This window comes from Lepus europaeus, chromosome 8 (assembly GCF_033115175.1).
Source record: "Lepus europaeus isolate LE1 chromosome 8, mLepTim1.pri, whole genome shotgun sequence".
In the NCBI taxonomy this organism is placed as follows: domain Eukaryota; kingdom Metazoa; phylum Chordata; class Mammalia; order Lagomorpha; family Leporidae; genus Lepus; species Lepus europaeus.
In genome coordinates, this window is record NC_084834.1 from 74,237,854 (window position 1) to 74,298,801 (window position 60,948).

Below are 60,948 nucleotides of genomic sequence, written 5' to 3' on the forward strand. Positions count from 1 at the left end.
AAAGCAAATGGATAGGAAAAAAGATATTATATGCGAACTTAATCAAAAGAAAGCAAAGGTGATCATATTTATCTAACAAAAATGAGACTTTAAGTCACAATTATCATCTAACAATGCTATGCAATGATAAAAACATCAGTTAACCTGGAAGATATGACAATTATAAACATACATGTTCTCTACATTCTATTCTAAACACAAGTAATCAAGGTTCTCCTTTGAAAACACAAGTGAGAACATGTCTCTTGCTCCAGTGCTCCAAAGGCCCAAAGTATAAAATCTATAGCCCTATAGCCCATTGTCTCTCATCCCTGCACTCACTCCTTTACTTTAGTTTTCATTCTCCCCCTTTCATTCCACTACAGCCATATCAATCTCCTGATGCATTTCCCACCAGCATCTGCCGGTGTCAAATTCATTTTTCACTATTGTGCCTCTCCCAGCTAGAGAAAGAAAAGAAATAATTCTGGGTAACATACACTATAAAGTTAACCTAAATACTGGTGTTTTTGTAATAACAGCTGTCTCTTTTCTTCTCCCTGACAGACCAATGACACATCCTCTCATCTCCTTTATTTTTTTTTTTTAAGATTTATTTATCTATTTAAAATTCAGAGTTACGGTGGGGCAGGGGGGGAGAAACTGAAAGAGAGAGAGAGATCTTCCATCGGCTAGTTCACTACCCAAATGGCTGCAATGGCCATGGCTGGGCCAATCTGAAACCAGAAGCCAGGAGCTTCCTCTGGGTCTCCCATGGGGGTACAGGGGACCAAGGACTTGGGCCATCCTTCACTGCTTTCCCAGACCATTAGCAGGGAGCCGAGATTTGAACACTTCAAATTTATTTATGGGTTATTTATCTTAATATGTAATATTTTTACAGTGATATGTTTTAGGCTGGCGCCGTGACTCAGCAGGCTAATCCTCCGCCTAGCGGCGCCGGCACACTGGGTTCTAGTCCCGGTCGGGGCGCCGGATTCTGTCCCGGTTGCCCCTCTTCCAGGCCAGCTCTCTGCTATGGCCCAGGAGTGCAGTGGAGGATGGCCCAAGTGCTTGGGCCCTGCGCCCGCATGGGAGACCAGGAGAAGCACCTGGCTCCTGCCTTCGGATCAGCGCGGTACGCCGGCTGCAGCATGCTGGCCGCGGCGGCCATTAGAGGGTGAACCATCGGCAAAGGGAAGACCTTTCTCTCTGTCTCTCTCTCTCACTGTCCACTCTGCCTGTCAAAAATAAAAAAAAAAAAATTTAAATTAAATACAGTGATATGTTTTAAACAATACATCTCCATACCTAATAGTTGGATGCAACTAGCAGAAGATGAGTAATATTCCAGGTATAATATATAATTGTATTTGTGATCCCTAACAAGGCACTTTAACCTCTATCAGCCTCAATTCCTTGAAAAGTTAAAACTACGATTTTTTTCCCAGATAGAGCATGAGCAAAGAAATGATTCTGTGAAATAAGCATTACAAAGTTAGTTCAAATACTGGCATATCCTGACCTACGAAGAGGGCTTAACATACAATGCATTTAGGGCCACACATCTATTAAGTTTTATGAGAATCCTAAGGCAGTCTTTGGTCACTTTGTTACCTTCAGCTTTTCTGAACTCCTAACAAAAAATAACAACAAAACAGATTCTTTCTCAGATACCTCAACAGCATTTTTTTCTGAAAACAAAATCTTTCTAATCAACCAGAATACAATTAGACATTTAGAGCATATCAATTTGACAGTCAAAACTTCAAACTGATGGCCGGCGCCGCGGCTCACTAGGCTAATCCTCCGCCTTGCGGCGCCGGCACACTGGGTTCTAGTCCCGGTCAGGGCACCGATCCTGTCCCGGTTGCCCCTCTTCCAGGCCAGCTCTCTGCTGTGGCCAGGGAGTGCAGTGGAGGATGGCCCAAGTCCTTGGGCCCTGCACCCCATGGGAGACCAGGAGAAGCACCTGGCTCCTGCCATCGGATCAGCGCGGTGCACCGGCCGCAACGCGCTACCGCGGCGGCCATTGGAGGGTGAACCAACGGCAAAAGGAAGACCTTTCTCTCTGTCTCTCTCTCACTATCCACTCTGCCTGTCAAAAATTAAAAAAAAAAAAAAAAAACACTTCAAACTGATTTCTTTATTTCATTCAGTTGTAACACATAAATATATAGTAACATGTCTTTTTTTTTTTGACAGGCACAGTTAAATAAAGAGAGAGAGACAGAGAGAAAGGTCTCCCGTCCGTTGGTTCACCCCCCCAAATGGATGCTATGGGTGGCGCACTGCGCCGATCGCAAGTCAGGAGCCAGGTGCTTCCTCCTGGTCTCCCATGCGGGTGCAAGGCCCAAGCACTTGGGCCATCCTCCTCTGCCTTCCCAGGCCACAGCAGAGAGTTGGACTGGAAGAAGAGCAACCGGGACAGAACCGGTGCCCCAACCAGGATTAGAACCCAGAATGCCAGCACCGTAGGCAGAGGATTAGCCTAGTGAGCTGTGGTGTGTAACATGTCTTGTTTTGAAACATCTTCCCCATCTCGAGAGTCAGGGTTCCTGAGGCTGAAATTTCCATTCTTATTGATAAATGGTATTACTTTATCCTGACCTTTGTATCTCAATAAAACTGTTATTGTCAAAATACCAAAAATATCTCTGAAGTTGCAATGATGAGAAACAATTCCTTTTTTTTAAATATTTTATTTATTTATTTGAGAGGTAGAGTTACAGACAGTGAGAAGGAGACAGAGAGAAAGGTCTTCCTTCTGTTGGTTCACTCCTCAAATGGGCACAACAATGGCCAGAGCTGCACCAATCCGAAGCCAGGAATTAGGTGCTTCTTCCCAATTTCCCATGCGTGTGCAGGGGCCCAAACAGTTGGGCCATCCTCCACTGCTTTCTCAGGCCATAACAGAGAGCTGGATTGGAAGAGGAGCAGCCAGGACTAGAACCAACACCTACATGGGATGCTGCACCAGAGGCAGAGGATTAACCTACTGCTCCATGGTGCCAGCCCCAAGAAACAATTTCTTGAGTTGATTATCAAAGTAGATTCAACACCACAAGCAGGAATCAACCCTTTAAAACAAAGAAAAAGATAGACAAATAGATACATAGATATATAATCATAGATCAGTGTATTGTGTTTGCAATCATGTAGTTAACACTAAAATTACATGAAAGTATCTTACTAAATGAGAGTATTGTCAGCTATTTATATCAAAGTGCTGCTTGAGGAAATGTAAACAAAATATGATTTAGTCAATGATTGTTTACACAGAGAAGGGAAAAACACAGAAAAAGAAAAAGAAAACAATATGACAAAAAAATCAGATTTAATATGCTCATTTAAATGCCACAATAGGAACATTAAGTTCTAAGAGGTGATTATTATAAACACATATTTCTTTCACAAAAGAAAACTATTTTCCAAAATGAAAAAAAGCCTTAGTACACAATATCTTTATACACTTAAGGCAATAAATAAATTCATTTAATGTGTTTGTATTTAATTCAGAATTAGTCAACAATGTGATAAAATTTCTCAATATATTTTAAAAGATAATGCACCTATGGAAAATTAAAGATGTCTATTTCTTATTATATAAACATATTAACTAATATAAATGTTGTAATCAAATGACAGAATATTTGGGAGAAATTAAAACTGTTCATTTTGAATATACTTGGAAAAATACTTTGAAAATAAATGGTAAAATTATTTATCTCAGTAAAGCTTTGATAACAATTGAATTTTAAAGCAATAAAGGGATCAGGGGTTATTTTTTAGGGAAACTTTCAAAAATAAGTTTAAGAACCATTCAGAGTGCAATCTTGTAGTACATGTGTGCTTCAAAAATTTCATGTAATTAAAAGACATTTATTTTGATACAATTCAAAATCCATGCATATGAGGAGTCTACAAAAAGTTCATAGAAAATACAGACATGAAAAGACTATGCATGGATTTCAAAAATATTTTGCACCAAAATAACTTTTTAATTGCATTTTTTCATGAACTTTTTGAAGTACCGTCATAGAAATAAAACATCACAACACAGGTAGATGGCAGATTCTTTCACCTAATACTAATGAACTAAAGTGAATTATAGAAATGTGCCTGCTGCCCGCCCCCCCCCCCCCGAAGTAAATCCTTTTTCTTTTCCAGAAGCAATGAAATCATCTGAAAACCTAAGTTCCATCGTGTTGTTTCCCTGTTCAGAGCCACCCAAAGGCTCTCCATCCCATCCCCCAGCTCCCTACTGTGGCCAACCTACAAAGCTCAACGTGAACTGCAACCATGAACTTGCTTCTCTGAGCTCATTAGGTTATAGCCATGAAGTTTTTGTTTTTGTTTTTGTTTTGTTTTGGTCTTGATCCCCCAAACATGCCAAGTGTGATCCCTCCCAAGGTGTTCACATTTGCTCTTCTGGCTGTCAGGTCATTCCATCTTAGGATGACTGGATGACTTTCTCCTTTTCCCATTTAAATTTTGAGTCCTCTGAATATTCATTCGGTCAACATAATGCTTTTAAGTACCTACCATGTCCTGTTTTCCAAGTCCTGGAACCAAGCAGTAAGTAAGACAGACTAGGTACCTTCCCTGATAAAAGTGTGGCAAAGATTTGCAACATATAATAATAATGATGATGAAAATAATAATAATAATATCCAGTATCTAGGTAGAGGGTAAATATCCTCAGTCCCTTCTAACAAAACTCATGGAAGTGGTTCTCTGGATGTAACAAAAGCCATTGCATGGGGATGCTCTTAAAACTTACATTTTCATATAAAAGATAAAACATTTCTTAAGATAGCTCCATTTTCTACACCCAGTAATTGAAAGAGAAGAAAACTATCTTTTTTTTTTTTTTGCTTTCAATTCCTGCTCCACCACTTACCTGGTGTTATCTTGGGCAAGTTATATATCTTCTCTGTTTCTTTATATTTAAGAAGAACTTCTGATAGAACAATAATAACGGGGTTATTACAAGAAATAAATGAGTGAAATATTTCTAAAGAACCTAGAGTGGAATCTAGCACATAAGAAATGCTGCATAAGATTGTATTCAATACATAAATTTGTCCAAGTTAAAAGCTTTCCTTGACACTTATCCACTAAATGCCAGTGAAATTGAAAGAAACCCCCTAAAATTTACACTAAAATGTGGCCCCTTAAAGTTCCCTAGAAATGCTATCCGGGGTGCCACATGTACTACCGGAATTTGGGGTGCCTTACGATTTCACCACGGGCTTATTGCTAAATCCCTAATATTAAATATTAATAAGCCCAACAGAGTTCTTGCCTAATATTTAGAGAAGAATTTAAATACCGGCACAGATAAACGAGGCAGCATGGTATATTTTAAGCTTTTATTTAGTGAGAAAGATGCATAGGAGAGTGAGAGCTTTATTTAAGAAAGGTAAATCTGGGTTCATACCAAGCACCAGGAACCAGCCACATGGAACAGCATCTAGACCTGTATCTGGGCCAGGAAGCCTAGAGCACATGGCCCGAAGGCCATGTGCCCTGGAGGCGCAGGATACAGCAAGCCCCCTCCTGGCAAGAGGCCACAGAAGAGAGAGCAGGCCGGGCCACACCATGTCCAGGCTTTTAACCCAATTCCAAAGAGGACTGGTTAATTAACCTGATTGGCTGGTGGGAACCCAGGTGTGGCCAGGTAGGGGCATGAGGCCACTCAAGGGCATGGCAAAGGCATCAGGTAGGGGCATGAGGTCACACAGGGGCGTGGCAAAGGCATGGTCTTACAGTTCACAAATCTAACAATTTTAACCTGTATGCCTGCCTACTTCACCAGGACAGAAAAATAAATAAATAAAAACCCACAACAGAGTTGAGAATCCTGGGTTCTGACACCTACACTGTTACCACCAACTAATTGTGTGATCTTGAAGTCATCTCATTCCTCCTGGCCCTAATTTACTCATTTGTCCTCAGTCTAAAACCCAGCTGTTTTGGACTGGATGACTGTGAAAGTGATGAGCCTCTCACACTGCAAATTAGCTAGCAACGTAAGGACATGAAGAGGTTCAGAAAGCCCAGAAAGAGATTCCAACTTAATTTGCAAATGGATTTTTTAAATTTTCTTTGGCTAAAAAAAAAATATGATTATATGGTACCTCACAGATGAGCTAGATTAGAAGCAACAGGTTTTCTCATATGATGGAAGGAGAAGAATAAATAGTTGCATCTTTCCCAAAGGCATTAACCGAGCATAAAGCAAAGGCCCTTGAAATATTAATATTTCCTTTCACCAAGAAATCCTATTTTTGAAAACTATTCTAAGGAAATTGCTTGCAGATCAGAATACTTATCACATTATTTTTAATAGAAAAAAATATAAAACTATTCAAAAATAAGATAATGAATTGGTTAATAAATGATGGTATAGTCATAAATTATTAAGTTATGATGGAAAAGATTATTTATTAACAAATGGAAACAGGTACAACATATAGTGTTCAATTTTAACTCCCAAATTTTATATAGTCTTTATATAGATATGAATGTAATTCCCCCCCCACTATATGAATGTCATTTTTAAAGCATTTCTACACAAGATGCGTAGAAATGTTTATGGTTATCCAGAGAAGATGGAATTATGAGTCATTCTTACTTTTTCTGAAATGTCTTGGCTTTTTTTTTTCCTTAGTTTACTTTTTAGAAAGTTTGATGAAAAGCATGAACTATGCTTGCAACCAGAAAAGCATAATAAATGTGGCAAGCATGTAGCACACCCCTCAGTTCTCCCTCAAAGCAAGAACCTGTCATGGCAAGAGCACTCTGCTGACAAGCTCCAGCTGGGACACCTCAGTATCTCTCGCAGCATTGAGTGAGGCCAGGCTTCCACAGGAAGTTCCCAACCAATGCCAAGTATGGCAAGGGTATTGGCTCTTTCTGCCCAGCGCGAGACTCTTTCATGAGTAATCTGTGCAATGGAGCGCCGCACTGGCTGGCTGAGATCGTCTCCGAGCTACTCTGCACTGACCTTCTTTCTAAATTCTCCCTCCTTTGTCCCCTTAGTCTCAGCAGGCTTTCTCTACCAACTTCTGCCTTCCCGAGTTTCTCTCCCAGAACACACTTCCAATAAATCTTATACTTCTAACTTCATTTTACCATCTGCTTCCTGAAAGACCTGAATTGATAACGTCCAATCCAAAATGTCTGGTGTTATAATTCAGCAGTGTTATCTGACCCCAGGATCTGAATACAAGAACAATACCTTCATTCCCATGTGCAAGCTCTCTAGATTTCTTCCAGCACCGGTCCCTGCCCTTAGTGTCCAAAGTCTCAACATGTCTCCTTCAGTTTGGAATAACTAAGATGAAATAAAGCATTTTGTTACTATTGATGTCATACACAAATCCAGATTCCTTATACTGCTGCTAATGTGGAAAGAACTTACTATTAAGGAATTTGTGATTATCAGAGCCATCCGTGATATATATGAAGCCTAGGATAAGAGTACAAATGGGAACACCCATACAACATAATTAAATACTTAAGTCATAAATTGAGCTTAAAAACCTCTAAATTAAATTTGTCCCATCCTAACACCTTGAAAAATACACTTTTGCTGAAACCTGAAAGTATACGTTCAAAAGTAAAGTTCTTAGATTCCTCAGCGTTCAATATCAGAACAGAGGCACCAAAAGAACGGTCCCCACTTCCGTGCATCCATCCACATTAGGCAGTCCCCTTTTTTTCACACCTAGTCGACTTCTGCATCATAAAGGGCAGTGCACACTTGGGTGTGGGAACCCCTGCCTACATGACCAAGCTCCACTCACAATCCTCCCACACAGCTATAGCTACATACGAAGGTGCACCAATCAGTGGTCAGTTCTACCCTCACTAGGACTGATTAGACAAAGAGGAAGTGGGCTTGTTGCCAATTACTTAGGGAATTTCATTCTTCAGAGCATGACTTAGAGGCAGGTATAGGCACCAGATGCGTCCGCCTGTTAAGTGAGTTTGTATCCTTGGTCCAACAGACTTCTGTTTTTTTCCTAGAAACAAACAGCAAGAGGAGGCCAGAATGAGGCATGAGACATATATAAATTTGCTAGAGTTATTACAACAAAATAACATAGACTAGGTGACTAACCAACAGAAATGTATTCCCTTAAAATTCTGGAAGCTGAAATCCAAGATCAAGGTGTCAGCAGAGTTGGTTTCTTTTGAGGCCTCTCTCTTTGATTTGCAGATGGTTGCCTTCTCACTGTGTTCACACATGGTTATCTATGTTTTCTGTGCCCTAATCTCTCTTTTTTTTTTCACCTAGTCCTAGCAGGGCAGCTTTCCCACTGAGTGTTGTCTTCAGACCGGAAATCACCTCAAACCCCTAATCTCTTCTTATAAGGACATCAGTCATATTGGATCAGGGCCTGCATTAAGGATTTAATTTTACATTTATCATCTCTTTAAAGTCTCTGTCTCCAAATACAATGACATTCCTAGGAACTAGGGGTCAGATTTTTAACATATAAAATGAGACACAATTCATTCATAACAATATCCAAAGATGGGAGGCCTTTTGCCTGCATATAAGGGTGCTACCTGGTATTACTGTATGACCTGGAGAACTTGATATTAAATGATCTGAATTAAATATCAACCTTTTGTGAAGCAGCCATAAAACTACAAATGGAGACAGGCTCCCATTCTATATTCTAAACTTCCACAAAGTAATGCTGCAGGAGGATGTTATGGGCCTTGAGTGAGGTGGAAGAAGTTCCTCAATTTATATAAACCCACCCTGAGTATTCAGAGTGGGCAACTCTATCCTTAAACACCAATGCCTGCATTTAACAATATGCAAGTTGTTATCAAACCCTGAAGAGCCTTCTGTGTGGCCAAGCTCAATACATATGTCTCACATTGGCTTAATTATGAAAAACATGATTTTTATAAAAAAAAAAACTTGAAACTGAGCTGCTAAAAGGATTTATTCATGAAATTGCATTCAGAAAGCAGAACAGGCTGGTGGAATGGAGCTGTCCAGAGATGTTCTCCAGAAACATCAATTCAAGCAACTCTCTGCACATACAAATATATCTTTTTAAGAGCTAAAGAAACCAGGTGAGAAAGCACACTTTCTGGTAACAGCACAATAATAAGAAGCAATATATTAAAGAAAGTAAGAAGGACAGTTTTACACTAGCTGCATCACCCCTCTTTAACCCCAAGTAGCACAGAATGGAGACACCATTTGACTGACAGAAAAGACAGAAGTGAGCATAGAACTTTGTCTTGGACCCAACATTGACTGCCACAATACAACCCAGTACCAGGCAGACTCTTGAAACCTCTGTCTCCAAGCGGTACATCCAGACCTGCCCCCAGTGCCAGGCAGGAAAATGGGGCCCCTGTGAGGAGGACTTGATTCCAGGACAACATCACCACTGGTCAACTCCAGCAGCCAGGAATTGCTCCAACTCCAGGTTGTCTGGTCCTCAGACAACCCTACAAACAGGCAAGCCTAGGTGGGCACAGGCTCAGGCACTGCCCAGCGCTACCACAGCCTCAGTGACCATGGGCTTCAAGCATGGTCAGCCTCGGTGGCCATGCATTTCCAGCCCTATGCCATTCCAGTTGTGGCAGCCCAGGGCTTAGCAACCACACCATATGGCCTGCCCAGAATCCATGGACAGGGTTACTGTTGAAGGACCCTCCCAGGCAAACCCAATCTGGGGGTTTGAAAGACTGGAATAACTACCCACTGCTTCAGATGAGTAGGCATCGATGAACAGCCACAAGGACCAAGATTAATAAGAATATTTATCCAAGAAGGTGAAAAACATGTACAATAAACACTATAAAGCAGTTGTATTGGGAAAACTGAGTATCCATACTCAGAAGAATGAAATTTTCCTCCAAATATTAAAAATGGAATTACCATTTGATCCAGCAATGCCATTTCTTGGTACATAACCAAAAGAAAATGAACTCAGTGCATTGAAGAGATAGCTGCACTTCCATGTTCACAATAGCCAAGACATGGAACACATCTACATGTCCATAAGTGGACAAATAGATAAAGAAACATGGTATATACTATGCACAATGGAATACTATCCATTAATTTTAAAAAGGCAATCCTATCCTTTGATATTTGAACCTAGACTAAGAGAAGTGAGAGAGAGACCCATGAAGGCATCTTTAGGTGGAAGGGGCTGGATACAGAATTTCATGTACACAAAAAATGCTGCAAATTCTCTCAGGTAGGAGGAGTTAGATATGCTGGAGAAAGAGCAAGAAGACCAACGGGGTTGGAGTAGAAACAAAAGAGAGCGATGAAAGAAAATATCAAAGGAGTGGTGGTGAAGCAGAAAGTGGGTAAATTATGTGGAATGCTGTCAGGTCGGGTAAGTCTTTTGGCTTTTTCCATAAATGAGATGGGGAGTCCTTGAAAGTTAGGAGCAAATATGACATCATCTTTCTTATGTTTTGAAAGCATCATTCTGATTGCTCTGTTGAGGACACACTATACAGTGTAGGAATGGAAGCAGAGAGACTAAAATGGAGGCTACTGAAATAATCTACGTGAAAGATGGAAGTGCTGAGACAGAGTTCAGCATGGGTAGTAGTACAAGCCAAGAAGCGGATTCCACCTGTGATTTGAAAGCAGAAATCCAGAATTTACTGTTGAATGTGTAGCATGAGAAAAAAAAAGGATAAAAATTTAAGTTCAAAGCTTTTTTTTAACTTTTATTTAATGAATATAAATTTCCAGTGTACAGCTTATGGATTACAATGGCTTCCCCCTCCCATAACTTCCCTCCCACCTGCAACCCTCCCCTCTCCCACTCCTTCTCCCCGTCGATTCACATCAAGATACATTTTCAATTCTCTTTATATACAGAAGATCAATTTAGTATAAAGATTTCAACAGTTTGCACCCACATAGAAACACAAAGTGAAACATACTGTTTGAGTACTAGTTATAGCATTAAATCACAATGTACAGTACATTAAGGACAGAGATCCCACATGAGGAGCAAGAGCACAGTGGCTCCTGTTGTTGACCTAACAAATTGACACTCTAGTTTATGGCGCCAGTAACCACCCTAGGCTGTCGTCATGAGTTGCCAAGGCTATGGAAGCCTTCCAAGTTTGCCGACTCTGATCATATTTAGGCAAGGTCATAAAAGACAGGGTGAGGATAGTAACCAGTGATCCTAAGAGTGGCATTAATCAGGTCTGAACAATTATACAGCATTAAGTGGGGAAGAGGACCATCAGTACACACAGGTTGGGAGTAGAGCCATTGGTGGTAGAATAGAGGTTATGATTACGAAGGAATGAAGCCCAAGTGCGCTAGACAGGGTCTAGAACAAAGGACAGAGTCATTATTAGAGGAGCTAAGAAACGTGCTGTCTAAGCTACTATTAAGTTTTCTGATTGAGAGGCAAATAGAACCTGACAGAAGGGGCTTGATAATAATCTGATGGGCTTTAGGCCTTGTAAGTGAAGAGGCCCAGACCTATCTATCTCTTCACATGGGGTACATCCTAAGGGAGGTGTGAATCTCCTAGGGGAAGGCACTCTGTTGACTTTCATTACTTGGCTGGCCTGGGAGGAGAGCTGGCCAGGTAAAGGCAGGGGGTATCTCTAACAAGAAATTTACAGTTCTGCCTGCAATGTTGCTGACCCTACTTGGCCATCCCCTCAGCTGCAGTGGTCACTTTGGAAGTTGGGCTGAGTGAAGGGCTTTTCAGCTTAGAGCCAATAAGATCTGTGGCTCTGACCTGGGCATCCTTCGACTCCAGGGCAGGTCCATTTCCAGTGATCCAACTCTTGGCAGAGCAGCCAGGGCTCTTCACAAGCTGACTTCTGCTGAAGCCCAAGCTTACCACATTGATAGCCACTGCAGTGGACTGGCCTGTTGGGTCTCCTTGAGGGCAGATCACTGTGCAGATCAGCCATTAATAGGCCTGCCACCCATTGCTTCTGATGCCTAGCTTTCTTTTCCTCCTGGTTTGTGTTAAAGCAGACCAGAGGATGCAAGTCAAGGGAGTGCCCAAGTCCCATCTCTAATCTTTGGTGGCCTGAACTACAAGTCTATAGTCACAGGCATGTTCTGTAGTAGTTTTTCTAAGGTAGACAATGCCCATGAGGAAAATTATATTCTCACTTTAAAACTTTCTTTCCCTTTGGTCTGAAAGGGAGGTTTTTTCTACTTACTGTATACTTCGCTGATGGCGAAGTGAATCTAGCTATGAGATTATTATTTAAGTTCTTATTTTGGCTATGCTATTACAGAAAAATGTTAGCCATCTCTTTTATAAGGTCTAAAGATTAAATTGTGCGTCCTACAGATTCCTTCATAATAGAATTAGTTTCCTACCTTGAAGAGAATAGAGAAATGAAAGAACAAGTTGGGCTTAGAATAGAGAAATGAGGGAGCAAGTCCTAGATCGCTTGCTGACAATAGCAATATCACATGAATACTTAGCAAACCGTTTCAACCATTAGATAACAACTTAAGAAAACATTTACCAGAAGGTCCAATGCCTTCCATAAATTTTAAGAATCATGTATTTGAAAACACCTCTTAAATATCTAACATGGTGTGGTTTGTTTAACCAGTAAACTTAAGCACAACCATATAAAATGTTTTTAGTTTCTTTCTACCAACAAGTTTAAAACATATGATACACAGATTCAGGTCTCACAAATTAAAATGTATCTTTGATTGATTTTAGCAGCTTAAACTTATGGACAATCTTATCTATAAGCCATTTAAATTAAAACTCTTAATAAAATTTCCCCATGTGGACATACAATATGTACACACATATAACATAGCATAGTAGACCAATATAGCAATTTTAATAATAGCTTTTAAAATCTTTAACTCTTTTTGTAGATTGCCAATTGATTTGAATTCCTTTTTGTTTTTAGTAACCTCAGTTAACCATACTTTCTCTCAGTTGGTACTATTAATACATTATTGACTTCATCTGTTTACAGAGCCATCCCAAAGTACTGAATACAATAGAAGTGGCTGGAAAAAGTCCATAGGAACCTATAGGAGGACAGCTAAACACAGAACCAACAACACTTTAGTTTTGTGAGCAGCAAATCATATATAACTATGGATGACAAAAGACTTTAAGTCGCCATGTTTAAAATTATAAACTCATCAACCAACAAGAGACACTTGCTTACTTCACAGTATTTTTGAAAGCACCTGTAGGATTTTACAAGTATTTAACCCTTTAGGCCTCTGGGGCTTTCTCATTAAGATAACTATCATGTCTAGTAACACAAAATCATTAGACTTTTTAATTCTCAAACATTTGTATTAATAGCATTTTCCATTATAGAAACTTAAAGTTTGGTACCACATCACATCTTGACAGTACTTCTAATATAATCCAAATAGCCTGATTAGTTGGTGTCTCTATAAGATGAGAGACGTAGGTCCTTCGATTTTTTCAGTTGGGCCCAAACTGGAAAAACCAAAGTCCAGGATATACCGGAAATTTTAGAATCCAGATTGTTAGAAACTTTGATTTTTTGAATGCCTGTCAAGAATGCCAAGAAGGCTCAAAATCCAAAATATCTGGTTGAAATAAGATTCCTTAAAATCATGACATAACATAGACCAAATTTGATCATTGTTACAAGGTGATTATTCAAATCTTTGAAAATAAGCACATATTTACATAACCCATAGCTCTTAATAAAAATTCAGCTGTTTTTGAACAATTAGAATTTAACAGACATCAAGAGAACATAATAGATTACTTTAACACATTGCTTTAACAGAGCATCAGAGTTTAATTCTATGTCAAAGAGAAATTGAGCTTCCTGTGATCTTTTGCTGTGAGGTTTCCTTCCTTTACCTTCTTTCATATTGGTGACCATGTTTCTGTGTTTCTGTGTGTAACACATCTTTAAGCATCTTTTGCAGGGCAGGATGAGTGGCAACAAATTCTTTCAGTTTCTGTTTGCTATGAAAAGTCTTAATTTCACCTTCATTCACAAATGAGAGCTTTGCAGGATATAATATTGTGGGCTGGCAGTTTTTCTCTCTTAGTACCTGGGCTATGTCTCGCCATTCCCTTCTAGCTTGTAGGGTTTCTGATGAGAAGTCTGCTGTGAGTCTAATTGGAGATCCTCTAAGAGTAATCTGGCGTTCCTCTCTTGCACCTTTTAGAATCTTTTCTTTATGTTTCACTGTGGGGAGTTTGATTACAACATGTCGTGGTGAGGATCTCTTTAGGTCATGTTTATTAGGGGTTCTATAAGCTTCCTGTACTAAGATGCCTCTGTCCTTCTCCAAACCTGGGAAATTTTCTGCTAGTATCTCACTGAAAATGCCTTCTAATCCTTTCTCCCTCTCCATGCCTTCAGGAACTCCTAGATCCCAAATGTTAGGTTTTTTAATAGTATCCTGTAGGTTCCCGACTATTTTTTAGATTTCTAATTTCTTCTTCTTTTCTTTGGTTTGCCTGTTTCCTTTCCTGTTCTCTGTCTTCTAAGTCTGATATTCTCTCTTCTGCTTTGCCCATTCTGTTTTTAAGGCTCTCTAATGGGTTTGTCATTTGATCTATTGAATTCTTCATTTCACATATCACATATCACAGTTTCTTGTTCTACTAGTTGTTTTATTTCATTTTGATTCCTCCTGAATATTTCATTTTCATGAGAGAGATTTTCTATCTTGTCCATTAAGGATTTCTGTAGTTCAAGAATTTGTTTTTGAGAACTTCTTAATGTTCTTATCAATTTTTTGAGATCTACTTCTTGCATTTCTTCTATCTCATCATCTTCATAATCTTGAATTGGGGTGACTTTTTCATTTGGGGGCATCATAGTGTCTTCCTTGTTCTTGTTACCTCAGTTTTTGCGTTTGTCGTATGGCATGTTGGAGATATTTGGTTTCTTCACTGTGGTGTTTTTTCTTGTTATACTATGGCTCTATATTAAGTGGACTGTCTGCTTTCGGTGGAGCCTTAGAGGCTTGAGATGAGTGTGGACTGAGAGCTGTGTTTGGTTCTTCAGGGTTGAGGGTGTGTCAAAGATGACACTCCCAGGTTAGGTGTGGTAAATCTCTCTCTCTTTCTTTCTTTTTTTTTTTTTTTTGATTCAAAAGGGAAGTAATTCCCCACAGCTGAACGTAATTGTAGGTAGTTAGCAGGCAAATGATATACCCACAGGAGCCAGAGATCGGAAGCTCTTTCCCAAGGACCACACAGGGAATCTGTGCTGCCCTCAGTGTGGGCTCCAATTCTCCTGCAGTCTCCCACTGTGTTGCCAAGTTAAATCCTAATCTCCTGTTATTTCACCCCTCCCCCCAGAGTCAGGTTTTTCTGCTAGGCTCAGGGCCGGTGCAGACCTGAGGTTGCCCTGCTTATGACATATGTCCAAAATGGCGCCTGCTCTTTGTCTTGCTAGCCTTTGAGAGGTGAGCGGAGAGAGAGAAACTCATGTCCGTATCGGTCACTTTTTTTTTCCTCTCTCTCTTCTAGTTAGCCTGGTGAGCTTTTCCCCACGGAGTTTCAAGCCTCATTCCCTCTAGTTTCCTCTTTCCACTTGCCCGCTGGTGTCTCGGGCTATTGAGGTTCGGCTCACCTCGTGTTCCAGCGCTGGTGTGTTAAGTCTGCCGCTGGTGTCCCGAACTTGGGCTCCCACGCTCTCCACGCAGGTCCACTGTGAATCACTAGTTCTGGAAGAGCTTCCTCTGCTGTTTCTTCCCCTACCCTTCCTTGACCCTGCAGTATCTCCACTTTTATTAACCTGTGTCTTGCCAAACTATCAATGTGCTCCCTTCCTATTCCACCATCTTGTCGCTCTTTCTCAAGTTCAAAGCTTTTGCAGTGAGCATTTGGAAGAATACAAAATTAAATTAGATTTTAAAAAGAAAAATCATGACTGAAAGTTTTCTAGAGGTTGAAAATTTTCTTATACTCAATCAGCCTTAGCATATTGCTATTGCTGGTCCTTGGCTCTGACTTGCAGGTTTGGTGGCTATACTTACTTTTTTGTTCTTGCCATTGGCCACTATATGTGTGCATGGGGCACCCCATAATTTATGAAAGGTGAATATTTGCTACTGCTTGAAGAGAGCAGACCAGTGACAAAGCATGAATTTAAATATTGTGAGTGCAACCCAAGGCACTCGAGACTGAACGACTTAGAAGGGCCTTCACTTTGTAATTGGGTTTTATATCATTGTGTGAAAAAAAATTTATATGACTACTTAACTTAGATGATTATTCTTTGTTTTTCTTTTTGTTTCCATTGCCATCTTCCTGCCTAAGTCTATTCCAAGGCTAATATAAGTTATCAAAGTTTGTCTTTTCTTAAAATATACTTTCAAACCAACAAAAAAGGCTGACAGCTTACTTTTTAAAAGACTTACCCATGTGATCTTTCAACATATCCAATTAAAGGTGTTTTGTACACTACTCTCTAGGGTAAATGATAGTATCAATTTTTTTACTTGAAAGTATGTCTTTGTGCTTCTCTAGGGCAGACTGCAGGAAGTGTTTTGGAAAAAAATCTTATTTTAATTTGCTCAACAGTTTACTATTTTTTGTACATTTATTTATATGAAAAAAACTACCAGAAAACCTGCATAGGAAAAATACATATTTATAAAACCCTTGAGTACTGTAATATATTAAGTGATTTTGCTTTAGGATACAACTGGAGAAGGAATATGAGTATGGGTCCAGGGTAATAACAGGGGAAAAAAACCAATGACAATTCAAATGAACAAACTTAAAGTTATTGAACAAGACCATAAAAATACACAAGTATAGAATCAGAGGCTTTTAATTCTAGGTCTATTGCTTAGTTTGGTGTACAATTTTAGGCAAATTGCTTGATTATTGGTATTCCACTTCTGTCAATAATAAAATAGTTTCTAAATATGAATACTTTGATATGGCTCTTGTGAAGAATAACTGCAAAAATGTATGTGAAGTGCCTAGCACATTCTTAGCTTAATCAATTGCCTGCTAACAATTATCCTTTCACTTCCAAAACACAGAAGAAAAAAATCTTAATGGAGTTTAGTGGGCACTGATAACTAATATTTATCTCCAAATTTGTTATTTTAAAAATAACAATTTTAATGTGGAAATTTAACTGGTGGTAAGACTTAATATTGGTCTGAAAATATTATAAATTTTAAATTACAGAGTAACAGATTTTATGGGGAAATTTTCATTTCTTTTAAGGAAGATGTCTTCTATTTTTTAATGATTTAAAGTATGAATGTAAAAATGTTCTAGAATAGGCCGGCACCGTGGCTCACTTGGCTAAACCTCCACCTGCAGCGCCGGCACTCCAGGTTCTAGTCCCAGTTGCTTCTCTTCCAGTCCAGCTCTCTGCTGTAGCCCGGGAAGGCAGTGGAGGATGGCCCAAGTGCTTGGGCCCTGCACTCGCATGGGAAACCAGGAGGAAGCACCTGGCTCCTGGCTTCAGATCAGTGCAGCGCCGGCCATGGTGGCCACTTGGGGGGTGAACCAACAGAGGGAAGACTTTTCTCTCTGTCTCTCTCTCTTTCTCACTGTCTAACTCTGCCTGTCCAAAAAAAAAAAAAAAAAAAAAAAAAATTCTAGAATAGCTATCTATCTTTTGAGGTGAGGCTATAAACTAAAAATCAACAGTGTCCATTTCACACAAGATGGAAAACGTCAGGAACAACCTGTCTGTTGCTGTGAGAACTCTCCAGACACAAATAGTGATGGGTGTGGAAATGGCCTGTTACATGACTGGCCAAAGCCCTGGTAGCATCGTTTCCCTTTTCTCCCTCAACAGTTGATGCAGATCTTTAGTTGGTTTCCTGGCTGGCTTGTGCTGCAAGGCAGCAGTTTGGTTTCCTAACAGCATCCACCTCTTCATGTTCCCTGAGATTTAACCTTACACTGATTATGCTGCCCTTTGTCTGATGCAGTTGACTAGATGACAAAGGAAAGGAAATCAGAGTGAGAAATTCACATACAAAAAGCAGTTTTGTCTGAATTCCATGACCAGTTTGTCTTCTTATGACATGGAACATTCTGCCACAGCATTTTACTTTACATATATCATTTCCCAAACCACTGAAGTATAGTCCTTTTTTAGAGATTTATTTGTTTATTTGAATGGCAGAGTTTACAGAGAGAGGGAGACACGGAGAGAAATCTTCCATGAGCTGGTTGACTACCCAAATGGCCACAATGGCCAGAGTTAGGTTGGTCCAGAACCAGGAGCCAGGAGCTTCTTCCAGGTCTCCCACGTGGGTGCAGGGCCCAAGGATCTGAGCCATCTTCCACTGCTTTCCCAGGTGCATTAGCAGGGAGCTGGATGAAAAGGGGAACAGCAGGCACTTGAACCAGCGTCCATATGGGATGCCAGCATTGTAGGCGGCAGCTTTACCTGCTACACCACAAAGAAGTGTAGATGTTAACCGTGCGAAAAGTTCAACGTCCCACCTACCACCAGAGTTTCCTTTCTCTCATCCCAAACAAATCACTATCTAGCCCCTACTCTAAGCTTTTCCACCTTGAGAGCCCTTCCCTCACAATGTTTTAGATATATATGTCCTCCCACCCCCTCAACTTTATTCATCTAACAACATTTTATCGTTTCAAATCATATATTTTAGCTCAAAAAGAAGATATTTTACTTGATCTCATTTTATTTCTGCGAAAATATTGTCTTAACTTTCTTTCTGAATCTTGACTATTATCATCAATGTTTTCCAGAATACTGTGTTGGACAAATATTTAAACATATTAAACTTAAGGATTACAATATTCTTTCACTTATTTTTCACAATTATTTGGCTCTAGTTTTGAATTAAGATTATATTCAATTGTCTCTTTTAGTTTGATTGAGAAATTTTGTTATGCTTTATGATTAGTCATTCAATGAGTACAGCCAAGCCCTCTGTATCCATGGGTTCCACACCTAGGAATTGAATCAACATGAGATTAAAGAAGTATATTTTGGCTGGCGCCGCGGCTCCCTAGGCTAATCCTCCACCTGTAGCACCGGCACACCGGGTTCTAGTCCTGGTCAGGGCGCTGGATTCTGTCTGAGTTGCTCCTCTTCCAGTCCAGCTCTCTGCTGTGGCCCGGGAGGGCAGTGGAGGATGGCCCAAGTCCTTGGGCCCTGCACTCGCATGGGAGACCAGGAGAAGCGAGCCGGCCGCAGTGGCCATTGGGGAGTGAACCAACAGAAAAGGAAGACCTTTCTCTTTGTCTCTCTCTCTCTCTCACCGTCCACTCTGCCTGTCAAAAAAAAAAAAAGTATATTTTATTTTAATGCAATGATAAACTGGATTAAGCCACTACTTAGGATACCCACATCCCATTTTAGAGCATCTGGGATCAAATGCTGCCTCCAGATCCAATCCAGCTTCCTAATAAGATGCCTGGGAGGCAGCAGATAGTGGCCTAGGTATTTGAGTTCCTGCCATGCATGTGGGAGACTGATCAACTGGCTCCTGGCTTCAGCCTGGCCCACCTGCCTATTGTGAGCATTTGGTGAATGACAAAAGGATAGAAGATCTCCCTATTTCTCTTTATTTCTATTTCTTTCTTTTCCCCCCCAAAAAAACTTTTATTTAATGAGCACAAATTTCATAAGTACAACTTTAAGAATATAGTGATTCTTCCCACCATATACCCACTCTCCCAGCCCCACTCCCACCCTACCTCCTCCTCCCTCTCCTATTCCCAGTCTCATTCTCCATCAATTAACTTTTTTTAAAAGATTTATTTATTTTACTTGAAAGTCACAGTTACACAGAGATAAGAGAGGCAGAAAGAGAGAGAGAGAGAGAGAGAGAGAGAGAGAGAGGTCTTCCATCTGCTGGTTCACTCCCCAATTGGCCGCAACAGCCAGAGCTGTGCCAATCCAAATCAGGAGCAAGGAGCTTCTTCCAGGTCTCCCACGTGGGTGCAGGGGCCCCAGGACATGGGCCATCTTCTACTGCTTTCCCAGGCCATAGCAGAGAGCTGGATTAGAAGTGGAAGAGCCGGGACTTGAACCAGCTACCATATGGGATGCTGGCACCGCAGAAGGCAGCTTTACCCACTACGCCACAGTGCTGGCTCCTTCAATTAACTTTATACACAGAAGACCAACTCTATACCAAGAAAATATTTCAACAACTTGCACACACACAAAAAAAAAATGTTTGAGAACAAGTTTTGCAGTTAATTCTCATAATACAACTCATTGAGGACAGAAGTCCTGCATGGGAAGTAAGTGCACAGTGATTCCTGTTGTTAATTTAACAATTAACACTCTTATGTATGATGTCAATGGACAACCAAGGCTCTTGACATCAGTTTCCCAGGCTATGGAAGCCTTTTGCATCCACAATCTCTGTCAGTACTTAGACAAGGCCATAAGCAAAGTGGAAGTTCTCTCCTCCCTTCAGAGAAAAGTACATCCTTCTTTGATGGCACCTCTTTCCACTGGGGTCACTCTCACAGAGATCCTTCATATAGGACATTTTTTTGCCACAGTGTCTTGGCTTTCCATGCCTGAAATGCTCTCACGGGCTTTTCAGGCAGACCAGAATGCCTTAAGAGCTGATTCTGAGATCAGAGTTCTGTTTAAAGAGATTGTCGTTCTATGAGTCTTCTGTGTGGACTGCTTCACATGTTGGAGCATTCATCCCTTTTAACTCTATTATTACTAGACCCTTGTTCTTATTTATATGATCCCTTTAATCCTTAATCCTATCTATATGATTATTTTAATTCTTAATATGGTCACTTTAACACTTATTATGGCATTTTTACCACCCAGCTCAATGGGATTTGGGGTCCCATGACAAGTTTTTTTGTTGGTTTTTTTATCTGATTCTAATTTTTTTTAGCTTTTATTTAATGAATATAAATTTCCAGTGTACAGCTTATGGATCACAATGGCTTCCCCCCCATAACTTCCCTCCCACCCGCAACCCTCCCCTCTCCCGCTCCCTCTCCCATTCCATTCACATCAAGATTCATTTTCAAGTCTCTTCATATACAGAAGATCAATTTACTATATATTAAGTAAATATTTCAACAGTTTTCACCCACACAGAAACACAAAGTGAAACATACTGTTTGAGTACTAGTTATGGCATTAAATCACAATGTATAGCACATTAAGGACAGAGATCCCACATGAGGAGCAAGTGCACAGTGACTCCTGTTGTTGACCCAACAAATTGACACTCTAGTTTATGGTGCCAGTAACCACCCTAGGCTCCCGTCATGAGTTGCCAAGGCTATGGAAGCCTTCCAAGTTCACTGACTCTGATCATATTTAGACAAGGTCATAGTCAAAGTGGAAGTTCTCTCCTCCCTTCAGAGAAAGGCACCTCCCTCTTTTTTTTTTTTTTTTAAGGGAAAGGGTTTATTGGGGAACACCCAACAGATTGGAGTGAAGAGGTAGTGAAGGGAAAGAGAGAGAAAGAGAGTATAAGAGAGAAACAGAGAGGAGAGGAGCTAAGGGAGCAGAGAGGAAAGAGAAGAGAGATGAGAGGAGCCAAAAGAGGCCAAGAGAGTGCAGGAGAGAAGGGCCAAGAGAGAAGAACCAAGAGAGCAGGAGAGAAGAGCTGAGAGAGCACGTGTTCAGGAGCAGGCCCTTTTGAAACTTTGCCTGAGGGTGGGCAGGGAAGCAGGAGCAGCAAATCCCATTAGGATGGGGGGTGGAGCCTGGCTCAGGTAGCTGGGCCATGTGGCCACCTGGCTAAAATTGCCCCAGTTTCCTAACATTCCCCCCTTTTGTTTTTTATAAAGCAGGAGTTGTATGGGATTACATTAGTCCCAAAAGTCCAGGAGGGGTAGAGGGATGATGATCTGTCTTTAGAGCTACTGCCTGCTGACATGGTGTGACTATGTACTCTTCACTGGCATGGGGCGATTTCTCAGGCCGCTGTCTCCTGGGTGAGGAGCCGAGTATATCCTCTGAAGGCCTTGTTTGTTCCATTATAACCTGCTGTAAACACTTATACACTGTAGTATAAAAGACAGGGTGAGAATAGTAACCAATGATCCTAAGAGTGGCATTAACCAGGTAATGAGAGGATTTCATAGAGGACAGGAAATGGTGGGGGGTGGAGGGTCCTCTGGACCCTTGTGGGGACAGTTTGATGGATGTGGCTTAAAGCTGATTCTAGCCAAGACTGAGAGAAAAGTCACTCATCTTTTGCAGGTAGAGGGGTTTGTCTGTAGAGAAATTCTGAACAATTATACAGCATTAAGTGGGGAAGAGGACCATCAGTACACACAGGTTGGGAGTAGAGCCATTGGTAGTAGAGTAGAGGTTATGATTATGAAGGAATGAGGCCCAAGTGTGCTAGACAGAGTCTAGAACAAAGGACAGAGTCATTATTAGAGGAGCTAAGAAAGGTGCTGTCTAAGCTACTATTAAGTTTTCTGATTGAGAGGCAAATAGAACCTGATAGAAGGGGCTTGATAATAATCTGGTGGGCTTTAGGCCTTGTAAGTTAAGAGGCCCAGACCTATCTATCTCTTCACATGGGGTACATCCTAAGGGAGGTGTGAACCTCCTGGGGGAAGGCACCCTGTTGACTTTCATTACTTGGCTGGCCTGAGAGGAGAGCTGGCCAGGTAAAGGCAGGTGGCATCTCTAACAAGAAATTTACAGTTCTGCCTGCAATGTTGCTGACCCTACTTGACCATCCCCTCAGCTGTGGTGGTCACTTTGGAAGCTGGGCTGAGTGAAGGGCTTTTCAGCTTAGAGCCAATAAGATCTGTGGCTCTGACCTGGGAATCCTTCGACTCCAGGGCAGGTCCATTTCCAGTGATCCAACTCTTGGCAGAGCTGCCAGGGCTCTTCACAAGCTGACTTCTGCTGAAGCCCAGGCTTACCACATTGATAGCCACTACAGTGGACTGGCCTCCATGACAAGTTTCTAAACTGTACCCTTAGAAGTAAGCCCATAGGAATGTATGCAGAACTATACAGTTTTATAATTATAAACATCCTCCTCCCTCTCTTATTCCCACTCTTATTTTTTACTGAGATCTATTTTCAGTTGACTTTATACACATATGATTAACTGTATGTTAAGTAGAGTTCAACAAGTAGTATGAAGAAGAGGAAAAAAACCAAACTGTTCCTCAACAGTCAGGACAAGGGCTGTTCAAGTCATTGCTTCTCAAAGTGTCAATTTCATTTCTACAGATTTTCTTTTAGGTGCTCCATTAGTTATCACAGATATCTATTTCTATCTGTATCTCTTCTTCTCTCTCTCTCTTTCAAAAAATAATGTTTTAATTTCATAAGTATTGAACATGTACAGAATTTTTTCTTGTTATTACTCCCTAAAAATACTGTATATCAATGTCTACTTAACATTTACCATGTAGTGAGTATTATAAATAATCTGGAGATGGTTTAAGTATACAAGAGGACTGCATATACAACATGCAAATACTAAACCATTTCCCATAAAAGAGAGTTAGATATCCGTGAAATATCCACGGATCTGGGGATTCCTGGAACCAATCCTCCCACCAAGATACTAAGAAACAACTCAGTGTTGTTTGCTTTTAGGTTACACAAGTAATGGCAGTCTCTCTTGCACCAGTCACTTGAGGCCAAGTAAATCACTTATGAATCTTTTGTTCCTGGTCCAGCAGCTTTTCATGCATATTCCTCAGAACCATTTGACACTAAACACGGAGAATCTTAACCATGAGTCTGGGATCAAAAGATTCCATGAATCCCTGGAAATTATATGCCAATACTTGATTTTGAATCTATTAGCAGATTTGAGGGAAGATAATCCAACAGACAGTCATGCTTATTGGTGTGGGTGGGGTATTTATGTTTTAATTTTGTAACTTTATTTTAAGGTGAACAAATTTCATGTGTTTCATATATACATACATAGGAGCATAGTGATACTTCCCACCCTACTCTCCTCCCTGAGATCATCAATCTTGTAAAGAGTTCTGTCAATCTCCACCCCCCCATAAAGAGCCCTATTTCTAGAAAGTATGAAAGGGCTACTGTAACAAATATCACAGACTGGGAGGCTGAAACAACAGAAATTTATTTCCTCACAATCTGTATGCCAAAAGTCTGAGATTAAGGTGCCAGCAGGTTTAGTTTCTTTTCCTTGAATTATAAGCATTTCCTCCTGTGTCTTTGAGTGGTCTTTCCTCAATATCTCTGTGCACTGATCACCTTTTCTTTTTTTTTTTTTTGTTCTTTTTTTCTATCTTTTTCTTTCTTTCATTCTTTCTTTCTTTCCTTTTTTCATTTGAAAGGCAGAGGGACAGAAAGAAGTCTTCCATCCTCTGATTCACTCACTACTGCTTGCAATAGCCAGGGGCAGGCAGGCAGAAGCCAGGAACCCAGAACTCACTTTGGTCTCTTACATAGATGCCAGGGACCCAAGTACTTGAGCCATCACTTGCTGTCTCTCAGGGTGCACATTATCAAGAAGCTGAATCAGAAGCAGAGGCAGAACTTGAACCCAGGCACTCTGACATGGGATGACAAAGGCAACTTAGCCACTGCACCAAACATCCATCTTCTGTTCTCCCCTCTTGTAAGGACATCAGTCATATTGGATTAGAGCCTACCTTAATAGGTTTTAACTTAATTACCTCTTCAAAGAATATCTCAAATACAGTCACCTTTTGAGGTACTATTATTTTGGACTTCAACATATGAATTTGGAGGAAGGGGATACAAGTCAGCCTGTAAAAGAACACTAGTTTGCAGATTAAAAATCAAAAGTGAAAAGTGCATTCAATTCATCCTAGAAGGAGTTTTCCCTAGTCATAATCTGCTTGTACAATTGTTAGCCTGCAACTCAAACACAGTTGTTGTTTCTTTTTTTTTTTAAACTGGTTCAATGTGAGCTCTCTGGATCACTGAAGCCACAATCAATCATCAGCAATATTTATTGAGCACCTACTGTGTGCAGAAAGCCACACCAAGAGCTCTGAATCTATGGTATCGATTGTACCTGTAAGCCAGGATTGGATCTCCTTGTGAAAGAACCTTGTCATCTGCTTTATGCTGGAAAATGGAGCAGAAGTTTCAACAAATGACTTGGAAATTCTAAGCTTTGAAATGTAAAAGGCCTCATCGCAGGAGGGAAGTCTCCTTAAAAGATGTGTGTCATTACCAGGATGAGGCCATCTGATCTGCAGTGAGACAGAGATTGCTAAACTTCTGTGCCTGAGAAATAAACAGAATTGGGGGCAGGAAGGAGTTGGAGGGAGCATTCAGAAGTGAGAACCCCATAGAGGAGGTATGACGGAGAGCAAAGGGACATAGGGCAGTAGGGAACCTGCAGCCTGATGGGAGGTTGGAGCCTGGGAAGACACAACCATTAAAAATGCATCTGAAGTGGAAATGGCAGAAGGGAGGTCTAGCTCTTAATTATAAACTACTGGCAGTGTTCTACAGTGATGTGAACCTCATCTGCTCTCTGCAAATCCAGTGGAGTCTCCTACAGGCACAGATTTGAGCCTTTGGTTGCCAAGAAACAGGGAGCGAGGGCAGATGGAGTAGACAAAAGAAAGAAATATAATACAAAAATAAAGACATGCCCTAACCCAAGGGATATACGCTATTACCAATAATACTGAGGCTGCCATTGCAACATTTCAACAAAGCAAAACAACAGATTCTCTGAAATGCAGAAGTCTACTTGATTTTGTTGTTATTACCTAAGGCATAAGACTGTGCTTCATTCTGGGGGGCTGCTTTCAGGATAGTGAGCAGTGGGGAATCATCGGAGCATGCAGTAGTGGCAGCAGCCGCAAGGAGATGGGATCACACTTAAGCACGGGTCATTTCTCTATTCTCTGGCTGGCTAAGGAATTGCTTGTCACTTCAGTCTGGTCTAGCAGTGCAAATCTAGGGACTGCATTACACATCTGTCCTTCTGATTCTGAATATGCATGCAGAGTTACTAATCATGATGAAGAAAAGGGCAAGACTTGTGCAACTTCTGATGTGTTTGCTTCTGCTCATTGCTTAAAAGCACACTCCTAAGAGTCCTTATATGAGGAGTCTTCAAAGGCAGATGTTAAAGCCATATTGTGAAAAAATCCATGCATTTCCAAAGTTTTGTACCAAAATAAACTTATCTTTAAATCCCTTTTCCTAAACTTTTTGAAGTACCCTTATATGGTATGATTGAAGTCTTAAACCTCCAATACTAGGCAGAGCTTTGAATGGCAAGGCTTGCTAGGAGACTTCAGCTTAGCAATGTGAATATGACACCCAGAAGGTGATTTATGTGCCAGGGTCTTGCCAGGAAAGAAATGGCACACTGAAAGTGGGTGATTGATCAGAGTTTAATAAAAGAATTCATCACAGTGTAGTTAGAGTTCTGTGAAAGCCACGAGGGTTAGCAGAGCACCCCAAAGCTGGTGTCAGATGAGAGTCTTTACTCTCGTAGGCTAAATGGAGCAAGGTGGAAAAGCGAATCCTGAGTCTGCGAGAGAACTGTGCAGAGGGGGTCCTATGTAAGGATCTGGCTTTTGAGACAAACACACGGACAAATTGATCAACCCGACAGGGACGAAGCTGGGGCAACACAGTCTCTGATCTTATTCTCTTTTTGCCTTGTCCTGTCATGTTTCTGCCTCATATTGACTGAACCCAACTGGAAACCAAAAAGAGAGTATTGCAGTCCACACAGGCCAGCCTCCAGGAAGACAAGACTAGAGAAAGGTGTAATAGGATCTGGAGAGAAAACCTGACTATTGCCACATAATATTTCTGTATTATGGGGTATTCCACCATTATCCAAATGAAATGTTGTCTTATATGCAGGGAAAGCCCAGTCTACCAACTTCAATTCTGCCAAATGCCACTGCTTCCAGGAAGACTTCTTCATAAGCCCAGATGAAGGAGTATTGTTATCTTTTGGACATATGTAATACTGTGTTTATTCTCCTTATTGAATTCAGCATATATTGCCTTGGATCCAATGTACATGGCAACTTCTATTAAATTTTGTGCCTATTGAATGGGTTTCCTGCATATTTTTGTATTCCTTCCTAAAGCCTAGTACCATGCATGGTACACAATTGTTTTCATTGAAAGTCGTATCTGCTTTTTGTGTTTTTGAAGTAGCCAACCTCATGGTAGCAAGAAGAACATCCATATCTCATGAAATACAATGGTCTGTAGCTTTGTGTTTCCTCTGTTGTACAGATGGTCTAGTCTTTGCCTAGATGCCTAGATGCTAATGACAGCATGTTTAACATGGTTCAAGCCACCCCACTTCTATGTAGTCTCTGAAACTTGGAGCAACAAGAAGAATCATGTTATAAGAATGCCTGCTCCGTCCGGCGCCGCAGCTCAATAGGCTAATCCTCCGCCTGCGGCGCCGGCACACTGGGTTCTAGTCCCGGTCGGGGCGCCAGATTCTGTCCCAGTTGCCCCTCTTCCAGGCCAGCTCTCTGCTGTGGCCTGGGAGTGCAGTGGAGGATGGCCCAAGTCCTTGGGCCCTGCACCCACATGGGAGACCAGGAGAAGCACCTGGCTCCTGCCTTCGGATCAGCACGGTATGCCGGCCACAGCACGCCGGCCACAGCAGCCATTGGAGGGTGAACCAACAGCAAATGGAAGACCTTTCTCTCTGTATCTCTCTCTCTCTCACTGTCCTCTCTGCCTGTCAAAAAAGTAAAAATTAAAAAAATAAAAATAAAAAAGAATGCCTGCTCCCCTGTTTCTGAAGTCTCTCTTTTCCTGTTTCCTTGCGTTAGCAGTTACTCCCATACTATTCTATCTGTTCCTTCCTCTAAGCTAACTTCTTTTTGCTCATGGTTCTTTACCCAATACTCCTTGTTGTATTCAGTAAAATTTCTTGCTGGCTGTCAACATGAGGAACTTAATTTGTTTCTTGTCCTTCACCTGCATCTTGTAGTTGTACAGCCTTCTATTACTGCCTCCTTGTATTGTTTGAATGTTATTGTTACCCTGAGAAGCAAAGATCTTAGCAGAATGGCAAAGAAACTGTTAGTCAAAGCACAATTTTGCATTTACTGTATATGAATTTTAGGACCTATAGTAGTAGTTGAAACTCTCCTCTAAAAAAGTTAACTTCCTTAATTTATTAGTATAAACTATTGCATATTTTGGATCTTGTTTATGTTCTCAAGAATATTAATTATTTCCAAAAGCTCTGTTTATCCCTGAAATTTCTAAGCATATATTAAATTATCCCATTAAAATGTTGAAGAAAGAATCAGTATAGATCATTTCATATGATTGAATGTGATCTATTTCCTGACATGTTTTGGTTCTCATTTTTTATCGAGGTATTAATTCACTTAGTTGTAAATTCTCCAAATAACATTTCTCCATATAATTAGTAAACACATCATTAAAAACTTCAAATGGCTCTCTGCAACCCAAACATAATCTGTTTGTGCCAACCTTGCCATCATGAAAGCATATTATGTTAACTTCAATGATTTATTCTGAATAAGGACAGACTGACTATTAGTGTTTAATACTTACACATGTCCATATATCCTTTTAATAATTTGTTCAAGAATTTGCCAGTGGTTGAAATATGCTTTAGAAGTCTGTAGTTTCCAGAAAGTATATTAGAAAACATGGAACATTCAGCTGCTGATCTTCTGTCTTCTATCAAACCTTTCATTCATTACAATGTCTTAAATTCTGACATTTGTCCTGCATTATACTTGCAGATCTTTTTAATATTCAGGAATAAAATTCACCCTGGTTGCAGTCATTAACAAACTAACAAAAACTAACCTGATATGAACTCTTCAACTCTCATCTCACAGATTTTGGATTTCAATTCTACTCTTAAAAAGTATAATCCGGGGACTGGTGCCGTGGTGCAGTAGGTTAATCCTCCGCCTGAGGCACTGGCATCCCATATGGGTGCCGGTCTGCTCATCTTCCAATCCAGCTCTCTGCTATGGCCTGGGAGAGCAGTAGAAGGTGGCCCAAGTCCTTGGGCCCCTGCACCCACGTGGAAGACCCGAAGAAGCTCCTGGCTCCTGGCTTCAGATCGGCACAGCTCCAGCCATTATGGCCATTTGGGGAATGAACCAGCAGATGGAAGACTTCTCTCTCTTATCTGCCTCTGCCTCTCTATAACTCTGCCTTTCAAATATATAAATAAATCTTAAAAAAAAAAAAAAAAGTCAAAGACAAAACCAAACTAAAAGCAACCTTCTTTAGCTGGAAGGCCTTGGCCCTGAGTGATAAAGGCTCAAGGAGCAGGATCACTTCTTTTTTTTTTTTTTAACATTAATTAATTTATTTATTTGAAAGACAGAGTTATGGAGAGAGAGAGGGGAAGAGAGACTGAGAGGGAGAGGTCTTCCATCCACTGGTTCACTCTCCAAATGGCCACAACAGCTGAAGCTGTGCCCATCTGAAGCCAGGAGCCAGGAGCTTCCTCCTAGGTCTCCCACGTGGATACAGGGGGCCCAAGCACTTGGGCCATCTTCTACTCTTTTTCCAGGCCATAGTAGAGAGCTAGATCAGAAGTGGAGCAGCCTGGATTCAAACCAGCATCCATATGGGATACTGGCCCTGCAGGTAGCCGCTCTACCTGCTACACCACAGTGCTGGCCCTGCAGGATCACTTCTAAGCCGTCTTATGGGGTTCCCAAGGCAGTCAGCTATTCTTGGAGTGTTTATTCTGCTCTTTTCGTGTTTATGTAGCTCTAAAATGTATTTAGATGACTTTTAAGTGTACCAGTAATATTCTGTTTGCCTGGATTAGGAATAAAACTGCAATTGCCCTGAGAGCCAAGACTTTTAGAGATAGTAGCAAGCATTAACACAGAAGCGTTCTTAGAGTCTATTTGCCCAGTATCAGTTTGATCTGATAATTTCACCATGGTATCTCTTCCTCACTGTAAAATTAGCTGTTTCTATTTAAATTTCACCTCCTAACATTTGAGTTTGTTGCTTTCTTCTTAGTTCAGTATAATAAAACTCCAATCTTTATTTTTAATAAGTCTTTCAGCTAAGCCACCAAAGGTATTTAGCAGAAAGAAATGTATGTAAAAAAGGGATAGTATGCTCCTTTATTTGTGTGAATGTATTTGTGTGTGTACTAAGTTTGTATCTTTGATGTGAATATTTGATTTTTTAAGCAATTACTTTGGTATTATACAGCAGAAAAGCTGTGTTTTCATAGAAGAGACTAAATTGTAGTTGCTAAATAGAAGTACCTGGTACCCTTTAATGATTCCATCTTGCCATATATACATGTATTAAAAAAAATTTTTAGGGCCTGCGCCGTGGCTCACTTGGCTAATCCTCCGCCTTCGGCGCCAGCATCCCATATGGGCTCCAGGTTCTAGTCCCGGTTGCTCCTCTTCCAGTCCAGCTCTCTGCTGTGGCCCAGGAGGGCAGTGGAGGATGCCCCAAGTGCTTGGGCCCTGCACCCCATGGGAGACCAGGATAAGCACCTGGCTCCTGGCTTCAGATCGGCGCAGCGCCGGCCCTGGCAGCCATTTTGGGGGTGAATCAACAGAAAAAGGAAGACCTTTCTCTCTGTCTCTCTTTCACTGTCTATAACTCTACCTGTCAAAATAAAAAAAAAAATAAAAAAATTTAAATCAGTCTAAGGAGCAGCTTAATAATATTTTAAAAACAAGAAAAATCTTTCAGGCAGACATCAATGTTTGCTTCCTGTTCACTTTCTGATGATGAAAAACAAAGGAATTCATACTAAACTAAATATGAAGGATTGAAACAAACTTTGAGGAAAATTTCTCAACAGTAAGAATTGTTAAACATGAGAAGAAAATTCCAACTGCCTTTGTGGAATTCAAGTGGGGAGAAAGAACGTAGAAACTGGGTAATGGAGAGATTATATTTGGGGTAGGAAATTATAGCCTGTAATTTTCAGAGGGATTTTCACAATATGATCAGTGAAAAAAAAAAAGAAAGAAAGAAAAAGAAAAAAAAGACATTTAGGCTGTCTTTGAGAATTCAAAGAAGATACTTGAAGAAGATTGAATAGAAAAGAGCATTTTAAGATGATTAATAGAAAATTCTAGGGTTCAACACTGTGGCGTATTGGGTAAAGCCACTGCCTGCAGTGCTATCATCCTATTTGGGTGCCAGCACTGTAGGCAGCAGCTTTACCTACTATGCCACAGTGCCAGACCCCTATGTTTTGTTTTCATAATCTCATAGTTTCAAGTATCACATTTAAGTCTTTAATCAATTTTGAGTTTATTATGGGTGAAATAGGGATCTAAATTTCATTCTTCTGCACATGAATGGATATCTAGTATTCTCCATATAATTTGTTAGAAGATTATTCTTTTGACTAAAAATATGATATTTAAGAGAAAATAGTCTCTATAGACTGAGCATTGAAAATTATTCATTGACAATGAATATTACAATACATTCAGTATAAAACTTTGTGATTTAAATAAAGCCATGGAAATAATCAGCATCTTAAGAATATAAGGCTAAATTATCTTTAGCCATTTCTGCTTTAAATTAAATATTTAATAATGTAGTCAATAAGCTATCATGACTTATGAGACAATAATCTCAGATCATACATGCCATAACTTAAATTATCCTAATATGGTATACAAAAAAGCTACCACAGTGAATAATATTGTTTTAAATTCTAGTATACTTGGATTTTATCTTTTTACTGAAGATGACTTCTAAAACACAGAATTTTAGAATTGAAATAAATCTAATTTTAATCATTGATCTACTTTCTACTCACTGACAAAGGTTTCCACTAAAATTGGCAAACTTGGCAAACACTAGAAATCTCATTCCCTGACATAGATCTAAAATACGCTATCACAGAAAGACAAATAGCATGTTTTTTCACATGGAGAGGTTTTTAAAAGGTCAACCTGAATGTTGAATACTGGGAAGTGTAAGAAAATAGTAGATAGAGAGATGTTGGATAACAGGTACTAAAATGCAGTTAAATGGAAGGAATACGTTCTGATGTTCACACAGTGAGGTTTCACAGTAACCTATTATATATTTTATAAATAACTGAAAGAAGCTCAAAGCCTTTGAACAAAAAGTAGTGATATGAATGACCTTGATGTGATCAGTACACACTGTATACATTCAGCCATCTTGGGATCTCTGAGTAGTAACTTTATGTAGACACTCTTCCAATTAGTGCAAATGCAGTGAGTACATGCAATGTCTCTACCCCCATGAAACTTACATTTGAATGAGAAATTTACATAAATAAATAATTTCAGCTAATAATGGCAAGCATGTTCTGATTGCTCACTATTTGCCAGCACTGTTCTCGAGGTTTCCATGGATTGTGGTCCTCACAACAACCCCATGCTGTATTGTAATTATCCCGATTTTATATTTGAGGAAACAGCCATAGAGAAGTCAATTAAATTGACAAAGATCATGCTATGAGATAATCGCAGAGCCAGGATTTTTATTCAAATGGTGTGACTCAAGAGCTTGTGCTCTTATTGTTATTTGGTGTCCAAGTCCATTTGGGCTTCTGTATTGCAAATTACCCAAAGGTGGGTAGTTTGTAAATTTTAAAAAAAGCACTTATTTCTCACAGGTCACCAGGTTAGGAAGACCCAGGAACTGGCAGATGTGATGTCTAATGAGGGCCCATTTGCTTATAGCAGCACCTTCTCAAAGTGTCCTGCCTTCGATAAGGGCAAGGAGAACTCTGGGGCCTCTTTTATAAAAGGGTACTAATCCCGTCATGAGGGCAGAGCCTTCTTCACCTCCCTTCACCTTCACTGGGGGTGGTGATATATTCCTTTTAATACATCACTTTGAGGGTTATGATTTGAACATATGAAATGGGGAAGGGGGAACATAAATATATAGATCATAGCACAAGACATTTTACATACATCAGAGTAAGTGAATAAATAATAATGACAGAGGCCTTTTTATATAGGAAGTTAGTCATGGTCTTCTTGAGAACAGAAGTTATATTTGAAAAAGGATATGAATGAAGTGAGAGTGTGAGCTGTGTAAACATCTGAGAAAATAGTCCCAGCAGGAGAAAACAGCACTTATTCAATGTGTGGTGGTCCTGAGACATAAAATACTTTGCATTTTTGAAAAATAGAAAGGCAAATAGAACTGAAGTCGAATGAGGAAGAAAATGATAGGACAAGAGATTAGGTAGTACATCAAGGTTCTCCAGAGAAACAAAACCAATAGGATCAATGTTCAACTCTGCAAGATAATAGCAAATTCCTTTTCTAACAATTCTATTAATTTACATTTCACCAGTATTGTATAATAATTATCTACATCTTTCACAACATTTCATATTGCCAAATTTCTTTCTTTTTTTTTTTTTTTTTTTTTTTTTTTTTTTTAGACAGGGAGAGTGGACAGTGAGAGAGAGAGACAGAGAGAAAGGTCTTCCTTTTGCCGTTGGTTCACCCTCCAATGACCGCCGCAGCCGGCGCACCGCGCTGATCCGAAGCCAGGAGTCAGGTGCTTCTCCTGGTCTCCCATGGGGTGCAGGGCCCAAGCACCTGGGCCATCCTCCACTGTACTCCCTGACCACAACAGAGAGCTGGCCTGGAAGAGGGGCAACTGGGACAGAACCTGGCGCCCCAACCGGGACTAGAACCCAGTGTGCCAGTGCCACAAGGTGAAGGATTAGCCCATTGAGCCGTGGCGCCGGCCGCCAAATTTCTTAATCTCTGTCTATCTAGATGCTATAAAATACCATCTCCATATGTATCCAACTTGTATTTACCATACATTTCATAGATTTGTCAATTTATGTTTTATCTAACGTATGGTAACCATATGTCCTATTTGCCTAGGACGATGCTAGCAGTCATCTCTTGTTCCAGCATGTTTATCAATAACAGCCTGCCAAATTGCGCAGCCAGCAAAAATAAACTTCCTAACACCCTGTTCTGATATGACTAAAGAAGCATATTATAAGGAATAGATGCCAAGAAAACTGCTCCCACATCTAATCAGGGAACTCATCCTACTGCTGAAAGTCTTTGCAGTTCACATTACGTGGAATTCCATCACTGAAGTAAATCAGTGACTGCTGCATGCCACTCAGCCTGCTGTGGGCCATGGGACTCCTGGCTACACTTTTTGCAGGTTCTTCCCTTGATTCATGAAAGAATTCAAAGCCAAAGGGGTAAATATATACAGGAAAGCAAGACTTATTCAGAGCAAAACAAAAATGCAAACTCAAGAATCAAGTAATGCATAAATGAACAACAAAAATGCAAAAAGACCACAGCAAAGAAAAGCTCCTCACCAAGGAGAGCATTCAACAGTGGAAGAGTCTTCATCAAAAGAAAAAACCCCAACCAAGAAAGAGCCGCCTCAAAGTTAGGCCTTCCCTCTACACCCTCCAGTGTTATAGGGGGTGATGGCTGTGGCAGAGACCAACTGAATCTTCAAAAGGTACTGGAATTTGGGGCAGAGATCAAGCACCCCCATTTCCATGCCCTTTTTAGAAAATATCTGAAGTGCCATGGTATCTGGTATATGATGGAACTGGGAGTGTTCCCCCTAGTTATTTTATTATAATGATATTATAAGGACTTAAAAGTTATGGTGGGTACACCCTGCAGCCTTGTTGGATATTTCTAGCTAATGCTGGTTCCAAATTTGGAACATTGAAGATCTTGTGCTTTCTGCTACATTGAAGGGAGTGGGGGTTTGTTGGTTCCTGGGAGGTCTACCTATGTAGTGAACAGAAAGTGAGGCTTGGGTTATGCACAGAAAGGGAAGGGAATTTAGATAGAGCACAGAAGGGGACTTGTCATGAGGTCTGGACCTTTGCAACTGTCTATCCCATGGTGTGTTGGTCATGTCTGTCAAACCATGAATTACCTGGAGCAACAGCACAAGTCAGCAAAGAGTTGTCCAGCACTTCAGCTGTAGTAGTCAAACCTCATCTCATCTCCTTGACTACCTATCTTATCTTCCCACAACAATTCTTCCCTGCCAAGTTTAAGATTTCATTGCATTTATCCTGTATCTATTCCATTGTTGTGCTTTAAGGGGGCTGGAAGAGGTAAATGAATCAGTTTATATGTTGTTGAACCATGAGGACAAATATTGCAAACAACGAACAGTTATACAACTTGGAGTTAAATGCAATAATGGCTGGGACATTGATTATGTTTTCTCCTTCAAGGAGGAGGTAAATGTGTTCTAAGTAAGGGAGATAAAAAGGAATGAAGTCAAAGAAGGATTCAAGGGTGCATACAGGCACTTTGGGGGCTGTAAGAATTGACTATGAGGGGCAGGCATTTGGCTCTGCGATTAAGAAGCTACTTGGGAAGCCTGCATTACAAATTGCAGTGCCTGGGTTCCAATCTTGGCTCTGCTTTAGATTTCAGCATCCTGATAATAATGCACACCCTTGGAGACAGCAGGTGGTGCCTCAAGTACTGGGGTCCCTGCGAGCCATGTGGGAGACCCGGATTGAGTTCCAGGGTCCTGGCTTCAGTCTAGGCCAGTCCTAGCTGTTGAGGGCAAACCAGTGGATGGGAAATATATATATTCTCTCTCTCTCTCTCCCTCCCTCCCTCCCTCTCTACCTCCCTCCCTCCCTCTGTGTGTGTGTGTGTGTGTGTCCCTTGAAAGAAAGAGAGAGAGAGAGAGAGAGAGAGAGAGAAAGGAAGAAAGAGTTTTAAGTAACAACTATCCTTAAAAAAACTGACAGTGGCAGAAACTGCTTATTCTTAAAAAATAAAAAGTATTCCTTCATTCTCCTGAGCAAATAGTTTACCTACATTTTCCCAGCCTTTGAGTAAGGTCTGGACCACTGTAAAGGTCTGGCCACAGAAGTATGAATATAAAGTGGCATTCCATTTATAGTGTTATACGGCTGGGCCACGACTTTTTCAAAAAGCAATGAGTCCTCTCTACATTCTCATTCTTCTTTCTATTACCAGAAACAAATGAGAAAAAATAGCTTTTTTCATTATTGACTTTCCCTCTGCATATTTTTTTCATAAAACCCAACACTACCAAAAGTAAACAAGATGGATTTTTTTGGATTTTTAAACTTACTTTATTTTACATTCTAATGCACAAAATGATGAAAGGGAGATTCTGAAAAGCAGGTAAGTAGAAATCTGCAAAGAATTACTTCGACAAAAGATAAAAACAAAATCAAGAGACCAATTACTAACTGCAAGAGGTAGCCAGGAAGAAGCCCAAAACACACACCCCAGGCTGTAGCAGAGCACTCTGGACATCCAAGAGGAGCACCCATCTCACAGTAATGGGTATAAAATGCATTGCTAAGCATATACTAATTAAGTATAAGGATGTAGTTGTCATTGGGAAAAGTGAATAAAAATAAAAATTAGTGATGAGAGTACCAAAAGTAATGGAAGTTTATGTTTATTCTCTTAATGACACTGTAAGAGACAATTCCATTACTATTTAAATTTACTATTGATCATAGCATTTTATATTTTTAAATAAATATAAACTGTCTTGTTTTATGTAAAGTACAGGTAAGTAAGACTAAAATACCAACCACTGGCTAAGGACAACATGCTGCAATCAAGAAAAACTGTAAGTGCTATTAATGCAACTACATATACTTAAGAGACATACAAATGTACCTCAGAAAGTTTGTGGAAAATGGAACTAAAATATGAGCTTATTTGGGTACGAAATTTTTTTAAATCAACTCATAGTTTTTTCATAATATTCATTTTCCTTTAAGTTGTTTGAAGACTCATCATATATTTCTGGGTATAGATTTCATATTAAAACAATGGAAAACCTGTTCTATGTTTTATTTTTGTTGACATTTGCCACCCCAACTCAATGCAAAAGAGATTTGTTGAGCATTAATTATGGCCCAGGTATTATGACAGATGCTGAGGTACACAGATGAAATAACAAGTTCATACAGTTCCTGTAAACTCTCTGGCATCATCTTTCTTCCTAGCCTCTTTTCCTATCTTATTTCACCTAATCTGTATTTAGTTAACTCAGTGAAAATTTAACCTAATAAAAATTGGAGATGTTTATTTCATTTTTATTTAATCTAGTTTTTTTTTTAGAATTTCAGTGAAAAATGTAAGGAATCCAAAAATAAAATCTATTCTAGACTATGCATAGTTTTCTTCCATTTCACATTTTATAAGAATAATCACGTTTTTCAAGTTTTCTTCTTTTAATGTTTCCCTTCTTCTTTTCCTCCTTCTCCTCCTCCTTCTCCTCCTCTCTTCTCTTTCTCTCTCTCTCCCTCTATATCCCTCTCCCCCCCCACATACATACACACACACACACACACCCTAATCTACAATTAATTTCTTAGGCATCAATCGTTCTGCTAATTAGCCACTCCAATGATCATAACTTCAAACATTTTCATTTGTCACGTAAGTGCTTTTAATTCTCTTAATTCTAAAATGATAACAAAAGAGGACTGTGGATGAATTAGAATAATTCATTGATTTTTACAGGTAGAAGAAGTTGAGTAATTTGCATGCACATGCATCTGCATCTAGCATATGCACACTGAGTAACAATTCAAAATTAATGAAGTAGAAAACAGAAAACCAGTAGAATCAATATATAAATCAATGTTTACAGAAAAGCTATTCTGTCATAGCCAAATATTGGAAAAAATCAAAGTATACATCCACTGATGAATAGATAAAGAAATGTAGTATGTGGAATACTATTCAGGCATTAAAAGGGATACAATCTTGTTGTTTGCAACAGCATGAATGGAACTGAAGATGATTATACTAAGACTGGAATGTAAAGCATATAAAGACAAATATGACATTATTTCACTCACATGTTGAGTCTATAATAGGTGATGTCATAGAAGGTAAGGTATAACAGTGATTACCAAAAGCTGAGGAAAGGGAGGTAGAAGGAGAGATGGGGAAAAGTTGATAAACAGGTACTATGTTATAATTAGAAGTAAGAAATTCTGTTGTTCTATTGCACAGTAGGGTGACTACAGATAATGATAACATACCATATATTTCTCCAAAAAAAGTTGAAAGGAAGCATTTTGATATTTTTCCCATTAGAAATACTGAAGGCTTTTGCAACTCCATGTTGGCACCAGCTTGAGGCAAGATAGAGGCACTAATTTTGGAACCCTCCCTGTATACTGTCAAAGCCATCCTGATTCTGGAAAATGATGGAGATCGACTTTTTGCCAAGTACTATGATGACACCTACTCCACTGTCAAGGAGTAAAAGGCCTTTGAGAAGAACAGTTTCAACAAGACCCATCAGACTGACAGTGAGATTGCCCTCTTAGAAGGCCTGACAGCAGTGTACAAAAGCAGGATTGACCTATATTTCTATGTGATTGGCAGCTCCAATGGAAATGAGTTGATGCTCATGGCTGTCCTGAACTGCCTCGTTGATTCATTGAGCCAGATGTTGAGGAAAAATGTGGAAAAGTTAGCTCTGCTGGAGAACATGGAGGGACTCTTCTTGGCAGTGGATGAAACTGTAGATTCAGGGGTGACCCTAGAGAATGATCCCCAGCAGATGGCACACCACGTAGCATTAAGGAGTGAAGATGTCCCCCCTATGAAGCAGACCAAGTCTCAGGTGCTGCAGTCAGTCAAAGAACAGATCAACTGGTGGCTCCTCCAGTGAAGAACCCAGCTTTCCTGGCTCCGCACCCCTCAAAAACTCAGCCTGTCTGCTGTGACTCCTCATCCAGTCCCCCAGCTGATGCTCTCAGGGTCATCTCAGGGATCACAAGGGATCCTTAAATCTCCACCTTTTCTGTGCTTGCCCCACCCTCGCCCCAGCTTCCCTGCACACTTCCTGTTCCTTCTCATTCCTTTTACAGTTCTGGGAGTAAAGTCCCCAGGAGATCTGGAAGCAGGGCAGGGGACGCTCCCACCTCCTTTCTAGAGAGGATGCTCCCATGCTCTTCTGCCCCAGGTGTTCTCCTCAACTCTGGCACCCTTTGCTGTACATACTCTTCAAATCAAAGCTGGAGAAAGAATGTGCTGAGTGTTTGCCTCCTTTTGCCTTTACCCAGCCCTCATTCCCACAGCCCGTATGTCTAGCAGGGGTGGAGAGAGTTCCTTCCACTGCAGTGCGTGTGGGTTGGGGGGATGGCTCCAAAATCCACTGAACCCCACTTGTTGGCTCCGGGGTTTTCTCCACTTCTGCTTACTGCACTACCCTATGCCTTAGACGAGACAGTCAGAGGGAACAGAGTGTAAGACATAGTGATTGAAATTATATTGGAGAGGGCTCATAAAATTCATTCTTGACCCCGATCTTGGCATACAGCCTCAAATCTACTGTAGCCTGTAGTGCTGCTCATGGGAGCGTCTCCTCTCAGGGGGCCACCTTTAATGCTCCACCATTACTGACCATGACATCTTCACCAGATTTGTCCCTCTGTGTGCTGGAGCAAAGCCAGTCACTGGAACTCCAACTCCATTCTAGCCTTAAGAAGAAGCTATGTGCAGAACTGGGAGTGAAATGTAGGTCTTGGGCCTCCAGGCTCTCAGTTTGAGCTCCCCAAAAGCCTTTACCACTTGACCTGGTGTCTGCACCTGTTGCTTGACCCTCCCCTCTCTGCCTCCACTTTGGATCTGAGCAGTAGGTCTGGGCTCTCCCTTCTCTCCTCCGAGGGAGGGGCCTTGACTTTCGGATTGGGTTTCTTTGGGGAGACAAGGATGGAACTTCCACACTTGAGTCTAATCCTTCCCCGTGACTTAAAACATCCTCCCCACAAAAATGTCTTAGAAAACCTTCCTGGTTGGTGCCACAGCTCAATAGGTTAATCCTCCCCCTGCGGCGCCAGCACACAGGGTTCTAGTCCCGGTCGGGGCGCCGGATTCTGTCGCTCCGCTTCCTGTACAGCTCTCTGCGGCGGCCCAGGAGTGCAGTGGAGGATGGCCCAAGTCCTTGGGCCCTGCACCCGCATGGGAGACCAGGAGAAGCACCTGGCTCCTGCCTTCGGATCAGCGCGGTGCGCCAGCTGCAGCGCATCGGCCACAGCGGCCATTGGAGGGTGAACCAACGGAAAAGGAAGACCTTTCTCTCTGTCTCTCTCTCTCTCTCACTGTCTACTCTGCCTGTCAAAAAAATAAATAAATAAATAAATAAATAAATAACCTTCCTGAGACTTGGGCATTCTGCCCCACCAACTGCCAATTCTCCATCACAGAAGTGGGGCAGATAACTGGGCATCTTTGTGGAAGAGGTGTGTGGAATCAGAGGATAACCACCTTCCTTTCCTGCTCTGTGCAAAGAGGAATAAAACCGATTTCCTTTTCCAAAAAAAAAAAAAATGCTGAGAAGAGACAGATAAGGTTAATCTGATTTAACATTATGCAGTGTATGCATGGACAGAAACACTACATGCTATATCCTACAAATACATATAATTGTTATGTTTCAGTTAATAATAAAGAAAAATTATATTTTAAATTTTAAAGAAAAAAAGTTGGTACTTAGACAAAACTTTTTAATACTAAATTAATTTTTTTGACAGGCAGAGCTAGACAGTGAGAGAGAGAGAGAGAGAGAGAGAGAAAGGTCTTCCTTCCATTGGTTCACCCCCCAAATGGCTGCTGTGGCCAGCACGCTGCGCCGATCTGAAGCCAGGAGCCAGCTGCTTCCTCCTGGTTTCCCATGCGGGGGCAGGCCCCAAAAAGGGCCATCCTCCACTGCTTTCCCAGACCACAGCAGAGAGCTGGACTGGAAGAGGAGCAACCGGGATAGAATCCGGTGCCCCAACCGGGTCTAGAACCCAGGGTGCTGGCGCCGCAGGTGAAGGATTAGCCAAGTGAGCCGCGCACCGGCACTAAATTATTTTTCTAAAAGATTTACTTATTTATCTAAAAGAGTTACACAGAGAGAGAGAATGAGAGACAGAGAGAGAGAGTGAGGTCTTCCATCCACTGGTTCACTCCCCAGTTGGCCCCAACAGCCGGAGCTGCGCTGATCCAAAGTTGGGAGCCAGGAGCTTCTTCCAGGTCTCCCACGTGGGTGCAGGGTCCCAAGGAATTGGGCCATCTTCTACTGCTTTCCCAGGCCATAGCAGAGAGCTGGATCAGAAGTGGAGCAGCCGAGTCTCAAACCAGTGCCCATATGGGATGCCGGCGCCTCAGGCCAGGGCGTTAACCCACTGCGCCACAGCACCAGCAGGCCCCCCTGCTCCACTTTTGATCCAACTCTTCTGTGGCCTGGGAAAGCGGTAAAGGATGGCCCAAACCCTTGGGCCCCTGCACCCATGTGGGAGACCCAGAAGAAGCTCCTGGCTCCTGACTTCAGATCAACAAATCTCCAGCCATTATGGCCATCTGGGAAGTGAACCAGCAGATGGAAGACCTCTCTGTCTCTCTGACTCTGCCTCTCAGTAACTCTGCCTTTCAAATAAATAAGTAAATCTTTAAAAAAAGATGTAGGGTTAATATAAATATCTAAATTTACAAAGTTAACACAGGAAAAAAACTATAAACTAATTTCACTTATGATTTTCATTTATAAATTTTTAAAATGTATGCATATTAGCAAATTGCATCTAGTGGCACATTAAAAGTAAAACACAGGATGATCAAGTTAGTTTTTATTCCATGAATGCAAAAATTTTCCAATATTACAAAATTTGTTAAGAGTTTAGAGGAAAGGGAAAAAAATTACATAATTATCTCCACAGGTGCAAAAAAAATTGGCAATGTAGCAGCAATTCTGGATTTTTAAAAAGAAGAAAATAGTTAATAAGACAGGACTTAGTGGATGCTTCCTTAATATGATTTTATTCTTAATGTGGGAACATAAGAATCTTGGCATATCAGGACTAGGTCATTTGCATAGTATTATCATTACTATTTAACATTTCAGAGGAGTCAAATGATTAGATATGCAGTCCAGAAAGCAATACCAATAGGGATAGGGAGAATGATTTGGAGGCAGGACAGATAATTCTATAGGACAAAAGGAGTCTTAGAAAGCTGTTTTAATAACCCATGTATAAAAGGGCTGGTTCAGGTAGCTATCATAGAAATGAAGAGCCACAGCTTTACAGTTTTATAGATCAATTCAATAAAACTTAATTACTGATGAAATAAGAGAGATGAGTCCCAGGTTTCCAACGGGGACAAGCTAGCACATCATAGAATTATTCATTAAGACAGAAAACACAAGAGGATATTTGGATGAGAAAATGTCTTCAATTTCTTAAAACTTAATTTAGAAAAAAGAGTGAAAATCAAAGAGGGACTATCTAGTACACAGTTGAATACATGGGTTCAAGAAAGATTCCAAAGAAGAATCTAGATTGCTTTATTATCATTCTATCTGACCTTCACAATAACTTCATGATATCAGTATTATCATCCTAGCTTTACAAATGAGGAATCGATCAGTGAATTACAGAATAAAATGAAAACTCATGCCTGCAAGTCTGTGTCTCAGCACCCTACACCCCGGATAGAAGAATGACCAAGAAAATAAAATCCTAAAAGAGGTGGTGCCTACATAGGGAAAAAATAGAAAGGAATGAAAATAAGTAAATAACCCCAGACTCAAGGATTAACATGGCAATAGCAACAAAACTTACAGTTGTACGTGTACAAAATGTTTACAAAACACTTATTATGCTTATATTATGTCATTTGATATTAACCAAAAAAATTCCAAGTGCTATTACTGCTTCTTTATGGCTTTAGAGGAATTTAAATCATTAAAAGTAAATAACCCGAATTATAGATTCTAGACCTGAAACGCTAGCATTTATTTTTGACACTTATGTTCTTTCTACAAAAATAACCTGCCTCTCTAAACTGGATATGGAGCAGGCACTACTTTTATTTCTTTTTTTATTATTCTATTGATTTTTTTAATATTTTACCCAAATTCACTTCAAATGTAGATTTATATACATACATGTACTTTTTTTCTTGAAAACAAGTATTAAGATCACAGAGTAAGGGATTCATGACAACTAACATAAAATAGGGAAGAAGAGTACACTGTCACTTACATGCAAAATACCATGAAACAATATGTAAAACAAATACAAATGATATGGAGCAGCCACTCAAAATTTTGACACAAGGAACTAAATGACTTCTAACAGTTAGATAGCTGAGATGTTGTAGAATAAGACTCAGGATGGGGACACAATAATTACTTTGAAAGCTCTGATAATGAAGTAAGAGCTCTGAAGTGAATCAGGCAAACTATGTAACCCATATTGGATGTGGACTCACTCACTTCTGCTGATTCACTGTAAGAAACAATATAGTCAGAACACAGTGTAACCTAACTTGAGCAACCCTGGAGCCTTAGGAAACAGAGGGCCTGGGGGCACAGGTGGTGCTTCTCTTTCTGCATCTATTGAAGATCATTATTTTGGAAATGAAAACTCAACCATAGCTGCATCTGTGTCATAAAAGAAAGGACATTATTGACTCATAAGCCTTATCGTGCCAATCTAATGGAGAACCCTTAGGTAAAAGAGTGATGTCATTACAGATTCCCACAAAGACAGGAATGACACTTTCCTAACATGGGAGACAGATTCTGCACAAATGCAAGAGATCTGAATATTGATTGCAAGTGAAACCCTACTTCTAATGAAATAGTTCTGATTCAGATAAATCCTAATCTCTCTCCCTCCTCTTATTTATTACTGTTGGTTCTTTTTTGAGGTTTCGGTCATTTTTTTCCTGACAACATCCTCATGCACAAAACTGAAGAAACATGATTAACTGCTATGTTAGCATGGTATTTTGTACTGGGTTTATTTTCAAAGCTCTCTTAGAGAAGCAATAGCTCTGAAGTGAGCTACTGAAGTAATATAAATTTAGTTAGGAAATGAACTCTTCCTCTTGAATAAATAACAGCAGAGAAAATACTGAAAACAGTCAAATATCAGATTTTAAATGTATTGAGATAGCACGGAAAGAAGTATATGATGATCTCACATTTTTAAACATGAACACCAAAGAGTTGGTATAATGTCTTAAAATAGGCTTAAGCCCAGAATGTGGTGAAATTGAGGAAAACCTGAAAACAAGTTGAATGTTTTTATCTAATTTCTGGGAAGCAATAAGCAAGGAATGTCTATTTCTCTGCTAGAGGTAGGTAATGGAATGTTAATGAATAATAAAGGAAAGGCAGAATTATCCATTAAGCAATTTCATTTTCATTTCTCTAAGAAGTACAATTTCTATGAATATACTATCTCTAAAGCTTACCTGAGCTGTTCAGATACCAACCACAAATTCTAAACAATTCTGGGTAAACAATGGGGCAAGGTTACTCTCCAAAGCAAATATCAGACATTTAATTTCAACCATAAGTGTTTTAGTATATATGTCTAAAGCAAAAGAATTATTTTTATTTTTAAAAAATCATTCATTTTAAAACCATAACTTCACTTTTTTACAGTTACAAACTTCATGCACTTCATAATTATAGCTTTAGGAATATAGTGATTCTTCCCACCATACCCACACTCCCATCCATACTCCCAACTCCTCTTCCTTCACCCTCTCTTATTCCCACTTTTATTGTGTATTGGGATATATTTTCAATTGACTTTATACACATATGTCTAACTCTATGTTAATTAAAGAGTTCAACAGATAGTATTAAAAAAAAAAAAAAACTGTTCCAGGGGCTGGCACTGTGGCATAGCGGGTAAAGCCACTGCCTTCAGTGCCGGCATCCCGCATTGGCGCCAGTTCGAGTCCAGCTGCTCCACTTCTGATCCAGCTCTCTGCTATGGCCTGGGAAAGCAGCATAATTGGCTCACGGACTTGCTTGGGAGACCTGGAAGAAGCTCCTGGCTTCTGGCTTCGGATCGGTGCAGCTCTAGCTGTTGCGGCCAATTGGGAAGCGAACCAGCGGATGGAAGACCTCTCTCTCTCTCTCTCTTTCTCTCTCTCTCTCTCTCTCTCTCTCTCTGGCTCTACTTCTGTGTGTGTGTGTAACTCTCACTTTCAAATAAATAAATAAATCTTAAAAAAAGAATAACTGTTCCTCAACAGTCAAGGAAAAGGTTGTTCAAGTCATTGCTTCTCAAAGTGTCAATTTCACTTCTACAGCTTGCAGTTTAGGTGTTCTGTTAGTTATCACAGGTTAAGGAGAGCATGTGATATTTGTTACTTTGGCACTAGCTTATTTCATTAAGTGTGATTTTTCCACATTCATCCATTTTGTTGTAAATGACCGATTTCATTTTTTTATCACTGTGTAGTATTTCATAGTACACATATCCCATAATTTATTTATCCAGTCTTCAGTTGACAGGCATTTGGATTGATTACATGTCTTAGCTATTGTGAATTGAGCAGAAATAAACATGGGGGTGCAGATAACTCTTTTATTTGCTGATTTCATTTCCCTTGGGTAAATTCCAAGGAGTGGGATGGCTGGGTCATATGATAGGTCTATATTCAGATTTCTGAGGTATCTCCATATTGTCTTCCACAGTGGCTTTACCAGTTTATATTCCTACCAACAGTGGATTAGGGTACTTTTTTCCTCACATCCTCACCAGCATTTGTTGTTTGTTGATTTCTGTATAAAAGCCATTCTAAATGGGGTGAGGTGAAACCTCATTGTGGTTTTGATTTGCTAGTGATCCTGAGCATTTTTTCATGTGCCTGTTGGCCATTTGGATTTCCTCTATGAAAAATGTCTGCCCATCTCTTAACTAGGTTGTTTATTTTGTTGTTGTTGAGTTTCCTGATCTCCTTATATATTCTGGTTATTAATCCTTTATCAGTTGAATAGTTTGCAAATATTTTCTTCCATTCTGTCAGTTGCCTCTTCACTTTCCTGAGTGTTTCTTTTGCAGTACAGAAGCTTCTCAATTTGATGTAATCCCATTTGTTAATTTTGGCTTTGATTGTTTGTGCCTCTGGTGTCTTTTCCAAGAAGTCTTTGCATATGCCAATGTTGTGAGGTGCACAAATTAAAAACACAGCAATACTGCTGAGGTCAAATTAGGAGTCTTTATTAGCCTTCTGGCAATTGCCTTCTCACATAACAAGTCCAGGGAAGACAGCTCTGAGTTACAGTTGCGGCGAGTTTTTAAAGGCAGAAATCACATTTTGGTGGCCTTGGCCATTATCAAGCAAGCAAGCAAACATAAGTACAGAAGGCAGAAATGTGCTGAATACAGACAGATGAGCAGATCAATGTCTATGACTTGTTTCTCTCAAAGGAACAGTCCCTGCTCTGAAGCAACCAAGCAAAATAACCTATAACCATCCATGCAGGCTATGTCCTGTGCGAAAATTTTAAACTTAAAGCCATCCTGTTACACCAACATCTTGCAGGGTTCCCCAAATGTTCTCTAAGAATTTGATGGTGTCAGGTCATAGATTTAGGTCTTTAATCCACTTTGAGTGAGTTTTTGTGTAAGGTGTAAGGTAAGAATCTTGCTTCATACTTCTGCATGTGGAAATCCAATTTTTCTAGCACCATTTGTTGAATAGACTGTCCTTTTCCAGGGGTTGATTTAGCTACTTTGTCAAAGATAAGTTGGTTGTAGACATTGGATTGATTTCTGCCATTTCTATTCTGTTCCATTGGTCTACCCATCTGTTTTTGTAGCAGTACCAGACTGTTTTGACTATCACTGCCCTGTAGTGTGTCTTGAAATCTGATATTGTGATATCTCCAGCTTTGTTTTTGTTGTATATGATTGCTTTAGCTATTCAGGGTATCCTGTGTCTCCATATGAATTTCTGCATCATTTTTTCCATATCTGAAAAGAATGTCCATGATATTTTGATTGTTAATGCATTGAATCTGTAAACTGTTTTAGGAAGTGTGGACATTTTGATTATATTAATTCTTCCAATTCATGAATATGGAAGATTTTTCCATTTTTTGTATCTTCTTCTATTTCTTTCTTTAATGTTTTGTAATTTCATCATGGAGATCTTTGACATCCTTGGTTAAATTTAATCCACAGTAACCGATTTTTTTTTGTAGCTATTGTGAATGAGATTGATCTTAAAAGTTCTTTCTCAACCATAGAATTGGCTGTGTATACAAAGGCTGCTGATTTTTGTGTAGGATTTTATATCCTGCGACTTTACCAAACTCTTCTATAAGTTCCAGTAGTCTTTTAGTGGAGTCTTTTGGATCCCCTATATACAGAATCATGTCATCTGCAAATAGGGATAGTTTGACTTCCTCTTTCTGAATTTGAATCCCTTTGAATTTTTTTTCTTGCCTAATGGCTCTGATTAAAATTTCCAGGCTCCAAGATAGATTCCCTCCTTGCTTTTCCTGCAGTTTTATCACCAGTGGCTTAGGCTGCTGCAGCCTGGTCTCACCTCTCTCCAAAGCTGGTGTGGAGGCTCTCAGTTGCTGAGGTTCTGATTTGTGCATGTCCACACCCTCCATGTAGGTCTGCTGTGTCCTTCTAATTTGTGTGGAGTTCCCGCTGTCATTTTGTTCCTAACTCTTCCCTGATACTACATTCTCTCTACTTTTTTAAACTGTCTTCTCCTAGACTAGAGCAGTAAGCTCCCTCCCTACTCTACCATCTTCAAAACTATGATTTTAATATTATCAAATATCTAGTCAATATCCAAATATCTCCAATATCTCATTAATGGTTTCTTTAAAGTTGATTTGTCTCAATCAGGAACCAAGTTAGGCCCACACACTGCATTAGGTTTAAGAAGTTTTTTAAATATTTCTTTTTTTAAGAAAATATTTATTTATTTATTTGAAAGGCAGAGTTACTGAGAGGCAGAGGTAGAAAGAGAGAGAGAGAGAGAGAGAGAAGGAAAGAAAGATCTTCTACCCACTGGTTCACTCCCCAAATGGCCATAAGGGCTGGAGCTGTGCAAATCTGAAGCCAGGAGCCAGGAGTTTCTTCCAGGTCTGGCAGCCACATGGGCACAGGTGCCCAAGGAGTTGGGCCATCTTCTGCTTTCCCAGGCCATAGCAGAAAGCTGGACCAGAAGTGGGGCAGCCAGGACTCAAACCGGCGCCCATATGGGATGCCAGCACTGCAGGTAGTAGCCTTATGTTCTGTGCCACAGAGCCAGCCCCTAAATGTTTCTTTAAAAAAAAAAAAAAGATTTTATTTGTTTACGTTAAGGTCAGAGTTACAGAGAGGCAGAGGCAGAGAGAAAGAGAGAGATCTTCCATCCACTGGTTCACTCCCCAGATGGCTGCAACGGCCAGAGCTGCACTGTCCGAAGCCAGGAGCCAGGAGCTTCTTCTGAGTCTCCCACCTGGGTGCAGGGTCCCAAGGACTTGGGCCATCCTCTCCTGATTTCCCAGGCCATAGCAAAGAGCTGGATCAGAAGTGAAGCAGCCGAGACTCAAACCAGCGCCCTTATGGGATGCCGGCACTGCAGACAGCGGCTTTACTCACTGTGCCACAGTTCCAGCCCCTTAAATGTTTCTTAATTTATGTTTCCTTTAACTTTTCTTTTTCCTTGTAATATTTTTTAATTAAATAAACAAAATTACTATCCTTATGCAATTTTCCACATGTTCTGGATTTTGCTAAAATTACTCACAATGATATCAGTTAACATACTAATCATTTTCCCATATTTCCTATAAAAGGGTAATTATAGAGGTTGACTAGATTCTCGTCAATATTTTGTAAATAATACATCACAGTTTGTGTTGTATACTTCTGCTAGGTAATACATAGTCTCTGCTTATCTTTTTGTGTGTTTATGTGTTGCTGGCTTGATCCTCCCATTAAGCTATTGTTGATCCTTTCCTAAATCTATTCTTTTATTAGCAATTAGGAAATGCTAATATTCTAATTCTATGATTTCCTGTTTATTTATTATTCAGAATACTTCAGTAATGAAAAATATCTCTTTATCACCTATGCAGCCATGAGGGTCTGTAAACAGGAAAGACAGGATGAGACTTTCCCTTTATTTGCCAGGATTCAGAAAACTAGTTGATTCTGTAAAATTTTCCAAAGGTAAGCAATTAAATATTTTTTTAAATTTAAGTATTATTGAATCATGACTTCAAGAAGTCTTGAAGTTTAGCATTTTTCATGTTTTTCAATCCAGTGCAGTTATTATTTTCTAATTTGGCTCCTGTGTCCCTTTTGTCATAACCCATTGTAACACTTGATAACTTTCTTATTTTCTGGTATGAAAGGACCTTCCAGATTCCTCTTGTACATTTTCTGCCCCAGAACTGGAAACACTTCTGCAGGAAGCTTCTGCAGGAAGCTCTGGTTTCTCTTCACAGGGGAAAAACAATACTTAGGGATTAGTACTTAGGTAACACAGAGCCTTTTCTCAGGACATTTAGGCAGAAAGAGATTGGAAGCACTTGTTTTCAGAGAAATACTTATTTGGTTCCAAGCTAACATCTACAAAAAAATAAAAGGATCCATTCCAAGAAGTCCAGCTACTATTTCTGCCCTTCAACTCTTTCGCTTCCACCTTCCACAGTTTTCAAACAGGGACATAGTGTCCCATAGGGGGACATTTGACAATATCTGGTTGCCACAACAGCTGTTACAGGCATCTGTACAAACAGGCCTGGAATGCTGCTAACCATCCTACTGTGCACAAAATAGCCCTGTAATGAAGAATTATCAGTCCAAAACACCAACAGTGCAGCTGGTGAGAAACTGCAATACAAATAACGCTTTTTCCTTTTCCTTTCACTATTCTAAGACAAAAAAAATGACTTTCTTAGATTAACAGTAAGCATAGTAAACTGTCATGAAATTTCAGTCAATGACAGACTGAATAAAAATGGTGGTTCAATAAGATTATAATATAAAGATTATAATAGAGGAAAACTACTACTGCCTAGTGGTACCATAGCCATCATGATGTCACATTATTTATGTGTTTGTGGTAGCATACATGTAAACAAATCTATTGCATCACAACTAATATCAGTGTAAAGGACATATAATTGAGGGGCGGAGCCAAGATGGCGGATAGTGAGGACGTGTGCCTTAGTTTGGGAAAATAAACTTTCATAAAAGCGGAATTACTGTAGCATCAGGAAAAAACTCAAGAAAAAAACTGCAGAGGAATCGCTTCCGGATCTTGTGGAGGAAACACAGAGGACTTACAGGGAACCCACCGCGTGGAAAACCAACCGAGACAAGCCGAGCGGCAGCGGCGGGAGAGGAGGCAGAGCCACAGAATCTCGCCAGCGCGGGAACGGAGGAGGGTAAGAAAGACAAAAGACCTGAGAAGTCCGAGACATTGGGGGGAGGGGGAACAGAGGCCTCTCCCTTCACTCACCAAGCAAAACAAAGAGCACCGCGATTTTACATATGTAAAGCTCAGCCAAACTCAGTATCTTTAGCGAAACTGGAGAACACATTGAGGGCTGCATAAACTCTTTGTGTGGTCCCAGGGGTAAATCAAACGAATACTCACAGAGGCTAGATTTCAACTACCCTCAACTCCACTCCCAACTGAGTCAAAAAAAAAAAAAAAAAAAAAAGAGAGAGAGAGAGAGAGCGTCCCAGCAAGGAGCAAATAATCTGGGAGAGTCGCTCTTTACACAGCCTTAAACCTCAAGAAACAAGCATAGCTCTCTGGCCATACCCATCACAGCCCCTAAGGCTCCAACAAAACAGACAGCTCACTTAGAGGCATAGTATAACGAGAGAAAAAAAAACAAAAACAAAAACAAAAACACCACAAATTATCTCTAACCTGCCAAGCGGGAACGGAGGAGGGTAAGAAAGACAAAAGACCTGAGAAGTCCGAGACATTGGGGGGAGGGGGAACAGAGGCCTCTCCCTTCACTCACCAAGCAAAACAAAGAGCACCGCGATTTTACATATGTAAAGCTCAGCCAAACTCAGTATCTTTAGCGAAACTGGAGAACACATTGAGGGCTGAATAAACGCTGTGTATGGTCCCAGGGGTAGATCAAACGAATACTCACAGAGGCTAGATTTCAACTACCCTCAACCCCACTCCCAACTAAGTCAAAACAAAAAAAAAAAAAAAGAGAGAGAGAGAGAGAGCATCCCAGCAAGGAGCAAATAATCTGGGAGAGTCGCTCTTTACACAGCCTTAAACCTCAAGAAACAAGCATAGCCCTCTGACCACACCCATCACAGCCCCTAAGGCTCCAACAAAACAGACAGCTCACTTAGAGGCATAGTATAACGAGAGAAAAAAAAAACAAAAACAAAAACACCACAAATTATCTCTAACATGCCAAGCAAGAAACATAGAAGCGGAGCTACCAAGAACAAGGAAGGCACTATGACGCCCCCAAGTGAACAAGACATGACAATGCAAGATTATGAAGATGAAGAGATAGAGCAAATGCAAGAAGCAGATTTCAAAAAATTCACAAGAACATTAAGAAGTTCTCAAAAACAAATTCTTGAACTACAGAAATCCTTAATGGACAAGATAGAAAATCTCTCCCGTGAAAATGAAATATTAAGGAGGAATCAAAATGAAATGAAACAACTAGTGGAACAGGAAATAGCGATAGTGAAAAAAAACCTCAATGAAATGAAGAACTCAATAGATCAAATGGCAAACACATTAGAGAGCCTTAAAAACAGAATGGATGAAGCAGAGGAGAGAATATCGGAATTAGAAGACAGAGAACAGGAAAGGAAACAGTCAAATCAAAGAAAAGAAGAAGAAATCAGAAATCTAAAAAATACTGTCAGGAATCTACAGGATACTATTAAAAAACCCAACATTCGGGTTCTAGGAGTTCCTGAAGGCACGGAAAGGGAGAAAGGATTAGAAGGCCTTTTTAGTGAGATACTAGCAGAAAATTTCCCAAGTTTGGAGAAGGACAGAGACATCCTAGTACAGGAAGCTCAGAGAACCCCTAATAAACATGATCAAAAGAGATCCTCACCACGACACGTCGTAATCAAACTCACCACAGTGAAACACAAAGAAAAGATCCTAAAATGTGCAAGAGAGAAACGACAGATTACTCTCAGAGGATCTCCAATTAGACTTACAGCTGATTTCTCATCAGAAACCCTACAAGCCAGGAGAGAATGGCGAGATATAGCCCAGGTACTAAGAGAGAAAAACTGCCAGCCCAGAATATTATATCCTGCAAAGCTCTCATTTGTGAATGAAGGTGAAATTAAGACCTTTCACAGCAAACAGAAATTGAAAGAATTTGTCGCCACTCGTCCAGCCCTGCAAAAGATGCTTAAAGACGTGTTACATACAGAAACACAGAAACACGGCCACCAATATGAAAGAAGGTAAAGGAAGGAAACCTCAGAGCAAAAGATCACAGGAATCTCAAACCAGATATTAGAAAATATCTTTGGCAAATGGCAGGGCAAAGTTACTCCTTCTCAATAGTCACATTGAATGTTAATGGCTTGAATTGTCCAGTTAAAAGACACCGATTGGCTGATTGGATTAAGGAACAAAACCCATCCTTTTGCTGCTTACAAGAAACCCATCTATCCAACAATGATCCATACAAGCTGAGAGTGAAAGGCTGGAAAAAGATATACCACGCCAACAGAAATGAAAAGAGAGCGGGCGTAGCCATCTTAATATCGGACAACATAAACTTTACTACAAAAACTGTTAGGAGAGACAAAGAGGGGCACTATATAATGATTAAGGGATCCATTCAACGAGAAGATATAACGATTATCAACGTATATGCACCTAATTACAGGGCACCAGCTTATTTAAAAGACTTGTTAAGGGACTTAAAGGGAGACTTAGACCCCAATACAATAATACTGGGGGGCTTCAATACTCCACTCTCAGAGATAGACAGATCAACAGGACAGAAGATCAACAAGGAGACAGTAGATTTAAATGACACTATAGCCCAAATGGATCTAACAGACATCTACAGAACATTTCATCCTACATCTAAGGACTTTACATTCTTCTCAGCAGTACATGGAACCCTCTCTAGGATTGACCACATACTAGGCCATAAAGCAAGTCTCAGCAAATTCAAAAGAATTAGAATCATACCATGCAGCTTCTCAGACCACAAAGGAATGAAATTGGAAATTGGCAACTCAGGAATCCCTAGAGCACGTGTAAACACATGGAGATTGAACAATATGCTCCTGAATGAACAACGGGTCATAGAAGAAATTAAAAGAGAAATCAAAAATTTTCTGGAAGTAAATGAGGATAACAGCACAACATACCAAAACCTATGGGATACAACAAAAGCAGTGTTAAGAGGAAAGTTTATATCAATAGGTGCCTACATCAAGAAATTGGAGAGGCACCAAATAGATGAGCTTTCAAGTCATCTCAAGGATCTAGAAAATCTGCAGCAAACCAAACCCAAACCCAGTAGGAGAAGAGAAATAATTAAAATCAGAGAAGAAATCAACAGGATTGAATCCAAAAAAACATTACAAAAAATCAGCCAAACGAGGAGCTGGTTTTTTGAAAAAATTAACAAAATTGACACCCCATTGGCCCAACTAACTAAAAAAAGAAGAGAAAAGACCCAAATCAATAGGATCAGAGATGAAATGGGAAACGTAACAACAGACGCCACAGAAATAAAAAGAATCATCAGAAATTACTACAAGGACTTGTATGCCAGCAAACAGGGAAATCTATCAGAAATGGACAGATTCTTGGACACATACAACCTCCCTAAATTGAGCCAGGAAGACATAGAAAACCTAAACAGACCAATAACTGACACAGAAATTGAAACAGTAATAAAGGCCCTCCCAACAAAGAAAAGCCCAGGACCAGATGGATTCACTGCTGAGTTCTACCAGACATTTAGAGAAGAACTAACTCCAATTCTTCTCAAACTATTCAGAGCAATCGAAAAAGAGGGAATCCTCCCAAATTCCTTCTATGAAGCCACCATCACCTTAATTCCTAAGCCAGAAAGAGACGCAACATTGAAAGAGAATTACAGACCAATATCCCTGATGAACATAGATGCAAAAATACTCAATAAAATTCTGGCCAATAGAATGCAACAACACATCAGAAAGATCATCCACCCAGACCAAGTGGGATTCATCCCAGGTATGCAGGGATGGTTCAACATTCGCAAAACAATCAACGGGATACACCACATTAACAGACTGCAGAAGAAAAACCATATGATTCTCTCAATAGACGCAGAGAAAGCATTTGATAAAATACAACACCCTTTCATGATGAAAACTCTAAGCAAACTGGGTATGGAAGGAACATTCCTTAATACAATCAAAGCAATATATGAAAAACCCACGGCCAACATCCTATTGAATGGGGAAAAGTTGGAAGCATTTCCACTGAAATCTGGTACCAGACAGGGATGCCCTCTCTCACCACTGCTATTCAATATAGTTCTGGAAGTTTTGGCCAGAGCTATTAGGCAAGAAAAAGAAATTAAAGGGATACAAATCGGGAAGGAAGAACTCAAACTATCCCTCTTTGCAGATGATATGATTCTTTATTTAGGGGACCCAAAGAACTCTACTAAGAGACTGCTGGAACTCATCGAAGAGTTTGGCAAAGTAGCAGGATATAAAATCAATCCACAAAAATCAACAGCCTTTGTATACACAGGCAATGCCACGGCTGAGGAAGATCTTCTAAAATCAATCCCATTCACAATAGCTACAAAAACAATCAAATACCTTGGAATAAACTTAACCAAAGACGTTAAAGATCTCTACGATGAAAACTACAAAACCTTAAAGAAAGAAATAGAAGAGGATACCAAAAAATGGAGAAATCTTCCATGCTCATGGATTGGAAGAATCAATATCATCAAAATGTCTATCCTCCCAAAAGCAATTTATACATTCAATGCAATACCCATCAAGATCCCGAAGACCTTCTTCTCAGATATAGAAAAAATGATGCTGAAATTCATATGCAGACACAGAAGACCTCGAATAGCCAAAGCAATCCTGTACAACAAAAACAAAGCCGGAGGAATCACAATACCTGATTTTAGGACATACTACAGGGCAGTTGTTATCAAAACAGCATGGTACTGGTACAGAAACAGATGGATAGACCAATGGAACAGAATAGAAACACCAGAAATCAATCCAAACACCTACAGCCAACTTATATTTGACCAAAGATCCAAATCTAATCCCTGGAATAAGGACAGTCTATTCAATAAATGGTGCTGGGAAAATTGGATTTCCACATGCAGAAGCTTGAAGCAAGACCCATACCTATCACCTTACACAAAAATTCACTCAACATGGATTAAAGACTTAAATCTACGACCCGAAACCATCAAATTATTAGAGAGCATTGGAGAAACCCTGCAAGATATAGGCACAGGCAAAGACTTCCTGGAAAATACTCCAACAGCAAAGGCAGTCAAAACCAAAATTAACATTTGGGATTGCATCAAATTGAGAAGTTTCTGTACTTCAAAAGAAACAGTCAGGAAAGTGAAGAGGCAACCAACAGAATGGGAAAAAATATTCGCAAACTATACTACAGATAAAGGATTGATAACCAGAATCTACAAAGAAATCAAGAAAATCCACAACAACAAAACAAACAACCCACTTAAGAAATGGGCCAAGGACCTCAATAGACATTTTTCGAAAGAGGAAACCCAAATGGCCAACAGACACATGAAAAAATGTTCAAGATCACTAGCAATCAGAGAAATGCAAATCAAAACCACAATGAGGTTCCATCTCACCCCGGTGAGAATAGCTCACATTCAGAAATCTACCAACAACAGATGCTGGAGAGGATGTGGGGAAAAAGGGACACTAACCCACTGTTGGTGGGAATGCAAACTGGTTAAGCCACTATGGAAGTCTGTCTGGAGATTCCTCAGAAACCTGAACATAACCCTACCATACAACCCAGCCATCCCACTCCTTGGAATTTACCCAAAGGAATTTAATTTGACAAATAAAAAAGCCATCTGCACATTAATGTTTATTGCAGCTCAATTCACAATAGCTAAGACCTGGAACCAACCCAAATGCCCATCAACAGTAGACTGGATAAAGAAATTATGGGACATGTACTCCATAGAATACTATACAGCAGTAAGAAACAACGAAACCCAGTCATTTGCAACAAGATGGAGCAATCTGGAAAACATCATGCTGAGTGAATTAAGCCAGTCCCAAAGAGAAAAATATCATTTGTTTTCCCTGATCGATGACAACTGAGCGCCAAAGAGGAAACCTGTTAAGTGAAATGGACACTATAAGCAACAATGAACTGATCAGCTCCTGTCCTGACTTTAGATGTACAATGTAATACTTTATCCTTTTTAGTATTTGTTGTTGTTGTTGTTGTTCTAGTACTATTGGTTGAACTCAGTAATTAACACACAATTATTCTCAGGTGTTTAAATTTTAACTGAAAAGTGATCCCTGTTAAATCTAAGAATGGAAAAAGAGAGGGAGGAGATGAACAATTTGGAACATGCTCAATCGGACTGGCCGCAAATGGTGGAGTTAGAAATGTGCAGGGGATTCCAACACAATTCCATCAAGATGGCATGTACCAATGCCATCGCACTAGTCCAAGTGATCAATTTCAGCTCACAATTGATAGCTCTGATAGGTCTAAGAGTCAAAGAGATCACACAAACAAGACAAGTATCTGCTAATACTAACTGATAGAATCAAAAAGGGAGAGAAAGATCCAACATGGGAAGTGGGATACACAGCAGACTCATAGGATGGCAGATGTCCTAAACAACACTCCAGCCTCAGAATCAGCCCTCAAGGCATTCAGATCTGGCTGAAGAGCCCATGAGAGTATAGCAGGCATGGAAAGCCAAGATATCATGGGAAAAAAAAAAAAAAGACCTAAATGAAGGATCTCTGTGAGTGAGATCCCAGTGGAAAGAACGGGGCCATCAAAGAAGGAGATACCCTTCTCCGAAGGGAGGAGAGAACCTCCACTTTGACTATGACCCTATCTGAATAAGACCAAAGTCAGCGAACTCTAAAGGCTTCCATAGCCCTGGCAACTCATGACTAGAGCCTAGGGAGATTACTGACGCCATGAACAGGAGTGTCAAATTGTTAAGTCAGCAACAGGAGTCACTGTGTACTTACACCCCATGCGGGATCTGTCCCTAATGTGTCGTCTAAAGCCAAGTGATGCTATGACTGGTACTGAAACAGTATTTTTATACTTTGCGTTTCTGTGTGGGCGCAGACTGATGAGGTCTTTGCTAATTATATACTGAAGTGATCTTCTGTATATAAAGAGAATTGGAAATGAAAAAAAAAAAAAAACAACCTGGTGTTAAAATGGAAATGGCATAGAAAATTAATTATTTTGAAAAAAAAAATTATGTAGGATCTCTGTCTTTAATGTGCTGTACATTGCTATTTAATGCTATAATTAGTAATCCAATGGTAGTTTTTTCACTCGATGTTGCTATATGGGCAAAATGTTGAAACCTTTACCTAATATATACTAAATTGATCTTCTGTATACAAAGAGAATTGAAAATGAATCTTTACATGAATGGAAGGGGAAAGGGAGCGGGAGGGGGGAGGGTTGCGGGCGGGAGGGAAGTTATGGGAGGGGGGAAGCCATTGTAACCCACAAGCTATACTTTGGAAATTTATATTCATTAAATAAAAGTTTAATAAAAAAAAAAAAAAGGACATATAATTACATACAGTACGTTAATACTTAATATGACAATAAACAACAGTTATTCATTTGTTTACGGTACTATACTTTTATCATTATTGCAGTATATACTCCTCCTATTTACTAAAATAAAGTTTACTGCAAAACAGTATGCCATGTCACACTGGCAACAGCCTCATACATCTCAGTTTACAATTTGGAGATTATAGTTCAGGTTCAGGCAGCCCACATCTGTAGAGGCTGTTCATGGCAGGTGCGGAGGCAGGATCACACTGTAATCCAGGAAGCAGAAAGAGAGAGAACCAGGCCAAATTTGAGCTCAATTAATCAACCTCTCAAAAGAACCACCCTCCAAGAGTATGGCCCCAATGACTTAAATAATTCCCACTGGCCCCACATTCTACCTTCCACAACTAGATCAAATCTCCACTATCAACCACTAATCCATCAACCATTAATCTCAAGAAATCAGAATTTAAAAAGTTACATGAGTTTGGGGGAGACAAAAGCAACACAATCCATAACAAATTTCAATTCACCTCAGTCTTCTATTACAAATGGGGTCTTCAGTTTCCATTATGGTTTCTGATAAGTTATTATGTATAAGTATGCATTTGATTAATTTTTATCTATTGATTATATATAGCCTGTAATATTACTAAATTTTATATGAATTTCAGATGTACTGGCATTGCCTTATAATGGCTGGAAAAGATCCTGAGAAATATTGATTAGGTTTAGAGTTTCCTATTTTTAGCTTAGGTTGATGTGGCCTAGGAAAACAGATTCCCATGAAACAGAAAAGTAAAACTAGCATCATTAAGAGGGATGTAAAGCTCAGTCAAAAAAGGAGAGAGTAAAAGAATACCCAGGCAAGGCAGTCTTCTGTGGTCATTGAAATGCTCTCTTGATAGATTAACAGCTTTTTAAAAATGCTTATTTATTTGTTTATTTATTTTAATTTGAAAATTAGTATAACAGAGAGACAGAATGATCTCTCAAAAGCTGATTCACTCTCCAAATGCCCATAACAGCCAAGATTGATCCAGGCTGAAGCCAGACACCTGGAACTCCATCTGGGTCTCCCAGGTGGGTAGAAGGAACCGGGGTACTTTAGCCATCAGCTGCTTCTTTCCAAAATGTGCACTCCAGCAGACTCCTAGAATTACTTTTGCAGTAAATAATACTCTGACCTCAGAATCAACCCATAAAGCTTCCTGGTCAGGCTGAAAGGCCTGCAAGAGCATCTCAGGCATGAAAAGACAAGACTCTGTGGGAAAAAAAAAAAAAAATCATACAGGGAGGATCTCTGTGAGACCTCAGAGGAAAGGAAGGGTCATCAGAGAAGGAAAGAAGGAGACACTCTGAAGGGAGAGGAGAACATCCTCTTTGCTTATGGCCGTGTCCAAATACTGATGGAGTCTATGGTCACAAAAGGCCTCCATAGCCCTGGCAGCCCACGACGATCACTGATATCATAAAAAAGAGTGTCAATTGTTAAAGAGACAACAGTAGTTACTGTGCACTTGCTACCCAGGTAGGACCTATCCTTATTGAATCATAATATGAGAATCGACTGCAAATTCTCTCCCCAAACTATACTCTATATGTTGTGTGTGGGCATGGGGGCAAATTGTTGAAATCTATGATTAGCATAGAGATGGTCCTTTATATATAAAGTCATACTAAAAATGATCCATAATGAAGAAGGAGATGAGAGAGGGAATGGGAGGCAGGATGGGAGCAGGGTAGGGGCATGGGGTAAAGAACCACTGTATTCCTAAAGTTGTATCTATGTAAAAAATGTATTTATTAAATAAAAAAGGAAAAAAAATGTGCATTTGCAGAAAGCTGGATCAGAAGCAGAGCAGCCAATATTAGAGCCAGGCAATCTTATATGGGAAACAGGAATCACAAGCACCTGCTGCACTATAATGCCTGCCCCAGGTTTAAGCTTGCATTAATTACATGAATTTGTCAATATTCAAGGAAATATACTCTTAAGATTTTTGCATGCCACTGCATATAAATTTTTCCTCCATAAACTATAGGGGATAGAGGGAGCCAGGCACTTTATTTCTTATTTTTTATTCTACATAAGTGTAAGCCATTACTTATTTCATTACTTGTTCTAAATAAACAAATTGGGGTGGGTGCTGTGGCACAGTGGATTAAGTCACCACTTGGGATGCCCACATCCCATATTGGAGAGCCTACTTCAAGTCCTGGCTTCTCCCTGTTCCTGATTCAGTTTGTTGCTATTGTGACTGGGAGGTAGCAGATGATGTCTCAAGTACTTAGGTTCCTGCTACCCATGTAGAAGACCTAACTGGCTCCTGGCTTCGTCCTGCCCTAGCTGTAGTTGTTGCAGGCATTTGGAGAGTGAACTGATGGATGAAAGATAACTCTGTCTATCTATCTATCTCTTTCTCTCTCTGTCACTTTACCCTTCAAATAAACAAATAAATCTAAAAACAATAACCATTGAAAATATTAAACCAAAATATATAGACAGTTAAAATATTTCACCCTCTCCCAAGTTTATTCTTCAGAAGTAATTATTATTGCCTTTGATTCCAATACTTCCAGATTTTCTGTAATATACAGATTATCTCTGCGTCTGTTTCTTTCTGTCAAGAGCTCAAACAATCCAGTCTGAAAATAGAGACTCTAAAAGGGATAAAATCCAGCAATCAAAAGCTAGTATCAAGTTCTTTTATTCCTCAAATGGTAAACAGGATCCACAGTTCCCAGCAAGATTTCTTAAAATTCATCTTTTCTATTAGTTTCCAGTGCAAACACAAGGACCTTGTCCAATTTCTGAGACTGATGGTCTGAAAAGTCTCCTCCCTGATCCCTCAGTTGCACTCTTTTACCCATTCTTTCTCCATTTCTACACCACTAACATAAGAAGTACCTATCTGACTGCTCTTACTACTATTGGAACATTAGGAAAATTAAAACCTATGAGAAAACTGGAAGTCACAAAGGAATAGGGAAGAAGATGGGAATAATATTTGTCATAACAAAATTATATTGCATTTATACACATAGGATGATTATAAACCTATTATATAAACATTCTGCAATATGACTTTCAATTTAGTTAACTATAATTTAAAATGCTTGACTGTTCCATGAGTAAATAGATACTTTACATTATTTCAAGTCACTGGATAGGTCAAAATTCTGAAGAAAAATGACAGACTTTATCACGAAATGACTGTTGATACCAGGGTAATGAGACTCACTGGAATCTCAAAATTGTATTCTGAAAATGGATTATCAGAATGACTAACAAAGTGTAATGTATACAAATGGCAAATCTTCACAATGTACTTACAAATAATTCATTTTGGAGCATTAAGAATAGAAAATACTGACATCCTAAAGCTAAATAAGCATAACTCATATTAATGAGTTACTAGACAACTAATCAGGAAAGTAAGGT

At 39.9% G+C, this 60,948-nt stretch overlaps 1 pseudogene; it reads left to right on the forward strand.

Annotated features, from left to right (window-relative positions):
• The first annotated feature begins 26,412 nt into the window (after positions 1 to 26,412).
• Positions 26,413 to 38,586, forward strand: LOC133765297 (coatomer subunit zeta-1-like; annotated as a pseudogene).
• Positions 38,587 to 60,948: the final 22,362 nt, after the last annotated feature.